The following is a 72089-nucleotide window of genomic DNA, read 5'->3' as shown; positions in this document are numbered from 1 at the left end:
TTTCACCAACTTTTCTTATCGATTTTATCAAAATCTGTCCCCTTCTCTCCACTCTTCACGTATTTTTGCTAAAGATACCTGTTTTCTTATTCCTGATGCACCATCTGTTGATCGTTATAATAAAATAATTACAGACGTAGGTAACGAACTTTCTCCTATGAAGCTGCTCGGTACTCAACTCACTTACATGGTGACAACACACCTGGACGTTGCTTATAGAGAAAATGGAGAAAAACGGGTTTTGAAGTTCATTTGCAGATTTGAAACAATCACCTTCAATCATATCACCACTTGCTTATCAAAACTGGTCAATGAAGACAAAAAATATATACAAAATCATTTGTTCACTTCATCATTGGAAAACAGTACTTTGCTCCAACTCTATTTGTGGCTCAATGTGAGAAATGCGTTTCTTTCATCAAAATGTGGAAGACATTAGATAATCACAGTCCCATCTTTGTAGTATTCTATCCCACCGTCATATAGCCCTCCCTACTTGGATCAACCCCCGTTAATTTCCGAAAATGACATCGTTAACATTTTATTTTATTTCTAACTACGTGACTTTACCGAAAGGACCAAAGAGTATCGTTAACATTATATAAAAAAACGTTAGTCTTGACCCTTTGCCTTCTTCATTAATTGTTCCATGTTCAGATGTTTTCATTTCATTTATAACGAAAATTATAAAATAATCTCTCTGCCCTCTGGTATTTTCATCTGCACTCAAGGTAGTTGCTATCACTGCAGTTCTCCAACTTCATCACTTAATCCTGATATGGCTGCAAACTACGACCCTATTTAAAATCTTCCATTTTTATTGAATGTTATCGAACGTGTCATATACGATCATGTAATTAACCGTTTTCTTCAACATAACCTCTTCGACCAAGTTAAATCTGTTTTTTGGAAGAGAACACATCACTCAAACAAAACTGCTTTCAAATTATATTTTCTTTTCTCCTGATTCTGGATCTCTTTCTTCCTTGGTTCTCCTGGATTTATTCTGTGCATTTGAGACTATTGGTCATTCTATTCTCTTTGAGTGCCTTCACATTCATGCAGGCTGGTTAGAAAGGCATCGAAACAGCCGACATGAATGTGGAGGTACTCTCATCGTGTATATTACATTTCTATAAATGTTGTCATATCCTCACCATTGTAACCTCCTTTGCCAGTATCAAAATATGATAATTGGTTTTTTACCCTTTTATCTGGCAACAAAACTGACACCTTTTTTTTGCATTCCGACCGCAGGTATTGTGGTCAATGCAAACATGACTCCTTGTAAAAAAAGGTGTCAGTTTTGTTGCCAGATAAGAGGGTAAAAAAACAATTATCGTTTTCATATCCTCTCACAAGCTTCTGCTTTGTGGTGTTCCCCAAGGGTTTATTCTGGGTCCTCTTCAAATTCACCTTATATAGTCTTCCGCATTGGCAAACTCATTTAAATATCAAGCTTTAGTATAAAACACCATTTCTATGCGGATGATACACAGATTTATATTAGTTTCAATCAACTAGATTTAAATTCACTTTCCACCCAGTCTTCCTGTCTTACTGCAGTGTCTAACTGGCTCACAGCAAATGTTCTTCAACTAAAAAACTCCAAAACTGAAGCTATCTTGGGAAAAAAAATAAAGTCCCAATATCAGCAATCAACTGTCCACCTGCTTGACTCTGATCTTCATATTAATTAACAGGCACGCAATCCGTGTTTCATTATTGACTAAACTCTCATTTTCTTCTCACATTTCCTATATGTGCAAGACCACTTACTTTCATCTTCAGATTTCTTGTATCCGCAATTGTCTCTCCGATACAGCTGCAGAAACAATAATTCATACATTTGCAACTTCCAGGCAGGATTATTGAAATAATCTGTTATTTGATGTTCGTTCATCTCTCATTCAACGTGTGCAGTATGTTCAATACGCAGCTGCAAGAGTACTCACTCATACCCATAAGCACCATCATATCAGTGGGCGTTACCTGGTAAGATAAAAATAGTTTCTACATCATGGGACCTCATTTGCCAGGATCAAAATATGATAATAGGTTTTCGTCCTTTTTTCTGGCAACAGTTTGGTGTTTTAACATCTTAACACCTATTTGTTTCCAGTTAAAAGGGCGAAAACCTATTATAATAAAAATATATATTATTTATATTACATCCATTTTACGATTATCCCACTGGCTACCTTTTCAGTCCAGAATAACTTTCAAGATTGCACTCACTTTGTTTGGGTCTTTCGGTAAAGTCACGTAGATAGAACAATAAAAAAAGTGAATAAAAAAGAATAAAAATATCACGACGTTTCGATCGCAACACAAGCAATCGTCATCAGGAGAAAAAGAGGCGGGAAGCTGTGAAGCAGGCTGTTTTAAAGGTTTGAAATGGGTGGTAGCCCAAGGGTCATAAACGAAGTGGGCAGGGTATGAGATATTTAAGTGAGAGAGATGAGCATGTCAATGTAAGAGATTAGCATGTCAATGTAAACAGCGGCTGTGTTAGTGTTATCCTGTTAATGTAAAATCAGAGAGTCGAAAATAGCTGCTAACATCGGAAGGAAGGATAGAAACATCACGGCCAATTATGACTTACACTGGTTAATAACGTCCTTCCAATGATTGCTCAGTTTATACACATCTTCTCGGTGGAAATTGTGTCTGTGTCATTATATCTGGATGGCTTCATGAACGAAACTTTGCAGAGTATCTTCACCTTGGAGAAATCAATTTCGTGTGGGCCCACCGCATTAAAACAATGATCAGCCATGGCTGAGGTATTGGTCCTTCCGTGTTTTAGATCTGCCTTATGTTCACGAACATGGTCCGAGACATGTCGCTTAGTTTCCCCAATGTAACTCCTGTCACAGGCACAGCTTAGTTTGTAGACACCTGGGTATTGCATGTCAGGGATCACATCCTTCTCAGATGGGATCAGATCACGAATTTTATGTACTGTGTTAAATCAACCTGGATCTTGTGTTTGCTCATGATTTTGGAACTATTTTTGGTGACCCCTGCTATGTATGGCAAGGTGATGGTTTTGATTGGGTCCTCAGATGGTTCTTTACCAACGGTTGGGGTGATACATTCATGGATTGTGTAGTCTGAAAATCCATTCATCTTGAGGCTTGGTGTGCGTTTTCAAGTTCACTGGCTAGGTGGTGATGGTCGGAAATACCAGCTCTATAGTATAGAGTTCTAATGAGGAAATTCTTCTGGGATGGATGGTGGTGGGAGTCAGGTTTTAGGTAGGCATCCGTATGGATGGCTTTCCAGTAGACAGTGTCCCATTGAACCATCTGGTCTCTTGGATTAAAACATCCAACAATGGTAACTTGCCCTCCTTTTCCACCTCCATGGTGAATTTGATGGCTGGGTGTATGGAATTGATGTAGTTGAGGAAATAGTTCAGAGCTGGTAGGCCATGTGGCCAAATGATAAACGTGTCATCTACGTATCTCTTCCACAAGGACGGAAATAGAGTGGATGCCTGGATGGCATCTGTCTCAAAATTTTCCATCAAAACATTGGCTACAGCTGGAGATAACGGGATAACCCATTGGGGTACCTTCAACTTGTTTGTAGAATGTTCCATTCTAGGTGAAGTAAGTGTTAGTGAGGCAGTGTCTAACCAGGGCTGGTACATCATCATTCAGTCCTTGTTGGACCTTCAATGATTGCAAGGGTATCAGGCACAATAACTTTGGTAAACAAATATACTACATTGAAACTAACGAGCAAATCACCTGGATATAGTGAGATGTCCTTAATTAACGATACCGAGTGAGCTGAGCTAAGTACAGCTGAGGTGGTCTTACCAGTGAATGGTTGTAAGGTCTCAGACTGAAATCGGGCCAGTTTGTAAGGGGGTAAGTCAATGGAGGAGACGATAGGACGAAGTGGTGTGCCTTCTTTATCGATTTTGGGTAAGCCATACAATCTGGGGGGTCTAGCAGCTGGGGGTTTTTAAGGAAAACCGCTCGGTTGTTCGATTTAAGATGTCGAATCAATGATGATATTGCTGGTTTTCGTAACCAGACAGTTGGTGGGATCTCTATTGATTTTGGTATAGCTACCATCATTAAGTAGGTCATGAATTTTATTATTGTATGTGGATTTGTCCATAATGACAGTGGCAGTGCCCTTGTCGGCTGAGAGGATGACGATATCATCTCATTTTTTAATTGAGAAAGCTCAAAGCGCTCATCCTTACTGATGTTGCTAATAGGTGTCTTAGCATTTTTGAGGATTGTAGCAATTTACGAACTTGCCATGTCTGCAGGAATGTTTCCCAAACCCTTGAGGGCTACGTTGACCTGGGCAATTACATCATCAACTGGGATGTGTTTAGGGGTGACTGCGAAATCAACCCTTTAGCTAGAACCGATTTTAGGCTGCCAGAAATTGGACTGTTACTCTGCTTGATAACAATCTTGTCAACATCTAACTTTTTAACATGTGGATGTGGCTTCTTCTTGGAAAGGAGGTTGAACTTGGAAATCAGGTTATCTTTGCATTTATCTGACATTGAGGCAGCTGCAGAGGCTGTCATTTTGTCTACATGTTCCCAATCAGATGTAGACATTTTTGCCGTCATTGTTAAGTGCGATTTCAAGAGAGTCTTATCTAAATTGTAAAGTTAAAATCGGAGCAATCTTTTTCTCTCTGAGATCACGGCTAGGCCAGCCCTGAACAAGATCCATTTAGGATTAGGAGAAGTGACAGCAGCAGATGTCAGTGTAAAGGCGATCGGTATTACCTTAGTGTTGCGGTATCTCTTCAGAAATGTGAGCGATTCGATCAGATGAACCTTCTTGTCTCGACGTTTGTTAAAAGATCTAATAATTGTGTGGAAACCCTCCCCGTAGAGGCGGTTCAATCTTGACTTAAAGCTGTCGTGACTGCAAGAATTCATATGCTTTGGGTCTTTCGGTAAAGTCACATAGATAGAACAATAAAATAATATAATAAAATAAAAAAGTAAATAAACAATATCACGACGTTTTGATCGCAACACAAGCAATCGTCATCAGGAGAAATAAGAGGGGGAAAGCTGCTGAGGCAGGCTGTTTTAAAGGTTTGAAATGGCCTACCAGCTCTGAACCAATTCCTCAACCAAATCAATTCCATGCACCCAGCCATAAACTTCACCATGGAGGTGGGAAAGAATGGCAAGTTACCATTCTTGGATGTTTTAATCGAGAAGAGACCAGATGACTCAATGGGACACTGTGTACAGGAAAGCCACCCATACGGATGCCTACCAAAAACCTGACTCCTACCACCACCCATCCCAGAAGAACTCCCTCATCAAAACTCTACACCATAGAGCTCGTTGTATTTCCAACCATCACCACCTAGCCAGTGAACTGGAACACGTACACCAAGCCCTCAAGATGAATGGATATTCAGACTACATAATCCGTAAAGCTATCACTCCAACCGTTGGGAAAGAACCATCTGAAGACCCAATCAAAACCATCACCTTGCCATACATAGCAGGGGTCACCAAAAAGACTTCGAAAACCATGAGCAAACAAAACATCCAGGTTCGATTTAACACATTACGTAAAATTCGTGATCTGATCCCATCTGTGAAGGATGTGATCCCTGATATGCAATACCATAGCGTCTACAAACTAAGCTGTGCCTGCGGCAGTAGTTACATTGGAGAAACTACGCGACATGTATCGGACCATGTTCATGAACATAAGGCAGATCTGAAACACAATAGGAACAATACCTAAGCCGTGGCTGATCATTGTTTTAATGCAGTGGGCTCACACAAAATGTATTTCTCCCAGACGAAGGTATTCTGCAAACCCACTGGCTATCAACAAAGATTCGTTCATGAAGCCATCCAGATATATAGACACAGACACAATTTCCACCGAGAAGATGTGTATAAACTGAGCAATCATTATAAGGATGTTATTAACCAGTTTAAGTCATAATTGGCCGTGATGTTTCTATCCTTCCTTCCGATGTTAGCAGCTATTTTAGACTCTCTGATTTTACATTAACAGGATAACACTAACACAGCCGCCGTTCACATTGACATGCTAATCTCTTACATTGACACGCTAATCTCTCTCACTTTAACATCACTTGGGCTACATCCATTTAAAACCTTTAAAACAGCCTGCCTCAGCAGCTTTCCCCATCTTTTTTCTCTTGATGACGATTGCTTGTGTTGCGATCAAACGTCGTGCTATTTTTTCTTTTTGATTCACTTTCTTCTTATTATTGTATTATTTTATTGTTCTATCTACGTGACTTTACCGAAAGAGCCAAAGTTGGGACATCAGGATTCAGTCCATGTTGGACCAAGTCTTCAATGATAGCTCAGGGTCAGGTACAGGAACCGTGGTGAAAAGAGAGACCACATCAAAGCTGACAAGTAAATCATCTGGAGACAGTGAGATGCCCTTGATTAGATAAACCATCTGAGCTGAGTTAAGTACTGCTGAGGTAGTCTTGACCGTGAAAGGATGCAAGGTATCAGACATAAATCGGGCCAGTTTGTACGTAGGTGAGTTGATGGTGGAAACGATGGGAGGAAGTGGAGTACCTTCTTCATGGATTTTTGGAAGACCATAGAATCTGGGAGGTCTAGCAGCCGAAGGTTTTAGGGAGAGCTGCTTGATTGGTTCGATTAGAAAAGTCGAATTAGTGATGATACTGTTGGTTTTTGTAGCTAGGCGATTGGTAGGATCGTTGTTGATTTTGGTGTAACTGCCATCATTAAGATCCTGGATTTTGTTGTTGTATGTGGTTTTATCCATGATGACAGTAGCCTTGCCCTTGTCGGCTGAGAGGATGACAATGTCATCTCTCTTTTTCAGTAGAGCGAGTTCAAAGCGCTCGTCCTTGCTGATGTTACTAATGGGTTTCTTAGCGTTTTTAAGGATGGTGGCGATTTCAGATCCTGCCACGTCTGCTGGGATGTGTCCCAAGCCTATGAGGGCTACATCCACCTGGGCAATTATATCATCCACTGGGATGTGTTTGGGGGTGACAGCAAAATTCAGTCCTCTCACTAGTACTGATTGTAAGCTATCGGAAATTGCGCTGTTACTCTGTTTGATAACCATCTTGTTAACATCTAGCTTTTAATGTGTGGATCTGGTTTCTTTTGCGTCCGAAACGTCCTAATTTATTTGATTTTATTTCTACCTACGTGACTTTATCGAAAGAACCAACGAGTATGGATTTCTGCAGTCACGAAAGCTTCAAATCAAGACATAAACAGCAGGTATGCTTAGCTTCCTGCCGAAGGCAGACGTCATCATATTCTGTACCCATCTCATATCCAAGTGTTTTTTATTCTACACAAAAAACTGCCACAATGACCTTGCTGTGAGACGTATTCATGACCTAGAGATAACATTCTTAAAATCACTATGAGCAATTGCCACCCTGAGGGTTACCGATAGCCACGTTTGGGATATTAGCTCAAGGAGCGATTTGTAATTACAGTACAGTACTGTACACACAATTTACTTGACTGTGACTATGCATGCGAGCGAACTTGCAATGTCTGAGGATCTTCAGGAAGGAGTAAACAGCAAAGCGCTGGCATTTATGATTCAAGACGTCATCATAGCTAAAGCCGCAGATGTCAACCGTCAGATCCCGCACCATTTCTACAGCAGACACGCAACCTCTGAGATCCTCCCTGACAGTCTCCCAACATCAGGTGTTAAGGTCGTATCCCTGGTCGCCAGACTGGTGGAAACCACTGGAATGTCTGCTGCAGTAATCGGCCCTCCTCCATCCTGCACACGTCCTACCAAGTACAACCATTTCTGCTTAATCATGTTTACAACGCTTACACACCATGTTCGTTCCTTCTGGATTGTGTAACCCATCTTGTTATGACATTCATATCGTTCCTCTCACACGCCTGACGTCAAATGCCAAAAAGTATGTTTAAGCTGCCTAGAGTCTAGCTCTCTTATTCACAGAGAGCACTCCTGCCTCAAATAACCGATATCTTTATACTCTTTGCCTGGGGAAAAATTCAGGCCCCAAAGGAGTCCCAGTGGCCCAGTGTCCAGCTTCTGTGCCAAAGACAGCCAACTGCTGCATGGCTGCAGCCAAAGTCCTAGCTAGCAAACCTGCATCATCTGCATGCTCCAAATCCCACATTCTCATCTCACCTGGATCGAGCCCTGTGTTTTCGACTGTGCTCACCCCATTGAAATTGTGTTCATGAGTACACAAGTCCAGCACGACAACATGCATGAACAAACGTGGTGAAATATGGATACAAACAAAAAAACGTTGTCTGGACTTCCACGAGATCAGCTCTGCCTCCAAATGAACACATGCTGTGGTGTTAAATCAACATCAACACTGGGGGACAAAGGCGGCCAGACGTGCCTCTGGCCACACCACCCTTCGTATGCTCTACCAGCCTTAATAGGAGCTGGCTAACGGCACTGGCCCTAACAGCCTGAACGTCCACATGGGGGATAGTGGTGGAATATGTTATGTTCTGTTAGTAGTTATGCTTCATAAACATTACGGTATAATAGACTACATATTGCAATATACACATGCATACAGAGGGAAAAAAGTATTTGATCCCCTGCTGATTTTGTACATTTGCCCACTGACAAAGACATGATCAGTCTATTATTTTAATGGTAGGTTTATTTGAACAGTGAGAGACAGAATAACAACAACAATCCAGAAAAACGCATGTCAAATTTTTTTATAAATTGATTTGCATTTTAATGAGGGAAATAAGTATTTGACCCACTCTCAATCAGAAATATTTCTGGCTTCCAGGTGTCTTTTATACAGGTAACGAGCTGAGATTAGGAGCACACTCTTAAAGGGAGTGCTCCTAATCTCACCTTGTTACCTGTGTAATGGGTTCCGGGGACACTTGTAGAGGTAACTTCTTTATTACAATCCAACACTCCAACAGTCCTTTTACTCTGTTACAGCCTAGGTACACAGCCTAGGTACACAGCCTAGATACACTGCTCTGGCTACCTTCTGGGGTCCTCCGGCTACAACTACCCTAGGGGAAGCTATCTGACCCGACCGAGCCAAGGTGCGGGTCTGGACTCTGGCTTCCTCGGGACTCGCCCTTACAAGGACGTAGAGCCGGGAGTTCCAGAGTCCCACCACTGGCCCTCACAGCGTCCCGGCCCTTAAAAGGACAAGTGGGACGAGGGGGTCCAGGGTCCTAAGATGGCTGGTCTTGGGTCTTGAGCTACAACTTGCCCTGATCGGCCAGGGAGCTACCCTTGTATGCCTCGTCCCCAACGAGGGGTGGGGTTGTGTGCGCCCCCAGATATCCCACAGAGCACACACAGCCCCCCCCGTTGGTGGCGCCAAGGGGCTTAACTGGCTGGGGTGCCTGGGATCCCAGCGCCTGGCGCCAAGGGGCTTAAGCGTCTGGGTTGCCTGGGATCCTAGCGCCTCTTATGTCACTACATTACCCTCCTCTATGTAGCCTCCGGCCGTCCCGGCTGTCAATAATTAGAATGTTTAAATTAACGAAAGGGAAGAAAAAAATACGCGAGCCTCAACAGGAAAAGAAAAGAGAACAAGAAAGCAACCATAAATACCCTAACCAACCTGTACAACTTTACACTATATACAAGCGTCAATCAATAAAAAGGTGAAGCAATGACACGTGAACAAACGACCCGCGGCACACCTAGCCCTCCTCGGGATCCGCAGCAATGCCCGACTCGCCAATGATATGGCTGAGACATCGCACAGATCCCTGCAGGAGATTGCACCTCCACGGTCTGAACTGCACGAACCGCATCCCCGTGGTCTCCCGTGCTCGCACAACCCAGCAGCCCTCCCTTGAAGGCCAACCCGGACATCTCATGTCACTCGGCATCACACACCGCCTATCCGACCCTCACGCGTCGGCCGTATTGGGGGAACTTCAACCCAGTCTCTCTCCAAAACTCGCGTCGAAGCATTTAGCTGTACCGACTGAGCTGAGATGACCCATCGTTCACTCACTGCACAACATGCACCCTAACAACTGAGGGATACAGTCCCAACGTAACGGGACAACTACACCTGAACACAACGAATCTCCAGCCCACTGTTTCAACGCGCCTCGGAGTGTCTCAATCTCCGGGCCGTCAGGGCGAGCCTACAGCTCCAGACGCACCACGGAGGGTCTCAACCTCCGGGCCGTCAGGTCAAGCCGTCAGCCATTGCATGACGGGACCACACTCTCCGAGCCATGTGAGCGCACAGCCCACTAGGCTAGACATGCCACGGAGTGTCTCTATCTCCGGGCAGTCAGGTCAAGCCGTCAGCCATAGCATGACGGGACCACAACTCTCGTGTTAGACACGCAACACCCACTGGGCCATCTTGGTCAGGATCTGCACCCCAAGATATTTGAGAGCCAGCACGACAATTCCAAATCCTTGGCAGAATGTCACCATCTCAAGGTAAATGCCCCATACAGTCTATATATCGTTAACAATGACAACACAAGCTATACATTAACAATCACGAACAAAGCTCCATACAAACCATACATTGTTAACAATCATAAGCAAAGTTTCGCACACACATTGACAACACTCACGAGCGAAGCTCCACACAGTTTACCCATCAACAATCACGAATCCCCAACGACAACGAAGAAAATGTCAACAAAAATCAATAACCCGGAGCGCGTAAATGGTTGACGTGTCAGGGGCCTGGTCTCCCGACCTCCAACCTTTGGCCGGAGCAGAGGTGACGACCAGCGTGTCCATCGATGTGCCGGCCCCGGCGCCGGTTACAGTAAGAATGGCGCGGTATGGTAAGTTGAAGCCAGCTGTCGTCCAGCGGTGAAGGTCGCAGCGCTGATGATGAAGCGTTGTTTGGTTGGACCGCGCTGTGCCCGGAAGTGACGTTGCTCCCAGCAGTCATTGCTCCCCTGGTGGAAGTGATGTCATTCCCAGCGGCCACTGTGCCCCCGGCGGAAGTATCCCTCACATTTGTGGCGGGAACGGCGTTGGCGTCCACCATGTTTGTGGCGGCGACGGCGGGCTCGGGCGAGCGCTGCGCCACTTCTCTCCCTCCCGCCATCGCATGTGAGTGCCGCATCTCGCCCAGGAGGGAGGTGGTGGAGCAGAGCAGCTCTGTGAGGCGAAGCAGCGCTTCCTCCATCCCTGCTCCCGACGCTGGAGAGGGGACGGTCGGTGGAGCAGACAGCTGCTCAGCCGGTGGTGCGGCGTCGTTGTCGGCCGGCGGTGCGGCGTCATTGTCGGCCGGCGGTGCAACGTCGTTGTCGGCCGGAGTTGGCCGCCCCATCGCTACTTGCGCCTCTACATCGCCGTCAGGACTGAAGGCTTACTTCTTGTCTCCATGGCCACTTCTGACACCAAATGTAATGGGTTCCGGAGACACTTGTAGAGGTAACTTCTTTATTACAATCCAACACTCCAACAGTCCTTTTACTCTGTTACAGCCTAGGTACACAGCCTAGATACACTGCTCTGGCTACCCTCTGGGGTCCTCCGGCTACAACTACCCTAGGGGAGGCTATCTGGCCCAACCGAGCCAAGGTGCGGGTCTGGACTCTGGCTTCATCGGAACTCGCCCTTACAAGGACGAAGAGCCGGGAGTTCCAGAGTCCCACCACTGGCCCTCACAGCGTCCCGGCCCTTACAAGGACAAGCGGGACGAGGGGGTCCAGGGTCCTAAGATGGCTGGTCTTGGGTCTTGGGTCTAGAGCTACAACTGGCCCTGATCGGCCAGGGAGCTACCCTTTTATGCCTCGTCCCCAACGAGGGGTGGGGTTGTGTGCGCCCCCAGATATCCCACAGAGCACACACAGCCCCCCCCCCCCCCCCGTTGGTGGCGCCATGGGGCTTAACTGGCTGGGGTGCCTGGGATCCCAGCGCCTGGCGCCAAGGGGCTTAAGCGTCTGGGTTGCCTGGGATCCTAGCGCCTGGCGCCGACGGCTTATCTGCCTAGGGTCCCAGAGCCCCCAGCAGCCCCTCCCCTCTTATGTCACTACACCTGTATAAAAGACACCTGTTCACAGAAGCAATCAATCAGATTCAAAACTCTCCACCATGACCAAGACCAAAGAGCTCTACAAGGATGTCAGGGACAAGATTGTAGACCTACACAAGTCTGGAATGGGCTATAAGACCATCGCCAAGCAGCTTGGTGAGAAGGTGACAACAGTTGGTGTGATTATTCGTAAATGGAAGAAACACAAAAGAACTGTCAATCTCCCTCGGCATGGGGCTCCATGGAAGATCTCACCTCGTGGAGTGGCAATGATAATGAGAACGGTGAGGAATCAGCCCAGAACTATACGGGAGGATCTTGTCAATGATCACAAGGCAGCTGGGACCATAGTCACCAAGAAAACAGTTGGTAATACACTATGCCATGAAGGACTGAAATCCTGCAGTGCCCGCAAGGTCCCCCTGCTCAAGAAAGCACATACACATGCCCGTCTGAAGTTTGCCAATGAACATCTGAATGATTCAGAGGACAACTGGGTGAAAGTGTTGTTGTCAGATGAGACCAAAATTGAGCTCTTTGGCATCAACTCAACTCACCTTGTTTGGAGGAGGAATGCTGCCTATGACCCCAAGAACACCATCCCCACCGTCAAACATGGAGGTGGAAACATTATGCTTTGGGGGTGTTTTTCTGCTAAGAGAACAGGACAACTTCACCGCATCAAAGATACGATGGACGGGGCCATGTACCGTCAAATCTTGGGTGAGAACCTCCTTCCCTCAGCCAGTGCATTTAAATGTGTTGTGGATGGGTATTCCAGCATGATAATGGCCCAAAACACACGGCCAAGGCAACAAAGGAGTTGCTCAAGAAGAAGCACATTAAGGTCCTGGAGTGGCCTAGCCAGTCTCCAGACCTTAATCTCATAGACAATCTGTGGAGGGAGCTGAAGGTTCGAGTTGCCAAACGTCAGCCTCGACACCTTAATGACTTAGAGAAGATCTGCAAAGAGGAGTGGGACAAAATCCCTCCTGAGATGTGTGCAAACCTGGTGGCCAACTACAAGAAACGTCTGACCTTTGTGATTGCCAACAAGAGTTTTGCCACCAAGTACTAAGTCATGTTTTGCAGAGGGGTCAAATACGTATTTCCCTCATTAAAATGCAAATCAATTTATAACATTTTGACATGCGTTTTTCTGGATTTTGTTATTGTTATTCTGTCTCTCACTGTTCAAATAAACCTACCATTAAAATTATAGACTGATCATTTATTTGTCAGTGGGCAAACGTACAAAATCAGCAGCGGATCAAATACTTTTTTTCCCTCACTGTACAATGGCGCCCCTAGGGTACGGCGAATCTAGACGACCGCCCCGTGCCCTGCACTTTGGGGGGGGCCCACGCTTCGACATCACAGTGTTAAGATATAATACTTCCAGTTTCGTTTGAAGGCGTTGGGGGGATCACAGTGCGATTTTCCCTGGACCTCGCACCGACCCTATTGATAGCCATGCATACTTATGTGTCTGTCAACCCGGCCACCTGAGTTTGTTTCCCGAGCACAGCTAACAGTGGTTAAATCCTATTCTGTCTCGCACCCTTCACCAATCTTGCACTGATAATTAGTGGCGTTGAGGATTGGTGACATACAGCACTCAGATCGACACGGCAATGGGGATCAGTGGTTTGCCAATGGTGTTATTCATTGCATTATTTTGTGTTAGATCATGTAGTCATGTTAATGTTTAACTATAACTCTTCATCACCCGACAGAGTCAATCAGATCAAGTTGCCATGGGCCCAAATATACCACCAATTGATTGATTTTTTTCACCAAACCGGAATGGTTCAAAGGCAAGCAACATTTTCACAATTTATAAAATGCAAGATGTCACTCGTCTTTCATAAGGTTTCCTAAAAAAACTCATCAATTTGCATATTTGCCCACGTGGCAACTATATTTGATTAACTCCGTCGGGTGTATTGTGGAAAAAAATCACATTATACCTACACAGTGTTCTAACCCAAAAGAAAATATGAATAAAATAATTGGTCAATTAAATCATGCATATGAAATTAACAAAGGAATGAATGATGTATTGCTATATGGGTTATGTAGCTGGATACCTAATAACTACGTATTATATGACCTAGATTGTGTTATAGGACCTAACTCGCATTTACTACGTGTTCCAGAGACCTTACCTAGGTGTCTATGTTTGACTGTCGTGTTCATATTAGCAACGTTTCGGCTCAGGTTACACATTGTTACCTGCTCATAGGGTTCAATGAAGTACACCTGGAAAGCCCCTCTAGCACTGTTAGTGTCTGTAATTACCGATGCGTGCGTACGTGTGCGTGCCTGTATGCACGTTTATTGTGGGTGTTTGGCTGAGTATGCGCGTGACTGGCCAAAACTGGTGACTTTTATCTGGACCAGTTCTGGGCCTCCCCTAGGTCGACTCAGCCTCAAATGATTACCTGGTGCAGTGTGTAAAACACTGCCACTATGGAGACAAAGGCGGTCGGGCATGGTGCTGTCCACTCATTTCCTTGTGAACCGTGCAGCCTTCACAAGTGCTCGCTAACAGCACTCGCCCCAACAGTCTGTTAAGGCTATAAGGGGTGTCTTTGTCTTTGACTGTTTGAAGAGTTTGTTTTTATGGTGGGGAGCAGTAATGTTGCAGTTAGCCTTGCGCTACAAACCAGGTGACCCTAGACCCTCGTTCGATTCCTGCTTCCGACCAACACCAGTGACGATTATCTGAACTGATCCTGGGTCTCCCCAATGTCAATTTAGCCTCTAATGAGTATCTGATTTGGTGTGTAAACATCGCCATAACAAAGGCAGCCAAGCGTGTTGCTGGCCACCCACCCCCTCGCTGTTCCGGAGGATCGAAATCTTTTTATTTGTGTACTTACATGTGTGAATGCGCATTTGTATATTTTGGTGCATCTGTCCAGTCATCTAAGTCATTCAACTCATGGCACATAACTGGGTCTGTTCCATCTTGATTTGAAGCTTTCGTGACTGCAGGAATCCATAATCTTTGATTCTTTCGGTAAAGTCACGTAGGTATAAAATATACTAAATGACGACGGTTTCGGGCGCAACACAAGCGTCCATCATCAGGTGGGAAAGCATTGTCTGCTGCTGAGGCAGACTGCTCCAAAGGGTCTGAAATAGGTGTAGCTCAAGGGTTATAAAGCAGTTGCCGGGGCTAGTGATGTTAATGTGAGAAATTAGCATGTAACTGTAAGATATGAGAGCGGCCTTCTCGACGACGACACGGAAGTGGCTATGTTAATGTGAGAGACTAGCATGATGTTGATGTGAGAAATTAGCATGTAACTGTAGAAAAGAAAGAGAAGAAGAGCAGCCTTCTCGACGAGCGAGTGCAACCCAAAGGGCCTGTGAGTATGAGAGTGCAATACAAAACACATGTGAGCATGCGAGTGCAATCCAAAGGCATGAGAGTGCAATGCAATGGACATGTGAGCATGAGAGATCTAAGAGAGAGGCATAGAGAGAGAAACGCAGAGAGTCGAAATAACAGCTGACATAGGCAGGTTGGATGGAAACATCACAGTCAGTTAAGACTTTACCTGGTTAATAACGTCCTTCCAATGATTGCTCAGTTTGTACCCATCCTCTCGGTTGAAGTTGTGTCTGTGTTTATATATCTGGACGCCTTCATGAACAAATCTCTGAAGGTAGCTGGTAGGTTTGCAGAGTACCTCCGTCTTGGAAAAATATATTTCGTGTGAGCCCACAGTGTTAAAACAATGATCAGCAATGGCAGAGGTATTGGTCCTACCATGTTTCAAATCTGCCTTGTGTTCATGGACGCGGTCCGAGACATGTCGTTTCGTTTCCCCAATGTAACTGCTGCCACAACCACAGCTCAGTTTGTAGACACCAGGGTATTGCATATCAGGAATCACATATTTTACAGATGGGATTAAATCACGGATTGTGTGTACTGTATTGAAACGAACCTGGATCCTGTGTTTGTTTAAGATTTTGGAAATATTTTGGTAACGCCTGCTATGTACGGTAAAGTGATGGTTTTGGTTGGATCCTCAGAAGGTTGTCTCCGCATGCGTGGTTTGACAGCTTTGCGGATTGTACAATCTGAGTATCCGTTCATCCTGAGGGCTTGGTGTACGTGCTCCAACTCACTGGCTAGGTGGTGCTGGTCGGAGATGCAACGGGCCCTATGGTATAGTGTTTTGATGAGGGAATTCTTCTGGGCTGGATGGTGGTGGGAGTCAGGCTTTAGATAGGCATCCATGTGGGTGGCTTTCCTGTAGACCGAATGTCTCATTGAGCCATCAGGTCTCTTCTCGATCAAAACATCCAGGAATGATAGCTTGCCATCCTTTTCCACTTCCATGGTGAATTTGATAGACGGGTGTATGGAATTTATGTGGTTGAGAAATTGGTTCAGTGCTGGCAGGCCATGTGGCCAGATGACAAACGGGTCATCTACGCATCTCTTCCACAAGGAAGGACATAGGGTGGATATCTGGATGGCATCTGTCTCAAAATTGTCCATGAAAACATTCGCTACCACTGGCGATAAGGGAGAACCCATTGGGGTACCCTTATTTAGTCTGTGGAATGTACCATTCCAGGTGAAGTATGTGTTGGTAAGACAGTGCTTTACCAAAGTTGGTACATCTGGATTCAGTCCTTGTTGGACCAAGTATTCAATGATTGCAATGGTGTCAAGTACAGGTACATTGGTGAACAGAGAGACTACATTGAAACTGACAAGCAAATCATCCGGAGACAGTGAGATGTCTTTGATTAGAGAAATGAAGTGAGTTAAATACAGCTGAGGTAGACTTGCCAGTGAAAGGAAGCAGAGTCTCAGACAGAAATCGGGCAAGTTTGAAGGTGGGTGAGTTAATAGTGGAGACGATAGAATGGAGCGGGGTACCTACTTTGTGGATTTTTGGAAGGCCATGAAATTTTGGTGGTCTAGCAGCCGAAGGTTTTAGGGAGCTCTGCTTGGTCCGATTGATTAGAGAAGTCGACTTAGTGATGATATTGTTGGTCTTAGTAGCTAGGCCACTGCTTTATAACCCTTGCGCTACACCCATTTCAAACCTTTTAAAAACAGTCTGCTTCAGCAGCAGACCATGCTTTCCAACCTGATGATGGACGCTTGTGTTGCGCCCGAAACGTCGTGATTTATTTTATTTTATACCTACGTGACTTTACCGAAAGAACCAAAGATTATGGGTCTGTTCTGTCACCTGAGAGCAATGTTTTCGACGCTTCACGTGGCCTCAAGGTGCACCGAGCCTGGCACAAGCGCCGTGATGTCACCGGCACTTTGTGGAATACGGCGATTTTTGTGTGTATGCAATCTCAAATAATTACCTCGCGTGGTGCTAGCCACCCTCCCCGTCGAGTGCCGTGCCAGCATTCATAGGTACTAGCTAACAGCACATACCCCAAAAGTATGCCAAGGCTATATGGAGGATTGTTTTGTCTTTGCATGCACATGTGGCCAGCAGGCTTCCACATTGTTGCATTATTTAGCTCCTGAACATATTGCCATAGGCAACAATAGAATAGCCAAAATGAGTAGCTGATGCGGTGTGTAATCATCGACGCAAGGGAGACAAAGGCGACTGTGCCTGGTGCTGGCCACCCACCCCCTCGTGTGCTGTGCCACAATTAATAGGTCCTCGCTAACTTTACCCACAACATGCTTTTTGGTCAAGTTTGTCTTTGTCTAAGGAAAGAGTTCCGGGCGAACAGAAACAAACCCACACCAGGAACTAACTTAAGGCTGAGTCGACCTAGTGGAGGCCCATAACTGATTCTGACATCACTCGCTGCCGGGAGTCGAACTCTGGTTACCCGTGGTTTGTAACACAGTGCGCTAACCACTATGCCACCGTCCCCCACGCTGCAGACACACACACGTGTGATCCCGTCTCTAGCCTTGTCCAGATTTTGGGGGAAAGTTTCTGATGTCTGCCGTTACAAGTAATGGTGAAGATCGCGTCGTGAATCTGACCATACTCGTTTGTCGCGCCCTTACGAAAATGAACAATCAAAAGTTCCAGACTATTCGTATCTATCTCGGCACGTACCCAGACTGAGTTTGTGGGTGGATGTATTATATACACACAATCAATGGAAAGGGGTTTTTTCAATCACTTCTTTTTTTACAGAATGTCACATTCTCTACTCAGGGTATATTAATATATTTAGTGAGTGTGTTTATATCCTATTGAAAGTGATCAGAGAACTACTACACACGTCTAGATAAAAGGCACGAATTGGGGGATTATTAAAGGCGAAATGTATAAGATTATCGAGATAGGGTGACGCCTATCGCTATCTTTCTTGCTTTCCATTCAAGTTAAGTTTTAAACAAAACAAAGACGTATAACTCCACACCATGGGCATTTTGGTTTCATCATCAGCAGTCATGGTCAATCCACTGCTGGATGAAGGCCTACTCAAGCCGCAGGTGCACATGGCGATCCCGTGATGCAATGATTAATTCACATATTGGGGTAAATGTACTGTACAAAAACTCACCCTGGTTACTTAGAGACGCTGTCATTTTTTGTTGATCGCACATGTCTATGATTCCGTGGTTTGGAGGCAAGGGTTGGTGGATCACGTGGACGGTGGTGCTGCTCCTAGCAAATCGAGGGCCCAAAGCAGGAATTAATTATGCAGACCCTTCGTTTCAATGTGAAATGTCCTACCGAGAGGACAGAAAATTTAAAGAGTAGATATCATTTATAAATGAGGTAAGAGAATGTGGAAAGATAAACCCGGTGAGATTTGATCAATCAGATACAGACAAAAGATAGAAATTACAGAGAGTAATTCGATTTTTATTTGAATTTGAGCTCACATTTGTTGCCCATATTTATTCTATGAGTCCTCGGCCTCGTGAGATGCTTGAGGGCTCTTCGCGTTTGCTTGGGGTGCCGATGCGCATAGCTGTGCCACGTGCCTCGGTTAGTCTCAAGACTGCTCTTCCGGTGAGTCAGGTATTGGGGAGTGTTTGGCCAAGACAATTTCCAAGCACATGAGTTTGGCTTCATGTGCTTGGAAACCAGAGAACCCGGAGAAAATCCCCCACACATTAAGACGAGGTGACAATCAACACTGCAATCTGCTGGCCACCTCGCAGCTGCACTACAACACCACCTGGCAAGGTCTGGCGGTCACCTATACAAGTCCAAACCATTCTCAACTCTGATGAGCTTCTGTCACGTAAGATTAACCTGGGTTAGATTCCTGGAATCTGAACGGTGTATGTACAGTATGTTAAACTTCTTTTGCACCATATGTAGCAAATCGGAGGTGCGATGTACACAGCCAATGACAATTGCCATCTGAATTTGACTATGACATCCCCGAGGTCAATTCAACCTAAAATTGGTACCTGGTGCAGTGTATCAACATCCTTGTTGGGGAGACAAACGCAGCTTTGGTATGGTGCTGCCCATCGATCCCTTCCGGGCTCCGCTCTATAACCCCTCTCTCACGTGACCCTGACTCCTCCCTTCTGGATCGTCAGATCCGCTCCTCTCTTACTGCCCTGCTGGATCCACTTCCAATACCCCGGGTCGTGTGATTGGGCTAGAGTCCAGCAGCAACCTCATTCACGCTCGCATTACATGACCCCCCCCCCTGATGAAAAACCCAGCCGTCCTCGGCTGCAATAGGAAAAATAATGCGAGCAACGGTATCACCATCAGGAATCACCCTAGACGCAATACAGAGTATAACAACAACAACAACAAACACAATTAATGAAAGGGAAGGGATCAGGATCCGGTACGGAACACCGGCCCGTCCTCCGTGCAACAAGCAACAAGGAATTAAGGAATGGAAAGCAATACACAACAACGGTAACCGACACGCAAGAACGGCCGACGCGCATAAACCAGGAATGCGGTGTCTTAGAGCGTGTCCGTGTTGCTGTTCCATCCGCCTGGCTCAAGTCCAACGTCAGAGAGCAACTGGTAGAACAGGAGTGACCAACGGGCGCTCCATTTCCCCTTCAAGTCCACATCCGGTTAGCACACCGGGTAACACCCAGTGTGGCAGGCACCGAAGATCTGTGACGAGAAGGAGAATCCAACCCCCTGAGGCACAGCACAACAAACGCACATCCACATGTCGTACACGACAGCCACCCGGCCCCAGGGTAGTGGAGATGATGTAAATCCGCCCCGTATAAGGAAAACCCCAATAAATACCCAAAAATAGACGCGATGGATGCCCCAGTATTTACATTTTAACTAAAATATTATTTACACGTGACAACAAAAATTTTCCTGCTCTTGCCCACCAGCAGTACTCCCTTGAAGACCAGCACAGACATCTCACGTACACAGCATGTACTCACTGTCACTCTCAACAAAGCCCCCAGCCGCACACCCTCGCGTAGAGAGAGCCACGCTCCCCAGCGGTAACATTTAACTCGCCCTAACCCTCACCGTGGTCGTCCAACCACAGCAACGTCCACTGACCATACACTCGGCCAGTGAAATTCCGGGGACGAGACAATGGCACATCGCAACAACTCAGCCACGCTCCATCCCGTAATATCCCATCACCAATGGACACACCCCAGCGTCTTATAGTCTGACGCTTTACAGACAAGGGAAGGTTCATCCCTTGTCAAGGCCAGACCCCATTGACCCCCCCCCCCCCCACGAGGCAATGTTCCCTTATACATTCAATAACGTCTTAACCCAGAGCGGAACAAGTCCGCGGCCCTTCCCGCTGGAGGACCCTCAAGGTGAATCCCCGCCCCATGCTAGTCAGGTCACCCAGTTCACTGCCACGTAACGGAACCTCTACACCTGAATCCCGTGAGCCCCCGGCACACCAGGTTCAGTCTGCCACCGCACGACTGAACCACGACTCCCCGAGCTATATGAGCACACGGCCCATTAGTTTGAGACAACCCACGGAGTGTCTCGCCTCCGGGCTGTCAGGTCAGCCATCGGCCATAGGCCGGTGTGACCACAACTCGAGCATCACCCACCCAACAATGGCAGGCATATACTGATGAATTATTTGCCCCAGAATAGAACCCAGCCAGCATCTCTGTCCCAAATGCTGGTGCAATGACACGCCCCTCTTTAGTCAGCCACGTGCCATTACGCTCCTGTTACCCCGATGGGCGCCAACACGCCAGCATTGCGTACAACACGCAATGCACGCACACAAGTTAGAGCGCAACACGAGAGTCAAGGGATGATATCCATAACCCCATCCCCGCGGCTCTACGTGTATACTCAAAACGGTGGCGGCCCGCGCGAAGCAGGCCACCGAGGTTTTTCCTGCACGCTCAAAATGGCGGCCCCCTGCGCCAAGCGCATCCTCGCGATTTCCCGCTTGCGCTCAAAATGGCAGCCCAACGTGCGATCACGTCGCCAGTTTTCCCCGTGCGTGCACCCCAGCTGCCCTTTGCTGGGGGTCAGAACACACATCCCACCTCACGTTTTAACAACCCTCAACAATAGGACGCACAGCCGCAGCTCGCTGCGCACAGCAGTCGAATCGGGGGAATTTTTACCCATAGTTGAACAAGACACGTTGCTCACACACACCAACTCACAATGCAACCCCTGGCCGCATGCAATCAACAGAAAGAGCGACGCCACTTGGCGGAAATTTACGGGCCCATCTCTCAACACTCGCAATTTGCTTTGAACACACACGCAATCTCGTGTGCATGAACACCCATACAACCAAAATTTTGGGGTCCCCCCCGAATTTACCAACTTCCGAAGAGGTACGCACAACTAATAACAATCCCGAACCCAATGGTCAACAATGCACACCACTCCGTATCCGTACAGAAAACAGTAGAGCTACAGGCAGACACACCATTAACTCTGTCGTACTTTGCAGCAACAACAAAAACATTTTTCATTTAACCACATCACACACGGCACCTTGCAGCAAAAACAAAAATTATTATCAATTAGCCACGTCGCACACGGCAACCCACGGGATGGTAACAGAGCGGGATACACGACGCAACCGAGTTAATAATTAACTTCGCCATCAAAATAACATCTCCACGCCGCAACGCACACACACTATTTGACACTGAGCAAACAAGCAGATAGCGCGTCCATCCTCAACACACACGCACACAGCCCGAACCACGCTCTGCATGATCGAGTCATGACAACAATCGCCCCCCGGCACACGCTAGATGGGTGAGGTGTGTGTTAGGGCCGGGTGCATATCGTAACGACTCGCCCGGGGCTGCAGCGAGCAGAGGACGGCAGGGTGGTGACTTGAGACGCCTCGCAGAACTCGGACGGTGAGCGCGGCGTCCTCCCTTGACGGCTCCGGTGTCTCGCACACGAGCCAGGACGGGAGTGCACCCGCCCCGGCAGCAGCAGCGTCGGCGTCCTCTCCTTGCGGCTCCTTCCCGCAAAACAGCAGCTCAGCAGCAGGATCCACACCACGCGGCGCCTCCGAGATGGCAGCGCACGGCCGCCTCTCCGCCGCGATGTTCAAGATGGCGGCGGCTTTCCGCCGCGGCGACGACAAGATGGCGGCTTCCCGCCGTTCCTCCCCAACCACACCCAAGATGGCGGCGCCCTGCCGCGTGTCGGAGAGGGCGGGAAGCGTGGCCCAGGCCCCAATGGCGGACGGCTCAGCCCCTCTCGAAGGCTCACTGCTTGCAGGCTCGCCGCGTGGCCGATCCGACATCGTTGCCGGCGCCACCAGGGTGACAAAATCCAGCAGAACGGCCCGCAGCGATTGAAGCTGGACTGCCACATGTCGCCCACGCCTTCCATGGTTGGGACTCTCACCGCCGGAGGAAGGTCCCCTTCATCTTGTGAAGACGGTGCAGGTATCTTCTTTTTCTTGAGATGTTTTGACATCTCGTTCCACTTCTGACTCCAGTGTAATATAGGACTCTTAGGCGATGTAAGTCTCCGTTCGTCCTTTATTCGGGTTCTTCACCTCCGCACCCCGCTGGCCTTCTCCTCGGACCAACATGGTCTCTCACGCGCCCCGCTCCCCTCTATAACCCCTCTCTCACGTGACCCTGACTCCTCCCTTCCGGATCGTCAGATCCGCTCCTCTCTTACTGCCCTGCTGGCTCCACCTCCAATACCCCGGGTCATGTGATTGGGCTAGAGTCCAGCAGCAACCTCATTCACGCTCGCATTACATATAGATTGGCTCAGCCTCAAATGAATATCCAAAGCGATGTGTAAACACGAGTACTGTACTGATTGTCCTGGGGAGAGTCAGCCACACCCATTATCCCCGATATGTCTGCATCAATCCAGGAGGTGCTATAGCTAACAACACGTGCTCCAACAGTCCATAGATGCCGCCGCCACGAAGCCGTTCAGTGGGCGCCCCACCCCGACCTCGCCACCACCAAGTGACGGAGCCGACCCCCGCGTCCCCTCACCTCATATAAACACACCCGCACGCATTTCCCCCCCCCCCCCCCCTCCATAGAGCTCCGAGGGGAAATCACCTGGCCGACCGGTTTTTATCCGAGAAGCCCTTATCGGGATTAACTTTCACGGTTTCCGGCGACCAGGGAATTGGACGACCTCCCCCAACGCTACATCGCACCGCGGCGCTGCGACCGGCATTAAGATTGTATGGTCGCGGCGAGGGGCATTCGGCCACCGCGGTTGAAACGCATCCCCCACACACACCCCCACGTATCGACGAGACAGGCAGAGGAGGTTCGGGACGGCATAATTTAGCAAGACAAAATGGGCTCGAGCGCGCAGGCACCATTATTAGGGATATTAGGGAAGTTAAAAGGATGAAGCTGAAATTACGAATAATCAGCGATATGCAGCGGTCCATGCATAAATTCCCACGGCAGGCCTTTGTGATGGACGCCGCCGCATAATTTGCATAACCAAGGCACCATGCATGAGAAAGGGATTGATTAGCATATGCGCCGCGAATGAACGAGGGAGGGAGCGAAGAGTGCTCGGGGAAGCGGAGGCCTGAGTCCGGGAGATAGGATAAAAGGGATCGTAGCAAGGTAGAGGGATCTCACTTTAAGAGGCCCGCGTTCAAGACGGCTCCCAGCTCTGCCCTCCGGACGTCCGCGTGACGTGTCCAGATGAGCATCGAGGAAAAGCCACAGGACGCCGAATACTTCGAACTGTGAGTAGCAAGGTGAAAGGGTATCGTAAGCAGGTAAATCGGGAATAGACCCAGAGGTATCAGGGTAGGCCAGCCTCGTCGATACGTACTGATTTAACAACAAGTCCCAGGTAGCAGACAATAAATCATTAATAGCTGATCGTGGCCTCGTGTGATCTCGTTGAGAAGTGTGAACGCGTGTGGTGCTGTGTATACGGTGGTTCGCCACGTGGGAGCGCTGCGTAGAGCGGCGCAAGAGAAGGTGTCGCGTTTGGAGTGCGCGGATACAGGTACGCATTGGTTACGCGGTTGTTCGACATGGAGGCGAGTGCCGCACAGGGCTGTAGACGGGCAAGCACGCGCAGCGTGCGAGAACTGTACGTAGCGATGTAGAAAGGGGGAGTTTGGCGTTTGATTGATACTGTGCGTGCGTATGCTCGCAGCGTGGGATCGCGGCGTGAGGCTGTATGAGTAGGGGCGTCGCGTTCGAATGCCGGCGACAGCCTAGCGGGTAATAAGGCGGTGTGGCAACGCGACCGGAATAGGGGATGCGTGAGGGAGAAATCCTGGGGGCCAACGGCCCCCACACTGTTACCAGTCTGGCGATCGGCACCACGTGCGTGACAAAAAAAAGTAGCTTTGCTTGATTTCAGTGTCAAATATGACATACGGTACATTATACACTACATAGAAACAAACTTATACAATGAAAAACTGCACGTACATACATTTTTCATGACTAATAACTACACGAATAAAGACCACCAATAAAATATACAGCACGATCCGGCAAAAGTATTTTGTGTAATTCGGCGTTTGCATGAACACCGGTCTAAAGGCTGCATCATGAGTCTGGCGATCGTCATACACATCTAGTTGTTGACACATCTAGTTGTTGGCACAAGAGCGTAGTTCGTAAATCACCTCATTCAGAGTCTTCTAGATTGGAGTGCTAAGTACAGTACAGTAAATACAGTAACTTTTACAATTTTTTTTGTCTATTTGTAGGTTTATTTTTGCCAATTTCACAGTAAACGAAATTAAAACCCTAAAAAGCATATACGCAACACCTGAAACGTAATGTCATACAAAAATGTGCAAAAATAAGCAATTTTAAATATAAATAATCCATGATCTCCTGGAATATAATTCCAACACGTGTGTACGTGGGTGAGTGCGGTAGTTATGTTGTTGGGAAGCGGTAGTGTTAGTGGTTAGCGCTAAGCTGTGCTTCGAACCTGGGCGACCCGAGTTCGATTCCCGCTCACAGCACAAACACCGGCGACGATTTTCTGAACCGGTCGTGGGCCCTCCCCTAGGTAGACTCAGCCTTAAACGAGTATCTGGTGCGGTGTGTAGACATCGGCCACTGGGGAGACGAAGGCGGCCGGGCGTGGTTGTTGGCACACCCTACCGCCTCGTGTGCCGTGCCGACCTTCATAGGTGCTACTCGCTAACAGCACTTGCCCCAACAGTCTGTGAAGCATATACGGGGGGGGAGTTATTTGTCTTTGGTGGTTAGAGCACTGTACTGCACAACTGCTTTCTGGGTCACTGACGGCTCATTCCGTGCCTGCACGTGTGTTTATTTTGCAGTTGTTGCTGGCTATCGCTTTGAATGTATAGGTAATGTGGTTACGGACAGACGCCATCCACTTGTCGACCCCAAGTTTCAAGACTGAAGTTGATTTTGCTGAACCAGGTGAGGACTCAAGAGACCAGGGATAGTCTCATTTGCAAGAGTGACCTGGGGCATAAGTCTGTCAGAAGGGGGCGATGATTACTGCTGCGTGTGTAATCCCAGTGAAGCAATTTGCCGAATGTGGACCCTGATGCCCGGCACACAATGGCCCACTCTTGCAAATAAAGGTCATGCGGTGTTGCAGGCCCATTATCAAGCAGACAATGCGTAGTATTATTATTATGGCCATTACACCCCACGGAAAAAACCAGGGTGGCCGCTGTATTTGAGCCGTGAACATATGCAAAAAGCGGCAATCACGCTATTGCTAGACCATGACCCCGCCATAGGAATGTGGAATTCGTAACAATGGATGTTAAACATTAATAACCTATATCTCGGCCTCGCCGTGCGTTGTGTTGCACCGCTAGTCGAGTAGATAACCATGTGTTCAATAAACCCTCGGAGCCAGGATGACCGTCCAACTCCGATCGTCATTTATTGATTGTAACAGGTAAAACTGGTGAGAAAACACAGATACAGCATCTGTTATAATTCGGAAACACCCACACAATGAACACCACAGCATCAGAACATTGTCTCAGATAATAATAGATCCTGGAAGGACCAGGCCCCCACATTACCCCTGAACAACTAGACAAAGGCACAAGCTGGTGCATTGCATACAGGCACATAGTGTATTCATCCCACTGCACCCCAAATGTACAGCATTACACTTAACACTAAATTGTGGATGAGATACTTCGTCATCACTCTCAGGATCGCAACATAGGCACAAGTCTGACTCGACCTACTAAATCACAAGTAACATCCACAATAAGGAAAGTCACAGGCTTCGTTACTAACTAGGCCTCGTATTTACTACAACAACTTAACGGCACCATAAAGGCGTTTACATTGCTATAACGGTCATTCCAACATTACAACAGCATTTCCAATATTATAGAAATATAAACAACTTACAGATAATGCTTCTTAAGCTCCCACAATGGACAAGTGCGGCTGTGGTCTCACTGAGATGCGATGCATGCCGCCATCTTGACTTATCTGTGTAATGGCTGACGCCTGCGTGGTACAGTGGAAATCTAACATGGTCACTTCCTGGTCACGTGACCAACATTAGCATAAAAAACAGGAACTTCCTGTGAACGCACGCTCCACATCTGCCGTGAGGCAAGACACTCCCCGTCTGGTATCTAGGAGATACCACCATTTATTTCCTATCTCATAAACAAGTGTATAACAACTTCAACGGGTCGACTTATTTGTCCATATCTTTGCGAGAGAGAAGTAGTACTATCTCGACTATGGGCCTGATGAAAGTTCTTGCGACACCTTGCTTCGCAATCATAACCTCGACCTTTCGAACTTTTCCATCGGCACTTGGAATCGACTTGAGGATGCGGCCCATTGGCCACTCTTTCCGTTTGGCTTGGTTGTCCTTCAGTAGGACGAGGTCGCCTTCTTGGATGTCTGGTCTATTAGACTGCCACTTGTTGCGCACTTGGAGTGTCGTAAGGTACTCGTTTTTCCAGCGACGCCAGAACGTGTTCGCGAAGCTCTGCACTTGTCTCCATTGACGTCTGTAGAGGTCTGCAGTGCTGGCCTCCTCGGTAGGTGCTGTGAGCACATCTGTCTTCTGGGTAAGAAGTGTAGCAGGAGTCAAGATGAATGGTGACTCCGGGTCGGTTGAGACGGGGATCAGGGGTCTTGAGTTAATTATGGCTGAGACCTCGGCCATGAGAGTGGTCAAGACCTCGTGAGAGAGCCGTGTGGACCCGACATCACATAGCATGGAGTCGAGAATGCGTCGAGCAATCCCGATCATGCGTTCCCAGGCTCCACCCATGTGCGAAGAGTGGGGAGGATTGAAGATCCATGTGCAGCCTTGGTCACCAAGGTATTTCCTGACAGAATAATCTTCGACATTCTCCGTATTGATCTTAAGCTCTTTACATGCTCCTATGAAATTGGTTCCACAATCAGAATGGAGTTGCTTGGCTGGCCCTCTGATGGCGAAGAACCTCCGGAGTGCATTTATAAAGCTCGAAGAGTCCATGGACTCGATGACTTCGATGTGCACTGCTCGTGTACTCATACAGGTGAACAGCACTGCCCAACGTTTGCTGTTCGCGAGCCCTCCTCTGGTGCGGCGGGAGATGACTGTCCACGGTCCGAACACGTCAATCCCTACAGAGGTGAAGGGAGGTTCCACACTGAGTCGATCGGCTGGGAGGTCTGCCATTTTCTGTTCTTCCTGTTTTCCACGTAGCTTGCGACACCGGATACACTTGTGGATTGTGCTGGCGATGCACCTCTTTGCTCCAACGATCCACAGCCCTGCAGATCGGATTGCTCCTTCTGTGAAGTGCCGACCTTGGTGCTTGACCTTCTCGTGGTAGTGGCGCACGAGTAAGATTGCGATGTGGCTCTGGCTTGGGATTATGAGGGGGTTTCGTTCATTCTCATCTAATTTTGCATTCCCTAGCCGACCACCGATCCTGAGCAAGTCGTCTTTGTCCATCCCGGGGTTTAGCTTCCTGAGGGTGCTGACCCTAGGAAGGTCTTCTCCCTTGTTGATGGCCTTGATCTCACTTGCATAAGCTGCCTGTTGCACACAGCGGAAGATTGATTTCCTTGCTCTGGAAAGCTCGTCTTCAGTGCGTGGCACTGTGCAGTGATGCCATCCATTGCAGCTACCAGTGGTGCCTCTCATTGGGCGATGGAAGCAGTCTGCAATATGCGTTAAATGTGCTATCGCTCGCACGAGCGTCGTCCATTTCGAGAAATGTTAAAAATGGTGTGGACTCAGTGGACTTCTTGGTCGCACATTTGTTACGAAAGTTGTCACTAGAGGACGAATCTCCTTGTCGGACTCGGGCTCTAAGAGTCCAAAGGTCTCCTTGGTAGTACATGGGCCAACGTCACGTCGTAACAGGAACGCTGGACCCGTCAGCCAGATGGTTTGATTCAGCAGAGATGCAGGGACGGACCTAGTTGCGAGATCTGCTGGATTCTGGTCAGTTGGAACGTAATTCCATTGCTCCGGCTGCGTCGATCTCCTGATGCGCTCCACCCGGTTGCTGATGTAGGTGTAGAACCTTCTGGTTTGGTTGTTTATGTAGCCTAGTACGACCTTACTGTCCATGTAGAACTTGACCGCGTCCAGTTTGACGTCAAATTCGTCTAAGATCAGTTCCGCCACCTCTGTAGCAAGAACCGCTCCACACAGCTCAAGCCTTGGGATGGTATGGTCCGGTTGTGGGGCCAGTTTGGCTTTGCCCAATATGAACCCAACATGCTGGATCCCTTCTGCGCTTGTGGTTTTTAGGTAAGCTACGGCTGCTACGGCCATCATAGAAGCATCTGCAAACACATGTAACTCCTTCCGTTGGGTTACGGAAAGGGATGTGGGCATGTAGGAACGAGGAATCTGCAGCTGCTCAAGTGCCTGTAAGGAATTTCTCCAAGTTTCCCATTTTTGTCGCCGTTCCTCTGGCAACGGGCTATCCCAGTCTTGTGTATCAGCACAAAGGTCTCTGAGTATCCAACGGCCTTGAATGGTAACCGGCGCTACATATCCCAATGGATCGTACAGGCTGTTTACCATTGACAAGATGCCTCGTCGCGTGTAAGGTTTCTCTCCAATTGATATTCGGAACGTGAACGTATCCGCTTTCAGGTCCCAACTCAGTCCAAGGCTGCGTTGGATTGGTGGTGTGTCGACCTTAAGGTCCAAGTCTTTCAAGTCTTTTGAACGATCGTCGGAAGGAAACGCTTTTATCACCTCTGCGCTGCTGGACGCTATTTTGTGAAGTCTCAGGTTAGCAGTTGCTAACATTCCTTGCGTCCTTTGGAGCAGATCGATGGCTTCTGAGGCCGTGGGCATTGATTTAAGTACATCGTCAACGTAGAAATATCGCTCTACAAATCGCTTGGCGTCTTTCCCATTTTCCCCTTCTCCTGCCTGCGCGGTCCTCCTCAGTCCATAGGTGGCTACCGCTGGGGATGGGCTGTTGCCGAAGACATGCACCTTCATTCTGTATTCAACAATTCGATCATCGACGTTGTTATTGCGGTACCACAGAAACCTGAGGTAATTTCTGTCGTCTTCTCGGACAATGAAACAGTGGAACATTTGTTGAATGTCGGCGGTTACGGCGATTGACTCCTTTCTGAAACGGATGAGTAACCCTAGGAGACTGTTGTTCAAGTCAGGTCCAGTGAGCATTACGTTGTTCAAGGAAATGCCATTAAATTGAGCACTGGAATCGAACACCACTCTGATCTGATCCGGCTTCTTTGGGTGATACACGCCAAAGATTGGTAAGTACCAGCATTCCTGTCCTTCTTCTCAAGGAGGGGCTGCTTCAGCGTGACCACTGTCAAATATGTTTTTCATGAAGGACACAAAATGTTTCTTCATCTTTGTTTTCTTGTCCAAGGTGCGGCGCAATGAGTTGAGCCGTGAGAGGGCTTGCTCTCTATTGTTGGGTAGCCGGCATCTGGGATTACGAAATGGCAGAGGGGCAACCCAACTGTTTGACTCATCTTGGAAGAACTCTCTTTCCATTATTTTCAAGAATTCTTTATCCTCTAGCGATGGAGCAGGTTTGTCATCGTCCTTCGTTGTCACGAACACCATATGTCCAACATCATCTTTCAGCATAGAGGTTCCTTCGTCGGCCTGCATGGTACAGCCTTGACTTCTCTCGCCGAGTTTCTCTTTCAGCGTGAAGTGGTTGGGGCACGGTTTGAAGAGCGACGTGCGTCCATTCATGAGCACACTCGTTCTGAATGTGCTAATGTGGTCTGGTTTGTGGGTCCCATCGAGACAAACGTCACCCACGATGACCCATCCTAGATCGAGTCTCTGGGCGTAGGGAGCGTCGTGAGGTCCATTGCGTTGGTCGCGAACCTTGTGGACTCTCAGCATGTCCCTGCCGAGCAGAAGTAAAATCTGTGCGCGTGATCCAATGGCGGGATGAACTCTGCTATGGGTTTCAGGTGTGGGTGGTGACGTGCAACTTCGGGCGTGGGAATCTCACTCCTGTCGTCCGGTATCTCGTTGCACTCTGTCACCGTAGGAAGGGCTAGCTTCATGGTGCTATCTATTGTTTCCACCATGAGGCCGCTCGCTCTTCTTCCCGCTGTCTCTATCAGTCCTGAGCATAATATTATAATAGTAGGTTTTTACCCTTTTAACTGGTACAAAACTGACACCTTTATTCAAGGCATCATGTTTGCAATGACCACAACACAAGTAGTCAAAAAAGCAAACAAAAAGAAGCAACTCTGATAAGGATGATAATATGCACTGTCCTTGAAGTTGATTGGCCCACACCCGAGACGGCTTTCTTTAGAGCCTAGTCCCCATTGGTGTAGGGCCAGATGACACCAAAAGGCGTACAACTCAAACACAGTGCAATATCAGAGTATTGAGAGCTCGGGGTAAGCATTTACACTATGAGATCTCTTTTACCAGTGGCAAAATATAATAGTAGGTTTTTACCCTTTTAACTGGTACAAAACTGACACCTTTATTCAAGGCATCATGTTTGCAATGACCACAACACAAGTAGTCAAAAAAGCAAACAAAAAGAAGCAACTCTGATAAGGATGATAATATGCACTGTCCTTGAAGTTGATTGGCCCACACCCGAGACGGCTTTCTTTAGAGCCTAGTCCCCATTAGTGTAGGGCCAGATGACACCAGAAGGCGTACAACTCAAACACAGTGCAATATCAGAGTATTGAGAGCTCGGGGTAAGCATTTACACTATGAGATCTCTTTTACCAGTGGCAAAATATAATAGTAGGTTTTTACCCTTTTAACTGGTACAAAACTGATACCTTTATTCAAGGCATCATGTTTGCAATGACCACAACACAAGTAGTCAAAAAAGCAAACAAAAAGAAGCAACTCTGATAAGGATGATAATATGCACTGTCCTTGAAGTTGATTGGCCCACACCCGAGACGGCTTTCTTTAGAGCCTAGTCCCCATTGGTGTAGGGCCAGATGACACCAGAAGGCGTACAACTCAAACACAGTGCAATATCAGAGTATTGAGAGCTCGGGGTAAGCATTTACACTATGAGATCTCTTTTACCAGTGGCAAAATATAATAGTAGGTTTTTACCCTTTTAACTGGTACAAAACTGACACCTTTATTTAAGGCATCATGTTTGCAATGACCACAACACAAGTAGTCAAAAAAGCAAACAAAAAGAAGCAACTCTGATAAGAATGATAATATGCACTGTCCTTGAAGTTGATTGGCCCACACCCGAGACGGCTTTCTTTAGAGCCTAGTCCCCATTGGTGTAGGGCCAGATGACACCAGAAGGCGTACAACTCAAACACAGTGCAATATCAGAGTATTGAGAGCCCGGGGTAAGCATTTACACTATGAGATCTCTTTTACCAGTGGCAAAATATAATAGTAGGTTTTTACCCTTTTAACTGGTACAAAACTGACACCTTTATTCAAGGCATCATGTTTGCAATGACCACAACACAAGTATTCAAAAAAATAAACAAAAAGAAGCAACTCTGATAAGGATGATAATATGCACTGTCCTTGAAGTTGATTGGCCCACACCCGAGACGACTTTCTTTAGAGCCTAGTCCCCATTGGTGTAGGGCCAGATGACACCAGAAGGCGTACAACTCAAACACAGTGCAATATCAGAGTATTGAGAGCTCGGGGTAAGCATTTACACCAGTTAAAAGGGTAAAAACCTACTATTATATTTTGCCACTGGTAAAAGAGATCTCATAGTGTAAATGCTTACCCCGAGCTCTCAATACTCTGATATTGCACTGTGTTTGAGTTGTACGCCTTCTGGTGTCATCTGGCCCTACACCAATGGGGACTAGGCTCTAAAGAAAGCCGTCTCGGGTGTGGGCCAATCAACTTCAAGGACAGTGCATATTATCATCCTTATCAGAGTTGCTTCTTTTTGTTTGCTTTTTTGACTACTTGTGTTGTGGTCATTGCAAACATGATGCCTTGAATAAAGGTGTCAGTTTTGTACCAGTTAAAAGGGTAAAAACCTACTATTATATTTTGCCACTGGTAAAAGAGATCTCATAGTGTAAATGCTTACCCCGAGCTCTCAATACTCTGATATTGCACTGTGTTTGAGTTGTACGCCTTCTGGTGTCATCTGGCCCTACACCAATGGGGACTAGGCTCTAAAGAAAGCCGTCTCGGGTGTGGGCCAATCAACTTCAAGGACAGTGCATATTATCATCCTTATCAGAGTTGCTTCTTTTGTTTGCTTTTTTGACTACTTGTGTTGTGGTCATTGCAAACATGATGCCTTGAATAAAGGTGTCAGTTTTGTACCAGTTAAAAGGGTAAAAACCTACTATTATATTTTGCCACTGGTAAAAGAGATCTCATAGTCCTGAGCATGTTCTGAGCGTGTATGGAAAGGAATTCCCACCTACACTTAGCTGATCAAAGAACTCTGACCTTGCCAAAGACCTGTTGCTCTGGTCGTCCATTATGGCGTACATTCTTACTGCCCTTTCAGGATGTCCTTTGGGATAGACTCGGACGAGGCATATCTTTGAGCAAGATCTTCCTTTGAAGCCTTCTCCACAGACTTCTGTGCATTTGGTTGTGATTGACGAAGTGAGTGCGGCGGTCTCGCCTTGCTCCCCGCCGTGCTCTGCTTCGGGATCGGAAGCCTTAGTGCTACTGGGTTTCGAGTAAAATGTGTGCAGATCAGTTGCGTGTTTGTCGCTGCCACATTCCTCGCACTTGATATCTGCCTTGCAATTCCTTGCAAGGTGGTTAGTAGAAGCACAGCATTTGAAGCACACTCCAAATTCTTTCAGCATGTTCTTCTGCTCTTCCAATGGCTTCCTCCTGAACTCACGGCATTTCTGGAGGGAGTGAGGTTTATCATGCAATGGGCATTGCTTCTCTGGATCCTCTATCTTTTTCTTTGTGGTGGTTGCCTGGACGGAGTTTGCGAATGTCGCAGGAGAGACCTCAGTCTTGTGTACGGAAATTGGCACTCTCGCTGTTCCTCGTTTCGCCGTTGTCCTTTCCATTTTTGGGAGATCTGGACTGGAAATCCCCGTGGTGCCAAACATGAAACTCGGGTCATTTCTAGTCTTAGCCAGGTTGCGGATACACTTTGAGAAAAAAGAGAATGGGGGGAATGCAACCTGATGCTCTGACTTGTATCTTGAACCCGCTGTTCTCCATTTTTCCTACACGTCAAATGGCAATTTCTCTACGATGGGGTTCACGCCATGGTAGGTATTCAAGAAAATGAGACCTGGTAAGTAGGGATCAGCCTGGGCTGATTCAAGCTCCATCAAAAGATCTCCAAGCTCCCGTAACCTTTTATTGTCTCGACCAGAGATTTGTGGAAAGTTCTGCAACTTCTTGAAGAGAGCCTTCTCAATGGTTTCTGGGCTTCCATAGCACTCCTTGAGCCTCTCCCACACCGCATGCAGGCTTGAGGCGGGGTCGTCAATGTTTGCTGACCGGATCCTCTTTTCGTACTCTGCAGATTCATTTCCTAACCATTTCACCAACAGGTCGAGTTCTTCACTTGCAGAGATGTCTGCATTTCGGATTGCATTCCTGAAGGTAGATCTCCAGGCTCGATAGTTCTCAGAGTGGTCATCAAACTTAACGAGTCCTGTGTTGATTAGTTCGCGGTGAGCCAGGTACCTAGCAAAGTCCCCTAGTCCTGCTGATCCAGAGTGTGTCCATATTGGCGCTTGTGAGGTGCTATTATTTGCTGCATTGACTTGCATGCCGTCATTTGCGATGGCGTTGGACTGTGGGCCCAAAGGGTTTCGATCACGTTGGCTGGATCCCCTTATATGACTGTCTGGAATGTGGGTCTGACTTGGTGCATCCACGTCTGACCCCATATGCGCGACGCTGAGTCGGCGACTAACTCTCAGGGCAGGATATGCATTTCCACCATTCCCGTAGTCAGCATTCATGTTCATTCGGTGTGGAGATGGCGAAGCCTGAACGTCCACCATTTGATCTTAATTTAGGAGCTTTCGTGACTGCAGGAATTATTCTTTGGTTCTTTTCGGTTAAGTCACGTCTAAAAATAAAATAATAAATTAAAATAACATATTACGACGTTTCGATTGCAACACAAGCAATCATCATCAGGTATAAAAGAAATAGCAACAAAAATCTAACTAGAAAACTATAGACAGACATACAAGCAGACAGACATCACAACGGCACACAGAGAGAGGACACACATCGGCACAAAGAGAGGGGTTGTCTCTATGACGGTCCCTTAAATATAGAGAGGGGGGGCGAGAACGGAGAGAGGGAGGGGGCAGAGAGAATTAGCATATCAATGAGTGTACGCCAACGTACTGCTGCTGCTGCAAGTAAGATGACAATGTGGAACGCGCACGCAAAATTGAAAACTAGGAGACAGGCACACGAAAATTAAATAACCCAGCAAAATATCGAAATGTGATGTAATACAACACAGAGAGTCGGTTAACACACAATTAACGCATAGCCTGGTTGATTACGTGTTTCAAAATTTTCTAAGTTAGAATTTTAAGTGTGAGAATTCCAAAGAGAGGACACAGGCAGAGAGAACAAATAGCCAGAAAGAAAAAGGATAAGCTTAAAACTTCCCCGTAGAAGTGATTCAATCTTAATTTAGGAGCTTTCGTGACTGCAGGAATTATTCTTTGGTTCTTTTCGGTTAAGTCACGTCTAAAAATAAAATAATAAATTAAAATAACATATTACGACGTTTCGATTGCAACACAAGCAATCATCATCAGGTATAAAAGAAATAGCAACAAAAAATCTAACTAGAAAACTATAGACAGACATACAAGCAGACAGACATCACAACGGCACACAGAGAGAGGACACACATCGGAACAAAGAGAGGGGTTGTCTCTATGACGGTCCCTTAAATATAGAGAGGGGGGGCGAGAACGGAGAGAGGGAGGGGGCAGAGAGAATTAGCATATCAATGAGTGTACGCCAACGTACTGCTGCTGCTGCAAGTAAGATGACAATGTGGAACGCGCACGCAAAATTGAAAACTAGGAGACAGGCACACGAAAATTAAATAACCCAGCAAAATATCGAAATGTGATGTAATAAAACACAGAGAGTCGGTTAACACACAATTTTTTGTTGCTATTTATTTTATACCTGATGATGATTGCTTGTGTTGCAATCGAAACGTCGTAATATGTTATTTTCATTTATTATTTTATTTTTAGACGTGACTTAACCGAAAAGAACCAAAGAATAATTCCTGCAGTCACGAAAGCTCCTAAATTAAGATTGAACCACTTCTACGGGGAAGTTTTAAGCTTATCCTTTTTCTTTCTGGCTATTTGTTCTCTCTGCCTGTGTCCTCTCTTTGGAATTTTCACACTTAAAATTCTAACTTAGCAAATTTTGAAACACGTAATCAACCAGGCTATGCGTTAATTGTGTGTTAACCGACTCTCTGTGTTGTATTACATCACATTTCGATATTTTGCTGGGTTATTTAATTTTCGTGTGCCTGTCTCCTAGTTTTCAATTTTGCGTGCGCGTTCCACATTGTCATCTTACTTGCAGCAGCAACAGTACGTTGGCGTACACTCATTGATATGCTAATTCTCTCTGCCCTCTCCCTCTCTCCGTTCTCGCCCCCCCTCTCTATAATTAAGGGACCGTCATAGAGACAACCCCTCTCTTTGTGCCGATGTGTGTCCTGTCTCTGTGTGCCGTTGTGATGTCTGTCTGCTTGTATGTCTGTCTATAGTTTTCTAGTTAGATTTTTGTTGCTATTTCTTTTATACCTGATGATGATTGCTTGTGTTGCAATCGAAACGTCGTAATATGTTATTTTAATTTATTATTTTATTTTTAGACGTGACTTAACCGAAAAGAACCAAAGAATAAGTCCACCATTTGTTCAGTATGGTTTGGTGGAGGAGCATTGATGCATTGTTCAGACCAGTCCAAAATATTTTTTCTGGTGAGTTGATCACGGTCCTTGACAGGTATCTGCGTGCCAAACTCACTCCAATTCTCTTCCTTATCCAGGTTGGCTGCTGCTTCGAGCACCTCTGCCTGGGCCCTTGCAGCAGCTGCTTCCCTTTTGAGTTGTAGGGTGCTTAACTTAGCATCCAGCTCAATTTTCTTCCATGTGGCAGTAGCCACTAATATACTCTCTTGCTCTTCAAGCTCTTCTTTCTTCCGTGCGGCAGTAGCCACTAATATACGCTCTTGCTCTTCAAGCTCTGCTTTCTTCCGTGCGGCAGTGGCTGCTAATGTACTCTCTTCTTCTTGTATGCGAGCCTTTTCAATTAGCATGGCTTCCTCTTCAGCCATGTAGGCAATACGGGCGTTTGCTGCTTCTGCTGCTGCGCGTGCCTGAGCTGCTGCCATACTAGTAGATGATGTCTTTGAGTGTGCTGAGGCTTTAGATCTTGTGGTGTACCTGGATGAGATGGACTGCTGAGATCCTGTCTCTCTTAAGCCATCCACACGGTCCATTGCATCTTGTATCACTGCCTGCACATTATCATCGAGCAGTTCGAGGAAGTGCTCTTCCGTGCGCACTCCCTTAATGCCCTCATCTGTTTTCATCTTCGTCAGGAGGAATATGTATTTATTTGCCAGGAGCTTGTAGCTTGAGCTGCTCACCTTCACTCGCTGGATAGCCCGCTGAATTGAGACCACTGTGTCTGAGGCGTTTGAAGCTTCAGATAAATCTGCTTCCACCCGGTCCCATGCCCGTTGTATCCTGGCATCCAGGTCCTGTTTCTCAGCCTCATAGCTTTCCAAGGCCCGTTGCGTCAACCTGACCTCCCTCTGGGGCCTTGAACTCCCTTGGTCCTCTTGAGGCAGGATGGGAGATCCTGGATTGCTTGGTTCACCTTCTTCAGCATCTCTCCCTGCTGAACTGTGGCTTTCCATGCTGCGATGTTTGCAGCACGATTTTAATGTAGACTCGTTGCAGAGCTCCTTGCTTGTTGCAGGCTGACTACAGGGCTGGCTGCAGAGCTGGCTGCAGAGTTGACTGCAGGGCTGGCTGCAGAGCTAGCTGCAGGGCTGGCTGCAGAGCTGGCTGCAGGGCTGGCTGCAGAGCTGGCTGCAGGGCTGGCTGCAGGGCTGGCTGCAGGGCTGGCTGCAGGGCTGGCTGCAGGGCTGGCTGCAGAGCTGGCTGCAGAGTTGACTGCAGAGCTGGCTGCAGGACTTCTTGGGAGCTTTAAGAAGAGTATCTTTTTACTATCTCGGCCTCGCCGTGCGCTGCGTTGCACCGCTAGTCGAGTAGATAACCATGTGTTCAATAAACCCTCGGAGCCAGGATGACCGTCCAACTCCGATCGTCATTTATTGATTGTAACAGGTAAAACTGGTGAGAAAACACAGATACAGCATCTGTTATAATTCGGAAACACCCACACAATGAACACCACAGCATCAGAACATTGTCTCAGATAACAATAGATCCTGGAAGGACCAGGCCCCCACATTACCCCTGAACAACTAGACAAAGGCACAAGCTGGTGCGTTGCATACAGGCACATAGTGTATTCATCCCACTGCACCCCAAATATACAGTATTACTCTTAACACTAAATTGTGGATGAGATACTTCGTCATCACTCTCAGGATCGCAACATAGGCACAAGTCTGACTCAACCTACTAAATCACAAGTAACATCCACAATAAGGAAAGTCACAGGCTTCGTTACTAACTAGGCCTCGTATTTACTACAACAACTTAATGGCACCATAAAGGCGTTTACATTGCTATAACGGTCATTCCAACATTACAACAGCATTTCCAATATTATAGGAATATAAACAACTTACAGATAATGCTTCTTAAGCTCCCGCAATGGACAAGTGCGGCTGTGGTCTCACTGAGATGCGATGCGTGCCGCCATCTTGACTTATCTGTGTAATGGCTGACATCTGTGTGGTACAGTGGAAATCTAACATGGTCACTTCCTGGTCACGTGACCAACATTAGCATAAAAAAACAGGAACTTCCTGTGAACGCACGCTTCACATCTGCCGTGAGGCAAGACAACCTAGAAATAAATCAAATAAAAGACCCAGAATACAGAAAAAATGTAAAATAATTGGACTGTAATTCCGCAACAACAAAAAAATCAATGATAGACACAAACAGAAAAATTCGACCAAATACCACATCAGGAAGCATACATAAGTTTTTGTGTAGCGATTAAAATACAATGCGATTATTCCGCGGAACTCATACCAAACGATGTACAGTATCGCTGTATCGTCATGTCGTGGCATCCCTAATTCTCATGAAGATTTGATGTTAATGTGTGGGGAAGACCACGGTGCATTCGTGGTTGGAAGTGTTTCCTTATTTTCCACAGCGTTGCAAGGGGGAAACACCCTGAGTAGGTTTGCATATCACAGCAGTTGAAAACAGATCCAATGGAGAGGTCTGCATTGTCACAGCAGGTCAATTCAGATTGAATGAATGGACAGGTCTGCATGGTCGCGGCAGACTATGTCAGATCTAATCGACAGGTCTTTGTGGTCAAAGAAGATCAAATCAGATCTAATATATACAATTGGAGGGGGTTTTAGTGCACATTTTGTTCCGGAATCTGAAAATTTGACCACAACCAGGGAGAAATTAGGCGTTTGATGTAATAAATTAGGTTTTGAGAATAAAACAGGAAGACATCTACGAACAGCACACTGAACCAAATACCACGTACTCTTTGTTTTTTTCGGTAAAGTCACGTAGGTATAAATCAAATAAATCACGACGTTTCGATCACAACACAAGCAATCATCATCAGGTGGGAAACCACAGCTATATTTTTTTTGCTGAAGTGGGAGAGAGATGCCGTGGTAAGAGGTTATATAGGTGAGAAAGGGGGGAGAGGCAAGGGGGGTAGAGAGAGGGGGGAGCGCTACGTGGAACGCTAGGAGAGGGACATGAAGCTGGATGGGGGGAATTGTGCGGGGCTGGAAGTGGGACGCGAGAGAGCTGGGGATGTGGGGGGGGGTTAACTCGGAGAGAGAGGGGAGGGGTGTGGGGTAGGGGGGGCGCTGCGTGGACGCTAGGAGACGGACGTGAAGCAGGACAGGGGGAATTGGGCGGGCCTGAAAGTGGCAGGAAGAGAGAGCTGGGGATGTGGGGGGGAAGGTAACTCAGAAAATAGACTAGTAGCCGGGTTGTGGGGTAGGGGGAGGGGAGTGCTGTGTAGAGGCTAGGAGAGGGACATGAAGCTGGACGAGGGGAATTGGGTGGGGCTGGAAGTGGGAGGCCGAGAGAGCTGGGGATGTGGGGGGGAAGCTAACTCAGAAAAAATAGACTAGTACCCGGCATATATGATAGACAACAACTATAAAGCAGTTAGGGTTTTACCTGGTTAATAACATCCTTCCAATGATTGGTCAATTTGTTTCCATCTTCTCGGTTGAAGTTATGTCTATGTGTATATATTTGCATGGCTTCATGAACCTTTGATAGTAGCCCGAAGGTTTGCAGAGTACCTTGGTCTCGGAAAACACAATATCATGTGAGCCCAAAGCGGTATAACAATGGTCAGCTACGGCAGAGGTGTTGGATCTGCCGTGTTTTAGATTTTCCTTGTGTTCGCGGACACGGTCCGAGACATGTCGTTTCGTTTCCCCGATGTAACTGCTGCCGCATGTACAGCTCAGTTTGTAAACTCCAGGATATTGCATATCAGGAATGACATTCGTCACAGATAGGATTAGATCACGGATTTTGTATACTCTATTGAATCAGGCCTGATTCTTGTGTTTGTTTAAGATTTTGGAAAACATTTTGGTAACACCTGCTATGTATGGTAACATTATGGTTTTGATTGGCTCCTCAGGAGGTTGTTTCTCCATAGTTGGAGAAACAGCTTTGCGAATGATATGGTCCGAGTACCCATTCATCTTGAGGGCCTGGTGTATGTGTTCCAGTTCACTGGATAGGTGGTGTTGATCGGAAATGCAGTGGGCCCTATGGTGTAGTGTTTTGATAAGGGAATTATTCTGTGCCGGATGGTGGTGGGAATCAGGTTTCAGATAGGAATCTGTGTTGGTGGATTTCCTGTAGACAGAGTGTCCCCACGTGCCATCAGGTCTCTTCTCAAACAAAACATGCAGGAAAGGTAGATTACCATCCTTCTGCACTGCCATGGTGAATTTGATGGTTGGGTGTATGGAATTGATGTGGTTGAGAAATTGGTTCAAAGCTGGCAGGCCATGTGGGCAAATGATGAAAGTGTCATTTACATATCTCTTCCACAAGGAAGAACGTAGGGTGGATGTCTGGATGGCATCTGTTTCAAATTTCCCCATGAAAACATTCGCTATCACTGGTGATAAGGGGGAACCCATGGGGGTACCTTCATTTTGTTTGTAGAAAATGCCATTCCAGGTGAAGTAAGTGTTGGTGAGGCAGTGACTAACCAGAGTAGGTACATCAGTATTCAGTCCATGTTGGACTACGTCTTCAACTATTGCTAAGGTGTCAGGTACAGGAACCTTGGTGAACAGAGAAACTATATCAAAGCTGACGAGAAAATTATCTGGGGACAGTGAAATGCCCTTGATTAGAGAGACCAAGTGAGCTGAGTTCCGTACTGCTGAGGTAGTCTTGCCCGTGAATGGAAGCAAGGTGTCAGACAGAAAACGGGTCAGTTTGTAGGTAGGTGAGTTGACAGTGGAAACGATCGGCCAAAGTAGAGTACCTTCTTTATGTATTTTAGGAAGACCATATAATCTGGGTGGTCTAGTAGCAGAAGGTTTTAGGGAGAGCCGTTTGAATGGTTCGATTAGAGAAGTAGAACTGGTAATGATAGTGTTGGTTTTTATAGCCAGGCGGTTACATGAATATTTATTGATTTTGGTGTAACTGCCATCATTAAGAAGGTCCTGGATTTTGTTTTGTATGTGGGTTTATCCATGATGACAGTAGCAGTTCCCTTGTCGGCCGAGAGGATGACTATGTCATCTCTCTTTTTCAATTTTGCGAGTTCAGAGCGCTCGTCTTTGCTGATGTTACTAATGGGTTTTCTTTTTTAGCATTTTTAAGGATGATGGCAATTTCAGATCTAGCAACGTCTGTCGTGATGTGTCCCAATCCTTTGAGGGCTTCGACGACCTGGGTGATTATATCATCCACTGGGATATGTTTAGGGCTGACTGCAAAATTCAAACCTTTAGCTAGTACCGATTTTAGGCTGTCAGAAATTGGGATGTTACTCTGATTGATGACAATCTTGTTAACATCTAACTTTTTAACGTGTGGCTCTGGCTTCTTTTTTGACAGGAGGTAGAATTTAGCGATCAAGTTAACTTTACATTTGATTGACATTGAATTAGCAGAGGAGACTGTCATGTTATCTGTCTGACACGTTGCTTCCATTCACGGGCAAGACTACCTCAGCAGTACAGAACTCAGCTCACTTGGTCTCTCTAATCAAGGGAATTTCACTGTCTCCAGATGATTTTCTCGTCAGCTTTGATGTAGTTTCTCTGTTCACCAAGGGTCTTGTACCTGACACCTTAGCAATTATTGAAGACTTGGTCCAACATGGACTGAATCCTGATGTACCTACCCTGGTTAGGCACTGCCTCACCCACACTTACTTCACCTGGAATGGCATTTTCTACAAACAAAATGAAGGTACACCCATGGGTTCCCCATTATCACCAGTGATAGCGAATGTTTTCATGGATAAATTTGAAACAGATGCCATCCAGACATCCAACCTACGTCCTTCCTTGTGGAAGAGATATGTAGATGACACTTTGGCCAGATGGCCTGCCAGCTTTGAACCAATTTCTCAACCGCATCAATTCCATACACCCATCCATCAAATTCACCATGGAAGTGGAGAAGGATGGTAAGCTACCTTTCCTGGATGTTTTGTTTGAGAAAAGACCCGACGGCTCGTTGGGACACTGTCTACAGGAAATTCACCCACACAGATTCTTATTTGAAACCTGATTCCCACCATCATCCGGCACAGAAGAATTCCCTTATTAAAACACTACACCATAGGGCCCACTGCATTTCCGACCAACACCACCTATCCAGTGAACTGGAACACGTACACCAGGCCCTCAAGATGAATGGGTACTCGGACCATATTATTCGCAAAGCTGTTTCTCCAACTATGGAGAACAACCTCTTGAGTAACCAATCAAAACCATAATGTTACCATACATAGCAGGTGTTACCAAAAAGATTTCCAAAATCTTAAACAAACACAAGATCCAGGTCCGATTCAATACAGTACACAAAATCCGCGAACTAATCCCATCTGTGAAGGATGTCATTCCTGACATGCAATATCCTGGAGTTTACAAACTGAGCTGTACCTGCGGCAGCAGTTACATCGAGGAAACAAAACGACATGTCTCGGACCATGTCCGCGAACACAAGGAAGATCTGAAACACGGCAGATCCAATACCTCTGCCGTAGCTGACCATTGTTATACCGCTTTGGGCTCACATGATATTGTGTTTTCCGAGACCAAGGTACTCTGCTACTATCAAAAGGATTGTTCATGAAGCCATCCAGATATTTAATAGACATAACTTCAACCGAGAAGATGGATACAAATTGAGAAATCATTGGATGGATGTTATTAACCAGGTAAAACCCTAACTGCTTTATAGTTGTTGTCTATCATATTTGCCAGGTACTAGTCTATTTTTTCCGAGTTAGCTTCCCCCCCCCCACATCCCCAGCTCTCTCGCGTCCCACTTCCAGCCCCGCACAATTCCCCCCATCCAGCTTCATGTCCCTCTCCTAGCGTTCCACCAAGCGCCCCCCCCCCCTCTCTCTCTCCCCCTTGCCCCTCCCCCCTTTCCAACCTGATGGTTATTGCTTGTGTTGGGATCGAAACATCGTGATTTATTTTATTTTATACCTACGTGACTTTACCGAACGAACCAAAGAGTATGGATTCCTGCAGTCACGAAAGCTTCAAATCTAGATCAAATACCACATTTAACATTTAGACTTTCACGACCAATATGATTAATAATTCGTTAAGCTCGTGTAGTTGTAAAGTCACATTCTTTGACTTTAGCCCTCCACCACTCTACAGAGCCAATCTAATAAAGTTGTAACGTAGGCACATACTGTATGCCAATTGTTTGTCGGCAAATCAGAATGTCAAAACCCACAATTGCGGGCACATTTTGACCACAGGTGCTCTCAAGCATTTCGGATAAAGTGTGAAAAACAAAAGTCAATGACGGAATCTTGCGGGCCAGCGATGTGTTCGTCCGCATTTACGTGAAGCTGATGAGTAACTCTAGTACTGTGCTTGCGCCATGTTTAAATATTAATCCAGGACAAAGCGCATGATAACGAAGCAGCGTAACTCAAGATATACTGGGGCAATAAATTGGTGATGGTCTGTACTGTCATGCTGTGGTTCTCAACCGGGGTACGTGAACTTCCGGGAGGGGTTAGTGGCAATGCCCCAGGGAGTACGCGATGTGATTTTTTTTATGTGTTAAATTATATCATACATGTGAATCACTGGTGCATAACTTGTATGAATTTGCCAATATAGAATAACTACGATAACATTTTAATCCATACGGTAACCTAGAGCGATTTCAAAGACCTTTCTAAAACTCATACTCTTCGGTTCTTTCGGTAAAGTCACGTAGGTAACTTTACCAAAAGAACCGAAGAGTATGGATTCCTGCAGTCACGAAAGCTTCAAATCTTTCTAAAACTCGTTGTTCGTAAACAATGTGATTTCAAAGAGTAAGCAATGCAGCGCAAACAAATTACATCACGCATGCTGAGCCTCCATTGATTTGTTTTATTCTCTTGCAGTGACTAGCTGGTTGGAATACCTCACAAAATTTACAATTGGTTAAAATACTGATGTTCATTATTGTGTGTGTGCGATTTCAGTTTCATTTATTAGGTATAACTCGGGTGCAACCGCAACAAACAAATCATTAACAAAGAACATCTTAAAGTGACGTTTCGCAACAAAAACATCCAAAAAAAAACAGTAAAATCTTCCAAAAAAAAGCACCGTATATCAACGCTGTGTGCAAAAATCCCAATAGGATGCAAGTCAAACAATAACAACCATGAGACAATTTAGATTAAAGTTATCAGGCTAACTCTGTACTTCAATAAACACACATGGCGAAACCAAACGTTTTCGAAATCACCAAAATAAAGCTCTAAAGACAATGTAACAGTGATCATAGGAACTGTGATTCAAATTTATTTAACAATAAACGATATGCATAACATGTACAACCAATCTTTGCAGCCATAGCTGGCAACATGAGTCACTTCATAACAGCAGGAGTATGAGCAGGAGTATCAAAAATTTTCAATGCACCTTTAAAGATCAGCACACATTAATCGAAACTCAAGATCATACTTTGCAGCAGACATCCGGAGCGGTGCATTTGATTTCAGGCCACTCTGCATAGCAGTGGCAGCGGGAGTTGTACAGTTCCTCAAGAACAGTTTTTAGTGCTGATCTCACAGGTAGTATTCCAAGTTGCAGTTTATTGGCAATAGCATTCCAGACTATGGGGCCATCAACAGCAAATGGCAGTCCTCCAGTATTTGTACGGCAATAAGGAATGTGAAGCTGGTAAATGAGTGAAGACCTTAGGTCACATTTGTTTTTCGAAACAGTGAAGAGATCCAGCAGGTAGTCTGCTGATTTTTTTGTAAGTACATCGTAAATAAATAAGATCTGATGCACAAGCCGTCGATCATTAAGAGATGTTAAGTTTGACCCAATGTAGAGAACGCAGTGGTGGGTCCCATATGGGCAGTTCAATGCAAATCAATTTGATCATCTCCCGCTCATTGAGGTGGCGCGCAATATTGCGTTGCTATAGGGCATCCACAATTCACTCCAGAAGAGGAAATGATACCAATTTGAAAGCACTAAGAGTCACCACCCACTCGTTACCAAGTCAGTTGTCAGCTCGGCTCCGTCCTATACTAACGCTCAACTCACACCGACGGTGTAAGGTATGTGTTGCATCTGATACAGTCACATTTGCAAAATGGGATTTGTAACTTTGATCCTTACCTGTGTATCGATAGTTCAATGTTAAATTGACATTCTATCTTGGTGTGGTCCCGGACTGTTTTTGTTGTTGCTTTGCTGCCTTGCCCAAGCCTGTTAAATCGGACTCATATAATCAAAGCAAGTATTTTTATTTATTATTAGTGACTTGCTTACCATTTTCTCTATTTTGCACTCTTATAGTTTTTTTCAATTGTTTGTTGTTGTAACTTGCTGACCCGCCCATACTGGACATCTGTGAAAAATAGCTTCATAACTCATCGGATTCCTCCAGTCCAAATAAAGATTTTGATTGTAAATGTCGCTCATTCTGCCCTCCCTGCTGAAATAAATACAATCTAAACTCATAGCGTTTCACCACAACGTGTTCTGCGTACAATTCTACAAAAAGAGTGAGGGTTTTGTAATTGACGGGTGCAGTCATAGGCAGAGACAAAAAGGCTCCTAGTCTGTTCTTAAATGGGGCAGATATTTGAGGGGCAGATATTTGAGCGGCAGGGTGGCGCAGTGGTAACATTTGTGCCTTTACAGCAAGACGTCTCTGGGTTTAATTACCGACTCAGGTGCCATTTCTGCGTGCATTTTGTATGTTCTCCCCTTTTGCATGGGTTTCTTTCGGGTTCTCCGCTTTTCATGCAGAAGTAAAAAAGCACAGAATGTAACTGGTGTTGACCAAACATCCCAATGCGGAAATAATTACATGCAAAATTGCTCAATTGTGATTATGCACAGCAGCATCACCCCTCACTAGAAAACTTGGCAGGACTCTCTTGAACAAGAGACGTGAGACTCGGTGAGTTTTTTTCTGGATAAACAACATTTATAATAAAAAAAAACTTGAATATAATATCCAGCAGGGTCTTCTGAGTACATACTACAAGGAGGCAAAGCAGAATGGGCGACCTACCACTCTGCAATTCCTAAAGCTGCCCTTAGTGTGTCTCTACGAGCAATTGGGCATTCAAATTTAATCCTAATCTACATGAAGGTGCTTTAATCTGGCCCTATGACATCTAGCATGAGCACTGAACCTAACGAATGGTCAGAGCGCTGAGCTGACAAAAAATAGTAAACCTGGGTTTAAACTGAGTGTCGTGAGTTGATAGGGCACAAATGACAGCACAGAAAAACGTCATGAAATTTCTAGTTCTGCACCTAATTTGTCAAAAATTATAGGTCTGAGAATGTTGACAAACATTTTCTCCAGTAGGGCGAATGGGAAGTTCCCCCTGACCCCTAGTTAGTGTGTGGATCAGACCTAATTTTAAGGGATATCAGAGGTAGCTCAGTGTTATCTGCTTCCGTGGACCATTCTCTCAAATGAAAGGTTGCATTGGGACAAAATCCCAATGGATACGTCATCTCATGACCACATAAAACAAATAATGGCTTGCTGTGTGTGCAGTGTTGATCGTGTACAGATCGTGGCCTCGTCATCATGAAGCTCTATTTGCCGCTTATGTTGCTGCTGTGGCAGCTGATCCTGCCGTGTCACTCAAAAGTGGAAAAGAAACAGCGAAGTATGCATGATTTTGATTGCAATCCTGCATAAAGAAGGATTTCAGACACATGTTTCCTTCCACATGCACGTTTATCAGCTCAAGTTACCTCGTTTATAGCTGGGAAACGTAACACATTCGCCAATGCTAAGTCGTTTAAGACTTAGCTTTGATGGCACCTTTGGCGCCATCTCGCTGCCGCGGCTATCCCCGGTTGCCTTCATTTCGCTGCTATGGATTGATGATGCCGTAGCATGCACTCTGACAAGTCACTGGCATCTTGTAGACTGAATGAGATAAAGGTTCTGTACCAGATGGGATATTAAGTTTGAGCTTGAGTTGAATGGATGATCCCGTTTTTCCAGTTTCCTGGCTATTTTACCATGGAGATCCATGGTGGGTGAGCACAGCAACAACACAAACTATAGACAAAAAACATCAATATTGCAGAAAACGAGTACAGGGTCCTTAAAGAATATAGCACCACGAACAAACGAGGTATTTCACAATGCAGAATACATATCATCTATAAATGACAACATATAAATAATATATACATTATTATATAAATTCTGCCTTGAATAAGACTGGTTCTCTATCCAACAACACAAGGCTTGAGGTCCAGATGAGACATTTTTCTATTGGATATGGAAATAGTATTTTACTGGATCAACGAGGATTCAATCCCAGATGAAACATTAGTTCTATATTTCATAAGACTATGGTTCTCTACCGGATTGAGACAGTTGTTAAGTATTGGATAAGACCAGCTGACACATTGCCAGATGAGACACCCCGTGCCATATTCATCACAGTCTACAACTTCACTTCCACACTACGAAAAACAAACACATCGACATATTGTGGTTGTCTCAATACGGATACACATGTGTACATAATTTGCATGCAAGGGTGTTTGCTTAGTAAAAACATGGTTTTGGTTGCTAGCCATCATGATACAATCTAGTCGAGCTCACTTCATCTAACAAGTACTATCCCTGTATGTCTATATGTTGAACTTATTTCGCACCGTATGTAGACAACCATGTTAATCAGAGGTGTAGGGGAAGGACAATAAAACTAAACACAAAAAGTAGTGGTAAAGAAATTCGTTTTCAAAAAGAAATACAATTTTCAAACATCCTTATGCTGGTATCTCAGCATTGTTAATTAAGACAACTTTTGGATACATTTATACCTGTATTAAACAGACATGCATGCATGCCTTGAAGTTTTATAGGTCAAACAAACTGCATTATATTCAGTGTTGGTTTCACAAAGGGATGAAAATTAGAACAGTATCACATTTTTGCCCTATTTATATAAGGTGTTCGTGAAGGTATAATTCATTTTTGTTGCATTACAATTGAGCTGTGTACTTAAAAGGTTGGTGACCTATTACATGCTTACAATTTTAAACCATATATATCGAGTGATCATCAACAGCACATAGCAGAAGCATTCAAAGCATCGTGCTTGAGATGCTGACCAATACCTCGATGGAAAGTGCGTTGCCATCTTCAAAGTAAATATTTGCCATGGTAAACATTAACCATGAAGATGGATAATAATATCCTGTAAGTCAAAATGACATATAGATGCCAACTGTATGTTTCACCCAACTACCTCACATACCATGTCGTTTCCTTGTGTGTCCGTGTGTTTCGTGTTTGTTTGCACGTGTGTTTAGATTTCAATGATACAATGGTGAATGAAACATGCAAGTTTTCCCTGGAGGAAATTCACGGTATGAACTCAAGTTACACAATAGGCACCAGGTTCTGAACGCACCAATCCATTCTGCATTTCATTGCATTTGCTTTCCTTCATAGCCCCCCTCTATCTCCCAGCTCTCTCATGCTTGCCTTCTCATCTGTCTTGGGACCGACAGACGTGCTAACCCAAAGGATTGTTGGAAGTATTACAAAACAATCCGAAAATCCACTATTCAGTGAAATTTGTGGATTACTGCTCCAGAAATCCGAGGGACACAGTGGCAGATAGAAAAACACGCTTTGAGGAGCTACAAACCGCGATCCTTAGAAGTGAGAGGGATTGGAGCTGCAGGGAAATACAAAGGTTTTTATTCTATTTAGCAATCTACATTATTTTAATTTGCATCTTCACAAACTAGCTGTGTTGACCTGAATTGTTTCATAGATAAGATTTTGTTTGCATTTTTTTGATTCGGATAACAAAGCAAAACAATGCACAACAGTCTTTAACGTAGACCCATATGACACACAGACCCAAATTGGGTAAAATTCGCATCTTAATCTGCGAATTATCACAGAATACACTTAACCGGTAGTCATGTGCCTGCAATTCCTCTGTAGTCCGCAAAAACGTTGCAGATTGGAACCGCTTGTCTCTTTCTTACCTTTCTTACATTTGTAGTGGGTTCACAGGCGACAGAGACGGTGTAGTCGAGGCACACTATTTATTACAACTTGCATTCAACACAGGGCAACATATACAACACTTGAACGGGTAACGGCCCCTTCACCCGTACTGGACTGGGATCCACCCCTAGCGCTGTCTCCCAACTGATCTGCTCCCAGGTCCTCCGCTAAGGGTGCTAGGGGAGGCTATCTGACCCGGCCCTGGTCAAGGCACAGGTCACGACACCCAGCCAGACAGACCTGGCTCTTAGAAGAACATCGGCTCTGAGGCTCTGGGGCCGCGCCACTTGCTTGACCTGCTCGGTCCTGAGAAGGACGGCGAGTCAGAGGAGTTCCAGGGCCTATCTGCTGGTCTTCAGTCTTTACTGGTTAGGCTTCCCAACACTGAACCACGAGCCCTCTCGCTCCCCACCTTTTATATCAATTTGCCACTTAGGGGTGGGACTGTGTGGGATCCCAGCGTCCCCCCACAGCCCCCCACAGCCCCCCAGGGTGTTAACCCGTTGCGGACGTGGATGTGGACACCCCTGTTTGTTTGTCCGTTTCCCTCCCGTAACACCCCTACACCTTTATCTGTGTCACACCATTTTGGCGTGAAAACATTTTTGTGGATCATGTCTTGCTCAAATGAGCAGTGGCAGTAATAACCGTCATCACAGCCCTGAACCAGTAGTGACAGTTCCACATTATTATGGTGGAGGCGAGTGTCTCCATAGGACAACCACTATTACTTCCCCACAATGCAGGACCCAATTTATCGACTCCAGAGGTATACGAATAATAATTACAACTTGTAATGCGCCGCAAAATATTCACTCTCGAAGAGACAGATCAACTCGGAGGCTCGAAGAGAGAGATCAACTCGGATGCACGTGGAAAAACCACAAACGAGCAATGAAAGGCAGCCAGACGGTGGGCCAGAGCCAAATTCCCCACCCCCAAACCCCAAGCTCTGCGGTCCTCTATATATTAAGGTGCTATCGGTTTATTAATAATGGAAAAGATTGACAGCAATCCACAGTTGCTCTACCGCGTTATCCTGGCAAACCACAGAATGACAACCTCGACACCCATTGGAAGGGTATTTTCCGACATGTGTGATTCACCAACCTTCACCGCCTCCATACAGTGCTGAAGTACTGCGTGCGCCACCACGTGGCACGAAGGCATGCAACAGCGAATGACCTTGTAATTATTTTGCTCGAAAAGGGATTTTGGTCATAAAGCGACACCACCCCTACTGTCCCCACCAACCTCTACTGCTGCTGCCTGCGCACGCTAACTAGCACCCTTGCACAATCCCCACTACTACCTGCTCACTACTGTTACCACTACCCGCTCACTACTAACACCACTTCCAACTCACGCTGTCTCTCACTCAAAACTACTCTCCCATGCACAACCCCTAACTGAAATCTACCCGACTTTAGATCAGAGTTGCTTAAGTTGCATGGTTAAAAAAGACACGGCACTGCCTTTTAAACAAACAAACCCAAATCCGCGTCCAGTAAAAAAACAGTGCCTAAAGATGAAGAGGGGGGGGGGGGGGGGGGCTACAGAGGAGGGGATGGGACCGAAAAGGAAGCTGTGAGGAGGGCCTCAAGATAAAAGAGACGGGGTCTAAATTTAAAGGGGTGGGAGATGAATAATAAGGAGCAAGTCTTAAGAAGGGTGTGGGGCAGAGAAGCAACGCTCACAACAATGTGTGGCGCGTCGGGCAGATAAAATACAAAAGGTTAACACAATGGGAGGTACAGTTGGTGCATCTGCCAATCATCTCAGCCAACCCATAGCACCTGGTTTTGTCCCGTGACCTGTCAGTGAACCTTCAACACTTCACGTGGCCTCAAAGTGCACCTGGCCTGGCACAGGTGCTGTGGTGACGTCACCGTCACTTAGTGGTGAATAGTAGGGTATTGGTATTTGGGGCCTAAAGAGAAATGAGTGGTGGCCTAAATAGGATGAGGTGGGGCCTAAAGAAGAGGTGGGGGGAGGAGGGAACCCCAAATTCCACATGCCGAGGAAAAATGCTTCATCCGTGAACTTTGCTGTTGATGTAAGGGAAATTGAAGCAAATAATCAAGTAAGTGCAGCAGGCAGCAAACATGTATTGAGGCAGATGCGGCTACAGGCTAACTATTATCAATATATATAAACACTCAGGTCTGTCATTATGTTATTCTGTCATTCTGTGACTAACGCAGCATGGATTGGTTGAAGTGCGTCACGTGACCGGGACCAAGCAGCCAACCAACACTTAACGGGGCTATAGAGGGGCGGGTGAAAGTCCGCATCGAACCAAACCCCCAGCAAGGCAATCTACTTAACGACGAGAGGAAATTAACACGAAATGTCGTTTTCAATTAAGTATTCCAGATGTAAAGTGATATAAGCTTTTAATGAAGAAATACAATTATCTAGTTCAAAACATAATACAATTCAAAATATGTTTCATTTTAAAACTTCTAAACGGAGCATCGGGTGCTTGCGTGAATGTGTCGTTCGTGTGCAATTTTCTTTGTTACATTCCTGGCCGAAGGCCATAAATCGTTCATAATCATAATCATCTTAATGAATTGTTAATTTCTACTATATACATTGGATGGGCTAGTAGACAAGGAGGGTTAAGAATCCTGGTTAGGGCTCGAATGGGTGACCACCAGTGTATACCAGGTGTTGCAGGCTTGGGCTATAAGGGTATGCAGATGTCAAAAAAATACATTCCGTCCCTTTACTGGATTGAGTCTTTTCAATAAATCCTTCTCTGCAGATCTTTCAGGGTAACCCGCCTCATAAGTGTGGGTTTTCTCTGGGCACACCAGTATTCTCTCACAGGCTAAACTCAATTTGGAAGCCACCTGACAAAGGAGTCTTGAAACTAAGTCAGGCTTTTCTGGGTAATTATTAATAACAATTGCCATTCGTCAATTAAAATATAAACCAGTTAATAAGACATTTGAATTTGTAATGCACAGTTTTCATTCGAGCCTCAGAGAGTGAGAGACAACAATTAATTGTGTGGAAAGCCACAAACAGGAAAGCAGCCATAACCGTTGCCAACAATTGCCCAAGCTCTGTGGCCCTATACAGTATTGGGATGTGGGAAGAAACCACAGTATCCAGAGAAAATCCACGTGTGCGAGGGCAGGGTAACGCTCAATCCCCATACAGGTGGAAGAAAATAAGATTAATCCACTTACTTTACTGCCATACCCTGGGAAGCCAGGAGATGGTCAACTCAATACCCACTGATAGGGAATTGTGTGTGATCCACTAACCCTCACCTCAAAGTGTTGGGTGTACAGGATTGTGCCACTGTAGTCTTGTGCAAATATGGTCATCAATTGGAGAAGCCATGTGGATTCTAACCGTTAGGCAGTACTGTGCAACCAATATAGTTTTTTTGGAAAAACCATGATTCATTATTCCCGTGAGGATTTTTTTTACAGCGGCTCATTGCATGCATTCATATATCTATAATTCTAATATAAAACTATTGTAATTCAAAATCTTGCAATTTTAGTTTTTTATTTGTAATGAATTATAGCTGCCTTGTAATATAATTATTTAATCACTTCACACAAAAAACGGCTGCAAAGTTGGGCTCAAGATAAAATATGTGCAGAGCAGAAGTGATACACAACAAGTTTGAAAATTTGTTGGTATTAAATGAAAGGTCCGAAAGAAGTTCTACATTCATGCCTAAGGCAATTACTGAAGGTGGATCATAATCGAAATGATTCATCAGAGGTTAACAAGAGCAGAGGATTACCACTGTGGAGATGAGGTAATGGAATTAGGTCATGTGCAGGAGAAAAGCGGCATCTGGCATCAGTGGGCCGTGGTGTCGAGAGGCCTTCATCCAGCAATGGATTGACAATATCTGATACACAACTGTTGTATTATTTTCTTTGCTACACAATGACCTATGCTTTCTTAAATGGTATTTGATCAAATATATATCTGTTATTGGCTATTAAGATAGTTAAAATGTTTTTTTGTAATTATAATGATTTGCCTTTTATTTGTGGTATGTCTGGGTTATTAATGTTTATTTACTAAATAATTAAATACACTAATGTTGATTATAACAAAATTGCGTTCCAATCCTGTTCAACACACATTTTCTCGCAGATTTGCTTCTGCTGCTGGAATGTTTATCTTAATGATATATATCTGACGCTGCTTTAGCTTAACGGTTTAGTACGCTGAACTTGCAATGCAGAGCTTGGGAGCTACTTGGTTCGATCGTCCAGCGTGGCAGTTGAATGAAGGGCGAGTTTCTTAAATCCCTCCTCCTCTGTCGACCAACACGGTTGGTCGGCAGATTGTAAATCTGCAGCTTTCGTGTTGTGGGATAAAGTGCGGGTACTCCCACCTATTCCAACACGTCTGTCTAGCATGGAGGAGTAGGCCAAGATAGCCTCTAGTGGATTCCCTCCCACCAGAAGAAGAGTGAGCAAGATGCCTATAGCCACCAGTACAATTAGTTGATTGGCAGATTGCGTGTTGTGGGGTAAAGTGTGGGTGCTTCCACCTATTCCAAGATATCTGGCCAGCATGGAAGAGTAGGCATGATATCCTGTAGTCGGAGGACCTTCTGCCAAAAGTGTAATAACTAATAAGGCATATCAGATGTGCATCTTTAACCCTTGACCTTTACTGTTTTTTTATTTTTTATTTACCAGTCTTAAGTCACCTCGAGGGTGCAATTGTGAATTTCTCACCAGATTGCAAGTACACTGGCTGCCTCAAGGTGACAACGGAATGTGCCGACAAAGGAAATGCGACTGGTAACTTTGAATCGTACACATGAGGATCCAGATTGAGACTATGCACACGTGCATGCATTCACACATTTTAAACAAAGGCATTCCTTTCAACTCTTTGATGCGTTTTCGAGTTGTACCAGGTGTTTAGCATAATCACCGCTTGTTGCGGAGGGTTTGCAGATCGAGTCGCACGGCTACCCTGGTGAATACTGCTGCTAATATTAAACATGCATGCCGTCGGCTTCACAGTGGATGTCAAATATCCCATGATGCCATTCCAAACAGGGTAGTGGCTGGGCCATATGTGCTGCCATTACAACCCAAATTTGACAAGATTAAACAAACTCCAGCCTGTTCTCCTATAACGTGGTAGTTGCGTTCCTGAAGAACACCACGTTCTGAAAAAAATCGCGTTATAATAAATAATATATAATAATGGAATGAATGCACAGTCTGGGATTAGACGTGAGTTTCATATGCAGGCTGAACAAATACTGAGGCGAGTGGGTAGGATTTAGAAGCATCCCGGCTTGTGTGATGCTCCACCGAGGCAGCCGTACAACCGCTTATTCCTACTAGCGACATAGTAGTGTAAGTTCTGTTGATTCAATTGCGTTATATCCAATTCGCATCCGCGTTATAAAAAGTGTTCCCTCATAAATTCATCGCATTATATCCAATTCCCGTTATGAAAACACATTAAAGGAGAACAGACTGTACAGTCGACCCTTCTGCATCGCGACTTTGCCCATCGCGATTTCGATATATCGCGGGGTCGGCATAAGAAATAAAATGGGATTTGTTGGGGAGTTTTTGGGAGTTTTTCGATTGCCGCAGATGACACGCAAAAAGTTTAGTAACTCATAAATGCATATAATATATGTACAGTACTATATAATATTAATGTATTGTATCTTTTAATACCATAAATATACACAATCGTTTTAAAGTTACATTTTGTAAAAAGTTAAAGTTTTCGAAAAGAACACGAAAGCCAGCAGACGACATGCAAAGGCTCACAGCACCCCCCCCCCCCGAACCCCCCGGCTGGAGGTGCTCGCTTCGCTCACCAACAGGACCAAAACAATGTACGCGTTTTTTCCAGATCGCAGGGAGCCTGCGCCCCTAACCCTCGCGATGTGGAAGGGTCGACTGTACTTGCAAATTGCAAAAATCTGTGAAATGTAGCAACATCGTCCCCTACTGATAAACCACTGCAGGCTTTGTGAAGCCTTGAGCTATACGCACATTGTGAATTGCAAACGTACATTACTGGCGATATCATTTGTGTCTAAACTTTCACTCCATGTGCTGGGGATCTTTTTTAGGCACCCAATGCAGTTTTTTGAACAACACCATACCGTGCGCCACCACACAATCTTCCACCACACCAGGCACTAACCACCTGCACCTCCACTCCCTGTAGCACCACACTCTCCTCCCACAACCTGTGCCACCTGTGGCACCACGCCCTGCACCACCACCCCCTATGCCACCACAGTTTAAATGTCCTCATCGTTGTCAAAAGCTTGACACAGAGCCGATGAGTTTACGATGCTTGCGTTTACGCCGGGCCTTCTGATGCGTTTGTGCGTGGGGGTTTACGTTGTCCTTATGATGGTACGTTTCTGCCCTCTCCGTGTGACCAGTCTGCCAGTTCAAAGAGTGCATCAGCGTGAAGACAAAATGCGAGAAGCCGCTCAACAAGTACCTGACACCGGAGGAAAGTAAGCGTGAGCTTACTTTCCTCCGGCACCGCACGTCCCGGCACCGCATGCATCTCATATTTGAGTGGGAATAAAGGAAACTTGAAGGAAGAAGACACAACTTCAAAAACAAACCAGTGCTCTTTTACTTTCATTTGTTTGCATTTTGACCGCAAGTATATTGTGGTTAATGCTGACATGATTCCTCGTAAAAAGGTTTCAGTTTTGTTGAGGAAAAAAGCGGGAAACCCTATTTTTACATTTTCGTACTGGCAAAGGAAGCCTCATGATGCTCTTTTACTGTTAGGCCTACCCTTAATAATGATAATTATGCAATTTGTAACACGCACAATATTTTACGGGCCTGAATGACTGTTGTTGTATATGTTGGGTATGAAAATTTTGATGTGTTGTATGCGTGCGTGGGTGAAATTATTATGTTGTATATGTGGGTTATGAATATTCAGTGAAAATAATAATAATCAAATGAAATTTGGCCAAATGTGTAATTATCCGGAAATATGTTAATTTATGTAATTATGCACATTTAATTATGCCAATTCGAGAGGTAATCGTAGTAATTATGCGAGTGGGTGTAATTATGATAATGCAAGTCGTTATGATAACCAGACCCCGCCTCGGTGACGAGGGTGGGTTATCGATCGAAATAAGGCAATTAATCGTAAGCAGTTATGCAGGTGTGGTGTAAGTATGCAAGATTAACTTAGATTAACTCGGCATCGTTGTCTAGGTTCGTCTCATTCTCGCTTGTATTTTAGGTCCCCGGTTCACCCAGTTATCGCTTTAACATTTACTGAGTATGTATTAGTGTGTTTATTAAGGTCACCAAGTTCAGATCTCAACGCAGAAGCAGATCTTATGCATAGATTTCAGGAAAGAATCACACAACCACTTCTGTATTAATCAATTTATTACTAATTCAACCTCAACTATGATATAGTATGCGAACTCTCAATCCCGGAACGTCAACACGGCATCAATACAGCATCATCAACGATTGTCTGATTTCACTTTGACACGGCACATAGATCCCGCATAACGCGATGGTTGTTAGTGAGAGAGAGAGTCGTTAAAACATGCAAATACTATGCTAAGAAAAACCTTAACGTAAATGAATGAAAGATACTTGAAAGATTATACGGCGATAAAAAAAAAACAATAAAAAAAAATTATTATTCTTAAAGGCACCAATCTCAACAGATACATCGGCAGGTTATCTGAAAACAGAATGGCTCGGAGTAAGGGCCTGCGACGGTGCTCCTTATTGAAGATCGTTATCTTATACAGAGTTTACTAATTGGGGACCAGATCACCTGATAAGGATCTGGTGGCCACCACTCCCCACGTGAGCGTGGCTCGGTGGAAGGAGGTGCCAAGAATTAATTCGTATTGATGGATCTGTTGGAAATTTATGCGATTAAGAGTACAGCCCCCTAAATATTAAAGATAAAAATTACGAATACTCTTATAAACGACGGATGGCCATCACTCGGTCTCGTTGATGCCTTCACGGCCCCGGATGGCTTATGGGTTCGACTGTTTTTGAGTGGTAAGAGTTGTCTTGAATAGTCAGTGTTCGGAGTCGGTTCTTTATGTCAAACAGACGCCTGGTGGTCGTGTGGTGAGGGGGCGGTGCGCGTCATACGTATCAGTCGCTCCCCTGTCACTGTGGTGAACTTGGTTCGGATGTCCGTTAATACGCTGTCGTAATTCGGAACCCGGTCGGTAGGTGGCGCCCACAGCTCACTCGCAGCGTGCAGTGTTGGGTCGTCAACCAGGGGAAGCACAGAGCCTCGTCGCCAAACCGCGATTCTCACGGCAGCAGAGACCTCCGACTCGGCAGAGGTTGACCCACGCAGGCCGAGTTGAGCTGTCAAGCGGGTCTTGCCCGCCTGCAGAGGAGATGGGGAGCCGCTTGAGTCGAGCCCCGAGAGCCGGCTGAACTCGGCTGAGTCCCAGACGAGCTGAAGAGTCGAGCCGACCCGCTGGTCGCAGCTCGCTCCTGAGTCGACCCTCCCGGTCGAGCTGAAGATGAGTCGAGCCGACCCGCTGGTCGCAGCTCGCTCCTGAGTCGACCCTCCCGGTCGAACTCCTGAGCCGACCCTCCCGGTCGAACTCCTGAGCCGACCCACTGGTCGAACTCGGCTGATGAGTTGACCCTCCTGGTCGAACTGATTTCCAATGCTCAGGGTCCTTTCTTTTATGCCGAAAAATCCCTTTAGACCCTGCCCACAAGGCGGGGTTTCTTTTGATTTACTGTGTCAGGATCTGTCCGTGTGTAGGTGTGTCCATGTGTGTGTCCGTACGTCCGTGTGTCCTTGTGTGCATCACCCACGGTATATTCCGTTGTCATATTCCCTCCATAAAATCCACGAGCAAACAATCAGGTGTTACAAATTGCCTCGAGGTCGTCTCTCTGTCTGGGTGCGATATTATCTCTTGTTTGGCCTTCTTCATGAACCAAAACACAGACGTTACAAATCGTCCGTGTTGCACCACCTGGAGGAAGGGGCACACTCCCTCCGACCCTAACTGACGCACAAAGAAATGGTTAAAAAGTTTTAACATTTGTCCCTTACCATTTCACAGTTATGATTCTGTATGTAACCTAAGGTCTGTCATTTCCCATCGTGGTGCTTGACTCAAGTGGAGGTGTTTCCCCGAGCGTATACACACTCCTATCCCGCGCTGCGGGGATACAAAGACGGCCGGGATCTCCCTTCTCTCCGACCCTGGGTTTAACATCGCTCTTTATTATGTATTTTATATTCGACCTGGTGGTGATTCATCCCGTTATGCTTCGGGTCGAGTTGTATATAAAGTATTAAGGCATGGAAATAACATTTCATATCAATAACTTTAGCCTACCCTGTTGTTAAATTCCGACTTTAACGTGACTTTAATAGCAATACAGAATTGAGCTTTTTGACTTAACTAGGCGAACACGAACTTCTGGTGACCCCCGCAGCCTCGCTGTTCAGCCGAGCCTGCATCCTTGAGAGAGGCACAACACCCTTATTCTCGTCTCACTGTGGTCATCCAACCTTCTGCTCTGGGAGTGTGATTAATTTCAGGACAAAGGCCCCCTCACGTTCAGACGTGCAGGGTTGTTTAAATCAGCTCCCTCCCCTGTGCACCAGCCTTGAGCTGACCCACTTCCTTTATCTTTTGCTCCCTCAGCTGCAGGAGGACAAGGTGTATTTCTCCCTCCTCCCTGTGTGCACGTGTTCCAATTAGCTTGGAATCCTTAAACACACAATCAGTGATGACCCCCGGCCTTCTGTGGCCGTGATCCAGACAAAGGCGCCTCTGCTTCCTTCCATTGCCTTCGAGTCGACACTGCCCCATTATTCGCCCATGTGCTGAGGTCATAGATGGTTGGGCTTTTTTGCCTTAACTATGTCTGGCTGACTCTCCCACTGTCTCTGCCCTTGCACGGGTGACATGTGCCCGTTTATCAGGCCTTATCTTTCCTTGAAGCAAGGTTGCAAATTCTGCCATCCTAGCCCTCCTCCAGTTCATTACTTAACAACACCTGGTGTTTTGCAGTTTGCTGTGCTTTGGTGTGTTTTCATTCATTATATATCAATTTTGGGAGAAGGGTTAGGACACAACATTCCGCCCTTTTAAAAATGACCAGTGGTCAAATGGCCACGGGTTATTTTTAAAAAAAATATGTATACCCTTCTTCCATCATGAACCATCGATTGTCCTCAAGTTTTGCTGCTATTTCCTTACAACGCGCGCGTACGTGTCACAACTTAACATGGTTATATGTGACAAGAGAGAAGAAAAAAATATATTCTAAAGTAAGGTAAAACGATAAGGGAGGGAGAAATCACTCTATTGACTACGTGTTATAGGAGATATCGTTAAAAAGATAATTTCTACGGTTATTCTTGGGTGGCATCATCAGGCCTTGGCTCCCTTCTAGCTTGGCAAGGTACGTTAGCAGGAGCGTGAGCAGGAGGGCTGCCATTTCCTGGAAAACATGTTACACATTATTGTAGTGTGATAAGCCCATTAGTTTAGTTCCCCAGAGATTGGTGTTTTATTCTGAGTTAATTTTTTATGTCCTAAGGTTAAGTGTACTATGCACTTAAGCTTTCTGGAATTCGTACTCTTTAGTTTTTCGGAAGGTCGTGTAGATAGGAAACATATACTTCTAAATAATATGTATGCGGTTAATATAAGGGAATTACTAATAATAAAATTATTGTTTGTTGGTTAATTATCTATGTTAAGTTTCTACTTTCCGGTAAGGAAAACGTTAAGAAAACGCGAAGTTTCAACCGTTATTTATTCTGCCCTTATCTGTATATCTCCAGATGTCTTGGGAGGCTAGACCATACATCTTTTGTCCATTTGGATGTCCATGACCTCTTTGTGACCGAACTCTCAACATTTTAACCGCCCTCCATGTTTCATGGATTCCTGGTGTTCTTGTGAGGAGAAGTGAGTTGTTTTCATTAATTAATTTAAAAAAAAGGTATATATATAGATTAAAAAAATTATTATATTTTTTTGAATTGTTCTTAATTAAAAAAAGATAGACACAACAATCCGCCCGTTTGAAAATTATCAGGGGTCGATTTGGCCACTGGCGAATTTCCAAACCGAGTAAATGCCCTTTTTTGTGTTATGAATCTATAAGCCGCCCTCACTCTCGGCGGTTATTTCTTACGACGCACGCATATGTATCACAATCGTAACATGGTTACATTTGAAATAAGCAAAAGAAATAAAACACAACGTTAAACATCGGTACTAATCCATAACGCATTCCTTCCAAAGCGCACGCATATGAATCACAATCTTAACAAGGTTACATTTGAAATAAGCAAGGAAAATGCAACAAAACTCTAACATCGATATCACCAGTTACATGGTTCTCATCCCTCATAACTCCGACGGATATTAATTTTTTTGTTTTTGTTAAATCCTGGGAAATGCTAGGTAGCGGTTTCGAACGCATTTTTGCGTTAATTTCCTCCTGTTACATCCTTGCAATCTTTTTACCAAGTTCCGAGTGTCTGGTTTACCACTTATCACTTTGATCATTCGATCACGGTTTTCCGGTTCGTTTTTGTAATTTCCCCTCTCACTCTCTCGCGTCGTGGGAGTGTGTGGTGTAAAATTGTGCTGCACATAATCAGAATTCGCGCACACAACCAACTTCTGTACTCCGTCATCACTGGCATTCGCTCTCTCTGCGATTACATGCACATTTGCCGAGTCAGTGTGTCGATTTAATTCTGTCCCTCGTAATGTTGCCCTCTTTGTTTTTACGAGTGTGTTGGATTTCAACACCATTCCCGATACGTCATGGACATTCGTCTCCATTTTAGCACTCCGATCCACGTAAATTTTGGTTTCCCTTGGATATTTTCCATTCAAAGGCTCATGCCTGCGCTCCTCAGGGCGTGTCCCTGCTGTCGGTTTTTGTACTGTCCGATCACGCTTCAATGCAACCCTGTCCTTGTATTCGATCCGCGCGTCATTTACGGGAGCCCTGTCCACGTTTTTGCCCGCCCTGTATTTCTCATTGAGCTTCGGGTTTAATACCTCGGCGGGTGGGGCGCGTGTTGGCCGCTCGCTCGCGCTCACTGTGGGTTGTTTATCATGTCTTTGGACCGCATTCTGTGTTATTCCTCTATTCCCTCCTGGTATAGCCGGTGGAGGAATTGGTCGGAATTGGATCGATTGTGTTTGACCTCCCATCCTGCGATTCCTCTGAATGTTCGCATCCATACCTCCGCGGTCTGTGTAACACCTTCCCGCTAGGTGGTTATCTTGCCATCTCTGTGCGTAATTTGAACCTTGCGTGTGTCGTGGGATGGGGTGTTGATATGGTTCTGCTCTGAACCTCTCCCTCCTAAGATTCTCCTGCATGTTCGCATCCATACCTCCGCAGTCTGTGTACCTTCCCGCTGGATGGTTATCTCGCCATCTTAGTGTGCAACTTTGGCCTCGTGTGTGTCGTGGCATGGGGTGTTGGTATGGTTCTGTTCTGAACCTCCCCCTCCTGCGATTCCTCTGAATGTTCGGCTTTGTGCCGCTCTCATTCTCGTGCCAACCTCTCTCTGGGTTATTTTGCCATGTGTGCGTGCGTGTTTGCTCCGTCCTGCATTGTGGGACTGCTCGGTGATTTTTATTCCTCTCTGAGAAGCTGGGTTCTTTATCCCTCTCCCTGTGTTCTGGATCCGAATTATGATTCTTAGCTCTGTATAACCATGCCATGTACGCCTTGCTCTCTATGCAGCGTAAGGATGCGGTTTCTGGATTCAAAACCATTCTCACCCTTTCTGTAATCTCTGGGCTCAAGGATTCAAAAAACATAATTTTGAACATTTTATCTCCTTCGTGGTATTGATTCACATCGCCTGCGTAATACGCTCTTTTAAATTGCACGAGGTAGTCACGTGGATCTTGGTCCATGCCCTGGGTCATCGATTTTACAGCATAAAACCCCTCAGTGAGTGTCGAATATTCTCCAAACTTCCGAATCACTGCCAGGCTCAGTTGTTTAAAATCATTTCTAACCTTGTGTGGTAGTGACTTTACCCACGGGATAGAATCTTTATTTAAGCTTCGTTTCAACAAACTCGCCTTTTCATCCCGTCTCATCAACCCTCTAATCATTGCCTCCTCTTCCACTGTGGCGATATGTGTGTGGATATCCATAGTCTTATTGTGGGGGTCAAAATCGGGAATTCTGACTAGAGCCTTGTCCATCAATTTAAGGGTTTTACTGTTGAATAAGTATTCCGAAAGTTGATCGCCGTCAGCGTCATCATCAAACAAGTTATCATCAGGCAATCTGTCACTTTTATCTGTTCTGTGTCGGGCGTGATTAATCGGTGAGCATTTTCTGTGTGCGCGCCCAATGCCGTGTCGCTCGTGTTGCCATTTCCCTTCAGTTTTTGCCTCTGCCCTTAGTGGCGCACGTCCTGTCGACTTTACTTTAACATTTTGCCTCCATCTATCTGTGAAGTTGTCAGTCTCACATGTTTTTGTTTGCATATGTATCTCTCCCTTCCTTCTCTCGAATTGTGAGGGTTCCTGTTTGTCAAGGATTTTTTGTTCGATATTCATAATTTTTTTCCGATCAGTCCCTTGACTCTGTCCTTGTATCCAAGAGGGTGATTTAATGTTACTTCCATATTTATTCTGTGGATCCACGTCTGTGAGTTTCGCTGGTGTCGCGAGCCCTGATTTCTCCTCCCTTACGATGGTGTGGGGACATTTTTCCTCGTTTATTAGAGACGATTTCTCTCCCGTTTCCTTTCCAAATTTTCCTTTATTCCACAATCCCTGTCTGTATGCCTGTGTGAAAAGGAATGAGTCCTGTCCTGCCTTTCCTGTAGTTTTTGCATCGTGTTCGCCTTTGTTACATTTTATCCAGTCAATTAGTTTCCCCCGAGGTGTGTTCGTGTTATCGATACAGCTCCCTTCCCATATGTCTCTCTGACTGTACTGCTTTGTAACAGATTGGTCGGTACGTTTTAATACGAGTTCCCCGTACCCCGTCACCCATTCAAAAATTATTCTTAATCCTATCATCTCAAGTGGCAAGAGTTACTCTAGAATTCCCTTTCAGAGCACATATAAACAATTGTATCACAGGATGCGTCAGTTCAACTCGAGCAAATAATCTCAGCCCAGCTGTCTTTGTTATACTCTGCTACTCTGGTATTTCCCTTCAGAGCGCGTTTTGCTTGTTTTGTTTTACGCCCGTTTACAATCACAAGGCAACGTTAGTTCACAACACTTTGATTAACACAACAGTGATTCGTTCCTGAATTCATGCATAAACTGTCTGCGAGAAATCCCGGACCCGAGCCCCCATTATGTTGTATAAGTTGGGTATGAAAATTTTGATGTGTTGTATGTGTGCGTGGGTGAAATTATTATGTTGTATATGTGGGTTATGAATATTCAGTGAAAATAATAATAATCAAATGAAATTTGGCCAAATGTGTAATTATCCGGAAATATGTTAATTTATGTAATTATGCACATTTAATTATGCCAATTCGAGAGGTAATCGTAGTAATTATGCGAGTGGGTGTAATTATGATAATGCAAGTCGTTATGATAACCAGACCCCGCCTCGGTGACGAGGGTGGGTTATCGATCGAAATAAGGCAATTAATCGTATGCAGTTATGCAGGTGTGGTGTAAGTATGCAAGATTAACTTAGATTAACTCGGCATCGTTGTCTAGGTTCGTCTCATTCTCGCTTGTATTTTAGGTCCCCGGTTCACCCCGTTATCGCTTTAACATTTACTGAGTATGTATTAGTGTGTTTATTAAGGTCACCAAGTTCAGATCTCAACGCAGAAGCAGATCTTATGCATAGATTTCAGGAAAGAATCACACAACCACTTCTGTATTAATCAATTTATTACTAATTCAACCTCAACTATGATATAGTATGCGAACTCTCAATCCCGGAACGTCAACACGGCATCAATACAGCATCATCAACGATTGTCTGATTTCACTTTGACACGGCACATAGATCCCGCATAACGCGATGGTTGTTAGTGAGAGAGAGAGTCGTTAAAACATGCAAATACTATGCTAAGAAAAACCTTAACGTTAATGAATGAAAGATACTTGAAAGATTATACGGCGATAAAAAAAAAACAATAAAATTTTTTTTTATTATTCTTAAAGGCACCAATCTCAACAGATACATCGGCAGGTTATCTGACAACAGAATGGCTCGGAGTAAGGGCCTGCGACGGTGCTCCTTATTGAAGATCGTTATCTTATACAGAGTTTACTAATTGGGGACCAGATCACCTGATAAGGATCTGGTGGCCACCACTCCCCACGTGAGCGTGGCTCGGCGGAAGGAGGTGCCAAGAATTAATTCGTATTGATGGATCTGTTGGAAATTTATGCGATTAAGAGTACAGCCCCCTAAATATTAAAGATAAAAATTACGAATACTCTTATAAACGACGGATGGCCATCACTCGGTCTCGTTGATGCCTTCACGGCCCCGGATGGCTTATGGGTTCGAGTGTTTTTGAGTGGTAAGAGTTGTCTTGAATAGTCAGTGTTCGGAGTCGGTTCTTTATGTCAAACAGACGCCTGGTGGTCGTGTGGTGAGGGGGCGGTGCGCGTCATACGTATCAGTCGCTCCCCTGTCACTGTGGTGAACTTGGTTCGGATGTCCGTTGATACGCTGTCGTAATTCGGAACCCGGTCGGTAGGTGGCGCCCACAGCTCACTCGCAGCGTGCAGTGTTGGGTCGTCAACCAGGGGAAGCACAGAGCCTCGTCGCCAAACCGCGATTCTCGCGGCAGCAGAGACCTCCGACTCGGCAGAGGTTGACCCACGCAGGCCGAGTTGAGCTGTCAAGCGGGTCTTGCCCGCCTGCAGAGGAGATGGGGAGCCGCTTGAGTCGAGCCCCGAGAGCCGGCTGAACTCGGCTGAGTCCCAGACGAGCTGAAGAGTCGAGCCGACCCGCTGGTCGCAGCTCGCTCCTGAGTCGACCCTCCCGGTCGAGCTGAAGATGAGTCGAGCCGACCCGCTGGTCGCAGCTCGCTCCTGAGTCGACCCTCCCGGTCGAACTCCTGAGCCGACCCTCCCGGTCGAACTCCTGAGCCGACCCACTGGTCGAACTCGGCTGATGAGTTGACCCTCCTGGTCGAACTGATTTCCAATGCTCAGGGTCCTTTCTTTTATGCCGAAAAATCCATTTAGAACATGCCCACAAGGCGGGGTTTCTTTTGATTTACTGTGTCAGGATCTGTCCGTGTGTAGGTGTGTCCATGTGTGTGTCCGTACGTCCGTGTGTCCTTGTGTGCATCACCCACGGTATATTCCGTTGTCATATTCCCTCCATAAAATCCACGAGCAAACAATCAGGTGTTACAAATTGCCTCGAGGTCGTCTCTCTGTCTGGGTGCGATATTATCTCTTGTTTGGCCTTCTTCATGAACCAAAACACAGACGTTACAAATCGTCCGTGTTGCACCACCTGGAGGAAGGGGCACACTCCCTCCGACCCTCACTGACACACAAAGAAATGGTTAAAAAGTTTTAACATTTGTCCCTTACCATTTCACAGTTATGATTCTGTATGTAACCTAAGGTCTGTCATTTCCCATCGTGGTGCTTGACTCAAGTGGAGGTGTTTCCCCGAGCGTATACACACTCCTATCCCGCGCTGCGGGGATACAAAGACGGCCGGGATCTCCCTTCTCTCCGACCCTGGGTTTAACATCGCTCTTTATTATGTATTTTATATTCGACCTGGTGATGATTCATCCCATTATGCTTCGGGTCGAGTTGTATATAAAGTATTAAGGCATGGAAATAACATTTCATATCAATAACTTTAGCCTACCCTGTTGTTAAATTCCGACTTTAACGTGACTTTAATAGCAATACAGAATAATTGAGCTTTTTGACTTAACTAGGTGAACACGAACTTCTGGTGACCCCCGCAGCCTCGCTGTTCAGCCGAGCCTGCATCCTTGAGAGAGGCACAACACCCTTATTCTCGTCTCACTGTGGTCATCCAACCTTCTGCTCTGGGAGTGTGATTAATTTCAGGACAAAGGCCCCCTCACGTTCAGACGTGCAGGGTTGTTTAAATCAGCTCCCTCCCCTGTGCACCAGCCTTGAGCTGACCCACTTCCTTTATCTTTTGCTCCCTCAGCTGCAGGAGGACAAGGCGTATTTCTCCCTCCTCCCTGTGTGCACGTGTTCCAATTAGCTTGGAATCCTTAAACACACAATCAGTGATGACCCCCGGCCTTCTGTGGCCGTGATCCAGACAAAGGCGCCTCTGCTTCCTTCCATTGCCTTCGAGTCGACACTGCCCCATTATTTGCCCATGTGCTGAGGTCATAGATGGTTGGGCTTTTTTGCCTTAACTATGTCTGGCTGACTCTCCCACTGTCTCTGCCCTTGCACGGGTGACATGTGCCCGTTTATCAGGCCTTTTCTTTCCTTGAAGCAAGGTTGCAAATTCTGCCATCCTAGCCCTCCTCCAGTTCATTACTTAACAACACCTGGTGTTTTGCAGTTTGCTGCGCTTTGGTGTGTTTTCATTCATTATATATCAATTTTGGGAGAAGGGTTAGGACACAACACTGTGCCTCCAAGATCAATATCACTCAAAAGCCAGGCCTTTGAAGTGTCCATTAAAAGTAGATAACACTGATGCACACCAGCAGAGGAATTTAAATATATTTTCCAAATTGACATTTTCAGTGTCTTTTCAAATCCCATCTCATTGCCTTATCGTACAGAAAACAGCGAATTCTGCTGTAAAATTCCCCGGCGCAGGGATAGGGTCAACTTCCATTCAATCCCACACTGCACTGTGTCGCGACGTTCTAGCCGCACAGCCTCCTGCAAATTGCAAACAAAAGTTGTAACGTAGGTGTTTTAAAGGTAGGAATATGATGATGCATCACTTCTTCAATTAATATCAATGTTTTAAGCAAACGATACACATGGAATCGCATTTGAAAGAAATTATTTTTTATCAATGTACGTTAAGTAAAATTGGTTAATGTGACCCCTCCAGCCACTAGAGGTCGCTACTTCCACCATCATTTTAATGATATTCAATTTTTCAATCAAACTGTCGAATTGAATTGAAAAGATTAATTAAATCGCGGTGGAAAGGGGGGGAAGAGCCATTCCACTGCTTGATGAGGGCCTCCACACATAATGTGGGTCTTCGGGTTATATCACAAAATTGAAGGGGATTTCAGAGGTGGCTCTATGATATTCACTTCCATGGGCCGTTCTCTACGATGAAAGGCCACGATAGGTTTGAATGGAATTCTTCCTCTCGTGACACGCTACGCCAATATCACAATCGGGATTAACATTGGCTAAAAATATAAATAAATAATATTGTAAACAAAAAGCCTAAATGGCAGGTGTAGACCAAGTGAGCCACTTGATGTGTGATCCTTATGTTATCCTGTGATTGCTAATCACTTTGCACTGCCTCACAACTGGGCCATCATCCATTTGTAATTCCTGTATGCATTTCAAATCCGACAAATGTTTAGTTGTTTTTGTACTAACAATAACTGTGTTCCTTCACACTTCTGCGTGGCAATGGCAGTCTGCGAGGGGGACAAGTTTGATGAAGTGGACTTGCACTGCCTAATTAACTCACGCCAAAGCTATGACGAGCTCACAGGTAACAACAACTCGCTGCGATCCCTCCTCTGTTGCCATCAATACCTTCACTTGTCGCCGCCACTAATGCCGGTCATCATCACCGGCCATACTTGCGGGCAAGCTATCATTGACACGATCATAAAGTTAGAGGTGTAGCCTCACAATTGGTCGCTCGTACCGCTGCTGGCAGAAAGGTCTCCGCAAGAGGGAGCTCCAGAGGGCCCCTCTACTGCAGTGCAATTTGATCTCCTCGTCGACACTGGCCAGACGTCTTGTACGTGAGAGGCAGGAGTGCCCACACTTCACCCCACCACACTAGACCTGCCGATTTACTGTGCTGTGCCCATTTATATTGTTGGGTGGACAGAGGTGGTGGTGAGGGGAGATTATATAAACTTGGCCATGGTTTTAACTTTCATACCCACCGTGTTCATCATTGACATCAACGGAGGCCGACAACCATGACAACAACCATCACTCGCGTTGGCAATCTGACGGTCATCATTACTCTGAGGAACATGTATCCTGATCCAGCAGTCTACTGCTGGATGAGGGTATTACCACGGCCGTATGGGTCATGAGGGTTAATTTACCATACTTCACCACACTGGCCAGTGCATGGTAGCATGGGAGAGCAACGTGCATGGGCGCACTGACATACAATTCAACAATTAATTTTGCTGCATTGTCTTCCGCCGCCCAGCACATGGACCCACAATGGTCTATAACACCTGTTGTATGCGTCTTGCTCTCCCATCCAAGCAACCATCCAGGTTCAACTCTGTTTACCTTCCGAGTTCTCATGGGATTGGTTATTACTTACATAGCCATCATTACGGTGTCCCTTGAATGAGCAATATTAGCTTAGTCAATCGTAATGATTTCACAATATAGGTAGAGACTATCAACTTTTTTCTTACCCGTGCCACACCACTGGAAGTGGAGTAGAGTCACGGACATGTCTGGAAAAAATAAACTGGAACAGGAAAGGGCAGAGAGCAGAGAACGAATTGGAAATAAGAGGAAGAAGAATAATGGGACCATATGTCAGAAAAGATGAGGACAGGAAGGATGTGACTACATAAGGGCCTCGATGTTGTATGGGGCAGCATCAGTTTTCATAGGGGGCTCGGGGGAGGAGTCACGTGATTTACGGGAGGCTTGAGCCTATTTAGTTATACAAGGACTCCTCTACTTACGAACATTCGACTTACAAACTTTCAGAGATACGAACAAACCTACCCTTATGTCCAGTTGCCGTTTCGAACCGAGAGTCGTAAGTTTAACCGCAACGCAATAGATGCCGGTGGTGGAATCTACATCTGCAGAACATGAAAAACCAGTGGCATCTACATCTACAGGAGATTATACAACGTATAAAGCCATTTCCCGTGTTAAGTGTACATGCCCTACAACATGTTTGGAATCGTCAGGAGTAAATTTGGACAAATATATCAATTTCACAAACAGACCTCTGGAACCTAATTCTTTCATAAGTAGAGGTGTCCCTGTACATTTTTGTGTTTACGTGTAAATGAGAGTTGCAATTGGGATCTGCGTGTCTGGTAGGTACGGGAGGTTGTTCTGAGTCAATGCATCACTGTTCCCACAGCATGCAAGGGCAAGGGCTATGTGCGCGCCAGGAAGCAATGCTTTCAGAGTATCTACAAGAAGAAGATCGAGGCCATTGGTGAGAGTGTTGAGGCCGCTGTCCCCCGAAGCCTCTCCCTGCTGGGCGCCGGCCGCATGGGGTCCGCCGTTTCCAGATCCCTCACTCGTGTGTGAACAGCTGCTGCCGCCGCTGTGCTCGTTGCTTGAGGGAGAAGGGCTGCCGCTCGCCGGCTCTTCTCTCAGGGTCGCACCCCCGCGAGTCCGCGAGGGGGGCATGGCTCGTTGCCGGCTCCCGGCCGCCTCAAAACACTCCGTTGCCTCTCCACCAATCAAACGCGACGCCTCCCCTCACACAACCCTGCGCAGCAATCACACGCTCTGAACGGGGGGTCAGGGGTCGGAGGGCGAATGACGTTGCTCGCGTCCGCGTTGCCGATTGGGGGTTTTCGTTACTGGTGGTTTAAAGGGCTGTGGGACGGGCGTTCGCAAGGGGAGTTAGTCCACACGCAGTGCGGGGGTCCGCAGCAGCAAGATGAAGTGCACACCCGTGTAGCACCGACCACACACGCTGTGAGCGTACATACATACAGCACCACGCGCATCCACTCGCTCGTCGAAACCGCACGAGGCTGTGATTATTTATTAACGATTTATTACTGGCTGACTGTGAACCACTGTTGAGTCAGTAGGAATCGGCAAGGCAGGCTTACACTATTTCTCTATGGTCTGTACCCTGGTCGGTTGTGACTTAAACCTCTTTTGCTATTACGCTCGATACCGGCTCTCTCTCTCTCCCTTACTCACGGTTCGCCGCTCCTGTGCGCCTGTCTTCGCAGCTCTTCGACTCGTCTCGCGGACGTTCGATTAGCTGCCCTGAAGAGACGACTGCCCCGGTGGCTGACTCGAGAAGCAAGAGACCTTTTACCTTTCTGCGTCCCACTTTTATTGTTTACCCACATCAAAGAAAGCCATTGCTAATCCGAGGGCCTTCTCGGCCAATCAGATTGCTCGGCTTGCGCCACAGCATTCGGCGCTCTCATCGCCGCTCACATCCCAGTTTCCATATCAAAGGGACCGCTGATTGGCTGCAGCGCCGGCGGCCGTGCACAAGCCCATTCGTCCTACCAATCAGACGCCCACCCTGGCCTCTTGCCGTTCACCGTTCATGGCTGCGCCCCCCTACCTGCCTGCCGATCCGTGTGTGGGGGTGCGTTTTAACCGTGGTGGCTGGGTAGCCCCGCCGTGACCATGTATCTCAACCCAAGTCACTGCGCCGCGGTGCGGGTTAGCATCGGGGGAGATCGCCCAATTCCCTGGCCACAGGAAATCGTGAAGATTATCCCTATGAGAGGGCTTCTGGGTGAAAACCTGTCGGCCAGGTGACCTCCCCTCGGAGCTCTATGGGGGGGGGGGGGGGGGGGGAATGTGTGAGGGTGTGTTTATGTAGGGGGTGGTGAGGGGAAAGCAGTGTCGGCCCCGTCGCTTGGTGGTGGCGAGGTCGTAGATGGGGCGCGCGCAGAGCGGCTTCGCGGTGGCGGCATCACAATAGCTGTGTCCTCATAAATGCGTGGCTTCGAAAGATTGAGCCGGGTCCCCTGCAGATGTCCTGGAACTCGTTGATGCTGGGCTAGCTACCCTGTCTGTCCCTGCGGCTCGTTGTCATTGATGTTGTTGATGTTGTTATTATTGGTGCTGGGCCCTGATTGCCTCTTACCATGCTCTGCCCTCTCTCCTCTCTCTCTGCAAACCTTCGGGCTACTATCAAAGGTTTGTTCATGAAGTCATCCAGATTTATAAACATAGACATAACTTCAACCGCGAAGATGGATACAAATTGAGCAATCATTGCAAGGATTCATATTCTTGGTTCTTTCGGTAAAGTCACATAGAAGGGAAATAATAAAATAATAAAAATATTAAACAATATTATTTCCCTTCTACGTGACTTTACTGAAAGAACCAAGAACATGAATCCCTGCAGTCACGA

At 46.0% G+C, this 72089-nt stretch overlaps 1 protein-coding gene across 1 annotated transcript; it reads left to right on the top strand.

Moving 5' to 3' along the window:
• The first annotated feature begins 24106 nt into the window (after positions 1-24106).
• LOC144948194 (uncharacterized) lies at positions 24107-70292 on the top strand. The gene is made up of 5 exons (XM_078877628.1): positions 24107-24150; positions 24573-24586; positions 56246-56323; positions 68433-68510; positions 70104-70292. The coding sequence occupies exons 1-5, from the start codon at positions 24107-24109 to the stop codon at positions 70274-70276; spliced, it is 387 nt and encodes a 128-aa protein (XP_078733754.1). The 3' UTR covers positions 70277-70292.
• Positions 70293-72089: the final 1797 nt, after the last annotated feature.

Source organism: Lampetra fluviatilis, chromosome 3 (genome assembly GCF_964198595.1).
Source record: "Lampetra fluviatilis chromosome 3, kcLamFluv1.1, whole genome shotgun sequence".
Taxonomy (NCBI): domain Eukaryota; kingdom Metazoa; phylum Chordata; class Hyperoartia; order Petromyzontiformes; family Petromyzontidae; genus Lampetra; species Lampetra fluviatilis.
The sequence above is the reverse complement of the archived record's forward strand: the minus strand, read 5'-3'. Positions and strand labels throughout refer to the sequence as shown.

Bases quoted from the DNA above. Each gene is read 5' to 3' on its own strand.
- LOC144948194 (XM_078877628.1), top strand. From the start codon at position 24,107: ATGAGCATCGAGGAAAAGCCACAGGACGCCGAATACTTCGAACT. The intron at 56,324-68,432 runs GTAAGCGTGAGC...TGGCAATGGCAG, and splicing joins GTACCTGACACCGGAGGAAA to TCTGCGAGGGGGACAAGTTT. The intron at 68,511-70,103 runs GTAACAACAACT...CTGTTCCCACAG, and splicing joins AAGCTATGACGAGCTCACAG to CATGCAAGGGCAAGGGCTAT.